The sequence below is a fragment of the Sorex fumeus genome, unplaced genomic scaffold (genome assembly GCF_029834395.1).
Source record: "Sorex fumeus unplaced genomic scaffold, SorFum_2.1 ptg000047l, whole genome shotgun sequence".
Lineage (NCBI taxonomy): Eukaryota > Metazoa > Chordata > Mammalia > Eulipotyphla > Soricidae > Sorex > Sorex fumeus.
Genome location: NW_026606104.1, coordinates 431696 through 502714, shown reverse-complemented (window position 1 = coordinate 502714; position 71019 = coordinate 431696). Strand labels below are relative to the sequence as shown.

The window sequence follows — 71019 nt, the reverse complement described above, 5'->3', positions numbered from 1 at the left end:
CGATAGGTTCTTTTTATTGGTTGGTTGGAGTTTTGCCCCTCCCCCACCCGGGGCGGGGCTCAGGAGACTTCGACGATCAGACCCCTGCCCTCCGTAGTGCCCAGTGGCCCCTTCGACGGTTGCTTTAAATGAGTTGGCATGCTGCTCGTGCATTCTTAAGGCGGCTACGAAATCTAGATGATGCAGTGTCTGCAGTCCCTCAGAATGCCCCTGCCCCTCCCACCCTGGTTTCTTTCATCAGAAAGGATTTTGGCTGCTTAAGTCACCGATCACCTAGGTGCTCGCCTATAGAGGCAGTAATGCAACAAGGAGAAAAAGGTGGAGATATGCGGAGTTAAAATGCTTAACGTTAAATGCTTTCTAGTTATTACGGTCAGGGCCCTCCCGTTGTTCATCGATTTGCTCGAGTGGGCCCAGTAACGTCTCCATTGGAGACTTTGTTGTTACTGTGTTTGGCATATCGAATACGTCACGGGTGGCTTGCCAGGCTCTGCCGTGCGGGCGAGATACTCTCGGTAGCTTGCCGGGCTCTCCGAGAGGGGCGGAAAGGCAAACGCCCTACCGCTGTGCTATCGCTCCGTGAATTTCACTTCCTCTCATCCTCTGCTTTATCCCTTTTGTTCCCGACTCAGAATGAAGAATCCCTCCATTGTCGGTGTCCTGTGCACAGACTCACAAGGGCTGAACCTGGGCTGTGAGTATCTGCCCTCAACCCCTGCTAGATCGCACCCTTAGTTTTGGGTGTTGGCTGGGAGCCTAGTGCGGTAGTGCTCGTTTTCCTTTTCCACTCCTTTAGGATTTTCTGGATACTTTTGTCAGAGATGAAGAGATGAGATTGTCACCAGATTGTAAGATTGGAAATGGAAAATTTTTGGTTGGCATTTTTGTTTTGTTTTAGGGACCACACCCAGCTGGGCTCAGGGCTTACTCTCGGCTCTCTCTCAGGGTCCTAGTTGCACGTTGGGGACCATATAGGGTGCCCGGGATTGAACTTGGGTCAGCTGCGTGCAGGGCAAGTGCCTTAGCCCCTGTACCCCGGCCCCTCAGTTGAAATTTTTGAAGATAGAAATGTACCTTGCAGCTTCAGCACTGCGTATCTATACTGTGATCATTTTTGATTATGGTGAAGAAAGACTTGAGATGGTGACTCCAGTTACCATTTATTGATTGGCAGTGGGAAGAACCGAGGAAACGAGGCTTGACTGGCTGTTGTCTAGCATTCTCTAGTTACCATTTGCTGTCACTGCTAGATTTATATAGTACATCACCTCATTTTCAGTATGACCCTGTTTATTCTAACTTTTGTCTAACTACATTTAACAGTAAGAGAATAGGTAGTAAAAATAGGAGATTCAGACTTAAACATATCTGGATTCGACCTGTTCTCTCCTTTGCTAGCTAAATAAACTTGGACCAGAAAGAAACTTTCTGGGGACTGGAGAGATAGTACAGAAGTTAAGGAACCTGCCTTGCATGTGGCTGAGGCTGTGACAGCCAGATGAATCCTTATATATGGCCCCTAGAAGCACCGCAAGGTGTAGCCAAAACAAAGAACCATTCTGAGCCCTGAGCCTGTTTCTTTAGAGTTACTATTTGGTAATTAAAATGAAAAAGAATTGCATCTGTTGAGCTCTTATGTATGCCAGGCACCATTGTAAGTCCTCTCAAATATACTGAGTCCTTCAATCAATATATTTAATCAGTAACCTTACCAACCCTGTGAGGTAAAGACATGGAAGCACATGGGTCAGGGAGATGGCACAATAGGCTGGAGCTCATGCTTAGAATGCAGGAGCCCCGGGTCCAGCCTCCAGCAACACATCGTCCCAAGATCAGAGCCAGGAGTAGCTACCAAGCACTGTTGGATGTGGCTCAAAAACCAGGGGTGGGGGTGGGGGGAAATCGAGGCACAGTTACTCAAGAGGTGTTGAGTAACTTGCCTAAAGATACACAGCTGTTAAGGGGTTGAGCTAGGATTTTGGGACTAGCTTTAAAGCTTCTTGCTCAACACTGTTACAGCTACAGATTACATAATATTTGTAAAATACTTAGCACAGAACCCAGACATAATAGTTAATAGATAGTAACAATTACAGGCAAGGAAACAAATCCAGAAAGGTGAATAAAGCATTCAGCGAATTCATCTCAGGACTAGTAAATTAAGAATTCTTAAACTTGTTTTCTTTACCGTAAAAATCTTTATAAAGATCTGGATGGGCAGGTAAAAAGTCATTTGTTAACTGTTATGTTTTACATGTAATCAGCTGGGAGAAGACAGGAAAAAAGTGTTTTGGTGGAGAGGCCTCTTAAGCAGTGCTCATTAGACCTGGGGGACTGGCCATTAGGACACAGATCTGAGGATCGCTGCTTGTTCAGGGGTCTCCAGAGCTGTACCCAGCAATGCTGTACCCAACCAGGAATCACAGGGTTGGCGTGTGCTTGGCATGCGTGCAAAGCTGTACTATCTCCCAGTCCCCAGACAAAAAAATAAAATACGTATGTATATTTTGTATGTATACTTTAATACCTGTATTTTTAAGTCACTTTCCAGGTCCATTAATGGGATAGCTAAAATTCAAGTTTAGAAGTCTAAAGGTAAATTAATTCCAAGAAATATTCAGAGCCCAAAAGGGAAGTTGCATTTTGCCTAGTTACTGTGTGACAGGGAATCAGTCATCTCTGACAGGGCAGCAGGTCACCTGGGTAACTTCAGGCAGGCCAAGAAGACTTGTGCTAGACATACTGAGACTTGAATGGTTTTAGAACTGTTGTCTGGCTTTCTCAGTGATGTGACCTGCTGAGCGTCCAGACAAAATCTTTCATGTCAGCACCCGGTCTACAAGACACTGAGTTAAACCTTTGTGTGAATACTTCAATAAAAGATACTTCTGTGGCTCTCTACTCATTTCTGCACAGCCAGCCAGCATGATGTCATTCCTGTCTTCCAGGCCGTGGGACCCTATCAGACGAACATGCTGGAGTGATCTCTGTTCTAGCTCAGCAGGCAGCTAAACTGACCTCGGACCCCACTGATATTCCCGTGGTGTGTCTGGAATCTGATAATGGGTAAGTTGATGTCAGCACATCCTTCTTTTCATTTTTTTTTTTTTTTGTTTTGTTTTGTTTACTGGGCAGTGCTCCGGCTTACTCGTATCTCTGTGGTCAGGGATCACTCCTGGCAGTGCTCAGGAGACCATATGGGATGCAAGGCAAATGCTGTACCACTGGACGACTGCTCTGGCCCCATTCCTTTCCTTTTTGATGCAGAAAAATTCCAGGGCCAGGAGAAGTGGGAGTCAGAGGCGAAGCTCAATGGGCAGAGCACATGCTTTGCATGCCCGAGCTCTCTGTTCAGTCCTGGCACTGCCAGGAGCAGCCTCCAAGTACCATTGACTTGTTCCAAAAACAAAGACAAAAAACAAACAAACAAAAAAAAAACCATTTTGGGGGGGGGGGGGAGATTTCATTTTTCTGAATAAAATAATCCTCTAGAGTTGAATAAAATAATCTTTAGAGTTAGGTATAAAATCATGACTCCCAAAGAAAGGCTACATGTAATTTGATTTTCACTGTCACTGTCCTCCCATTGTTCATCGGTTTGCTTGAGCGGGCCCAGTAACGTCTCCATTGGAGACTTTGCGCGACAAGAACTTTTTGCATACCTAAAATTAAGTCAGCTCTGGTTGTGAGGGTGCCTTTGGGGTAGGAATGGAGAGGAACCAACCTGGTTTTGGCCCCCAAAAAACAGTCCTCTGGAGAATGTTCCCTGCTGCTCAAGGACACAGTAATAAGCTTGGCTGCTTTTGGGGGGCGGGGGTGCTGGGAAAGGTACTACATCTTCAGTACTCGGGTCAGAGCCTGCTGGTGCTGAGGTACCGGTCGTCCTGCCGGCAGAGCACGCACTCAGCCCTATTAACCTTGACTGAAGCGTTTGTGGGCATGCGCTTTGAGCGGCAGTGAGCAGTGACACTGAGACTGAGGCCAGTCCTGAATTCCCAGTCTCTCCCAGGAGACTACCAAAAGCAGAAGAGTCTTGTGATAAAAGAGTTGTGGGGAAAGCAGGACATAAACCTCGTTACAGTACGATCAGAAAAGAGAGGAGGGCAAAACCGTTGATAGAGTGTGCATGCAGAGAAGTGCTTTTGGTCAGCTGTGAGTGACAAGATTATAGGCTTCATTTCCGTTTTGTATTTTATTATTTTCTGCATTTCCCAAATATTTTTGTTGTCTTTGTACGTTGTTTTAAAGATGGAAAAATGATGAATATTTTAGTTGTGTCCTGAACCAGTGTTTCCCAGCCTTTTTCTGACTGTGGCCTCTCCCGCACCAGTCCTCCTAGTTAACGTGGTTTCGACCTGTGCTGACTTAGAATACCCTGGGGGCCCGAAACCAAACAGCACCTTGACCCTTTCCCACCGGTGACTCCATCCTTATCTGCTTGCCCCTTCCCTTTCAGGAACATCATGATCCAGAAGCACGATGGTATCACTGTGGCCCTGCACAAAATGGCCTCTTGACACCTCCTGCCTGTCTCCAGCCACCTGGCTGAAGAAGGATGGGGACCTCCTTGTGGCAGAGCCGATCGTGTTCTGAGACCACAGAGCCAGTTCAACTTTGTACATAGAATTTTGTTATGTTCAATAAATCTTATTGGAGGAAAGCTTGTGTCCTTTCTGGATTCGTTTGTTCTTTTCATTTCTTTTTTCCGGTGCTGGGAATTTGAACCCAGCACATAAACGGCAAAAGTGCTCTGCCACCGACCTACACCCCTGGCCCTTTTCCAGATTCTTTCAAGTCTTACCAGAGATTCATTTTCTTTCAGCATCCCCATCTCCTACTCTTCTCGCTTTCAGAAACTTCCTGAAATAACACATACTATCTCAAAAGTACCTACAGGTATTTAAAATAACACCCACTCCATCATAATAGCAGCAACTTGTATCAGTATGTACTAGGCAGGTACTAAGAACTCATATTCTCACTAACAACCCAGCATGATAGTTCCTTGTGCACTTTACCTGTGTGTGTACACAGGAGTGACTCTTGTCTTTTAAGCATTGTTTCAGCCCACGACCAATGGTGACTCTCTTCTAGGAATAGAGCCAGCATGTACCATAATCATTAACTGTGACAGAACAAACAAGCACATAGCGTGTCTCTGGGGATACTGGCATCCGTATTTTTATGTGAACCTGTATTTTGTTTTTTGGGCCCACACTTAGGGGTGTTCAGGACTTACTCCTCAGGGTTTAAACTCAGGGCTGGCACTAAACTCAGGGATCACTCTTGAGAGGGCTCAAGGACCACATGTGGTGTCAGGGATCCAATCTGAGCCAGCAGCATACAAGGCAAGCACTTGCTGTACTCTCTGCAGCCCCCACAAACATATCACTGGATAGTAAAATGAAACATTCTGGGCTCAGGAAGATAGCTCAAAAGGCTGGAGCATAGGCCTTACCTGCTGGGGGCCCAGATTTCCTCACAGACACCATGTGTTCTCCTGAGCACCATCCAGTGAGTGCCACAACCAAATGCAAGACTCCTGACAAGCTCCACCATCGCTGTATACAAATGCCACAAAGTATCAGCCTTCCAAGTGTGTGCCCCTGGTCACTGCAACAAGGGGAAGGGATTGGGGAAATACTTTTGGAGGGAGGGGACACATCTAGCAGTGCTCAATGGTTAGGATGTACGTGTTACTTTGGTCTGTGAGGTGGGAGGTAAGATGTTGGCAGGTACAAAACTACCCTCAGGTACACGTCTAACTGCTTTTTAGGAATTCTAGCCTGGAGCTGGTCCCTGAGCACTGCCAGAACTTAACTGCTGGGAGTGCAGAGCCTGGAGTGATCCCTGAGCATTGCTGGGTGTGGCCCCCAAACACAGGAGAATCCCAGGCCATATTCAGTTTGTAGAATGGGGTTTGTGGGGCTGGATAAAGCTTAGTGGGTTAAGTGGATGCTTTCTTGCTGGAGGCCCAGGTCCACCCCAAGCCACTCATGGTCCCTGGAGTACCACTGAGAGCTACCCCTGAGCACTGCTCAGTGTGGCTCGAAAACAAGAGAGAACATAGATGGCAACAAGAGAGAGTCCAAGTTAGTTTTGGGGGGGGGTTGGGGGGTCTGGGGTTTGAGTTCACACCCAGCAGTGCTGGGGGACCATGGGTGCCAGAAGTCAAATCTGGGTCCAGCCTCCTACGCCATGTCTTCAGCCCCTTTGATTTCACTCCTACACAGTCCAGTGCTTTTCACTGTGTCCATTTGGGGCTCGTTTTTTCAAGGAGAAAAGCTTCCTGTTGCTCTGTTATGGATTAGGGGGGTCATACCAGTAACCCAGTGGTGCTCAGGGGTCACTCCTGGCTGATCAAACCAGAGTCAGCTGCAAGAGAGGAGTCCTCACTCCCATGCTCTTTCCAGCCCTCTTGCTTTTTGATCAACTTCCCACAGTCAGCCTAGAGTAATCAGAACCAACGCTGAGTAAGGTTTGGGTGGTTTTCTTGGGCCACACTGGACAGTACTTAGGGGCATCCCGTGCTGAGGTGCTCATGCATCATTCCTGGCAGTCCTTGGGAAGATCATTAATCTTACAGGGGACCTTTTCATCTTAAGAGGCATTGGCCCCATTTTACAAAGGAAGAAACAGGCTCGGCAAGATGATTAGCTCAAAAGGAGAAAGGGGCAGAAAGGGAGCAGGAGAAAATGCAGCATCAGGGAACTGAGTTGTGCAGCTGGACAGAAATGGTACCTATGAGGGCATCACAGTTGAACTGGTCTGACATCCTGGTGGTTCTCTCAGTAACACACACACCCTGGGTGCTTGCTATGTACTGGGGAGGTGCCAAACCTCATTCCCTGGTGCAGTTAGAGCAAACACTGGGATTCACCAAGGGCTCCCCAGCTCCTATTTTCCCACATGCCACACAGCTCTTGCCCCTGTGCCCACAAACCCTGCCTGGCACCTTGAGTGAAGTCAGTTAATGAACAAATACCTAAACCTACTGTCTCATTTACTTCCCCTTCTTCCCTTTGACTCTGGACAAACTGGCAGGCTACCGAATGTAGCCTGCCCACACGGCAGAGTCTGGCAGAGTCTGGCAAACTCCCCGTGGCGTACCCAATATGCCAAATACCAGTAACAATGATGGGTCTCATTCTCCTAAAGAGCCTTGAGTATAGCACTTTCTTAAAAATCTCAGGGCTAGGATGAAGGAGACGTTACTGGGGCCTGCTCGAGGCAATCGACGAATAACAGGATGGTTGTGATTCGTGTTTCTTCCCTTTGACACTGTTGTTGCAATGGCTACAGGGCTTGTACACTTGGTTGTGGTGCACTAGAGAGCACAAACTTTTGTATACAAGATGCTCAGGATCCCAGAGTTCAGTGCTGTGGGGACCGGGCTGGGCATATGGGAGGTACAGGGGATCAGAGTTTCGGCCTCATACATGAAAGACTGATACTGTATTACTGAGCCAATGTTCTTGGGAATCGTTCATTTTTTTTTTTTTTTTTTTGCTTTTTGGGTCACACCTGGCGATGCACAGGGGTTACTTCTGGTTCATGTACTCAGGAATTACTCCTGGCGGTGCTCGGGGGACCATATGGGATGCTGGGAATCGAACCTGGGTCGGCTGTGTCCAAGGCAAACGCTCTACCCGCTGTGCTATCGCTCCAGCCCCCCTCGTTCATTCTTAAGAACTGCCTTTGAAGTAGGAGACAGCACACCCAGGTTTGCTCACAAAACAAAAGATTTGAGTTTGGGAAAGGCCCTGGACTGGAGATGACTGATGCTCAGAGCTGGAGCCAGATTGTACCGAGGGTTACCAACACTGCCTTTGTGGGGAATAATTTTGGTTTAGTGGAGGGTTGTTTTGTTTGGGGGCCACACTAAGCAGAGTCAGAGGCTACTCCTGCTGGGATGCTGAAGCCTCACTCCTGGCATGCTCAGAGTCCCTGTGATGCCAGCGACTGAACCCAGACCTCCTGAATTCAAAGCATGCTCCTTAGCCTTTGAGCTCTCTCCATGGTCTCCGGGGTGACTGAGCCACAGGGCACTCTGACCTCTGGCTAAATATTATTTGGGTGACTAGAATGATGTTACTAGGCGAAAGGGACATTTTAATCAGTAGCCAGGACAAAACTGTCTGCAAGTGTATAGGTCTCACTGAATTCTTTGAAATTCTTTGAATAAGTAAAGATTCTTCCTTTGTGTGATCGTCTCTTGAGCTGGGACACGGTACATTCAACCTTCACTTATCCTAGAACCTTCAGTATGAGCATTTGGGAGGCAACCCCAGAATCTGTTATCTGGCTCCTACTAGGGACAGGTCATTCTCTCCAATCCATCCATTCTGCCTCTCTGTGAACTCCAGCTAATACAACACCCCAGGTCTGATTGACTGGGATGATGCACAGGATCCAGCGCGGAATTTTACTCGTGCAATTTACTATGGTGAATGGGTACAAAGCAGAATCATCAATGGGAAGAAGGCCAAAGCCAGAAGAGCAGAGTACATGCTTCCCCAAGTCCTTTCTCCGAGTCACAGAGATGTACTTTATCCCTGCGGGAGGGGTGGTGGAAGTTGAGACAAAAAGCGGTGGGTAATGATGCCCACCAGGGGCTCGTAAGAGATTCGATACCCAAGGGGATTTTTTACTGAGGGAGACAGTAGCTGTCTCCCTGGAGTTTGCTCAAAGTCCAGACTTGCAGAAGGAAAGCAAGAGTTCAGCATAAGCCACTTTGGGGGAGGGGGGGTGGTAATAATAATTTATGCACAGTGGTCTGCTCATTATTCAGAAAATGTGCACTAGAGCACTGTAGCACTGTCCTCCCGTTGTTCATTGATTTGCTCGAACGGGCCCAGTAATGTCTCCATTGTGAGACGTGTTGTTACTGTGTTTGGCATATCAGATACATCACGGGGAGCTTGCCAGGCTTTGCCGTGCGGGCAAGATACTCTTGGTAGCTTGCCAGGCTCTCTGAGAGGGGTGGAGGAATCGAACCCAGCTCGGCTGGGCTGGCTGCGCACAAGGCAAACACCCTACCGCTGTGCTAGTGCAACCTTCAGGAAATCTAAACTCCCAGATGTCAAGTAGAAGGCAGCCTTGTTAGTCTGAATGAGAACATGAAAAGGTCCAACTGAAAATAAAATCTCTGAACTTTACAAGGAAGTGCTGTATTATATTCTAAGTCCCCAAGGGTTTGTCTGTCAGTGGAGCGAGGGAGTAGTGGTGACTTAGGAAATCTTATTACATTCTCACTGGACAGATTTAAGAACAGGAGTTAGATCAGAAGTGGAGGGAATTATGTTTATGAAGTTCCTTGAGTAATAGATGTTAAAGTGTTTTTTTTTTCTGTTGTCATTTTCCATTTGTTTTTTTGTTTGGGGGGCCACACCTGTTGATGCTCAGGACTTATACATGGCTCTGTGCTCTGTGATTACTCCTGGCAGAGTTTGGGGGACCATATGAGACATATGAGATACTGGGGATCGAACACGGGTCAGACAAAGCATGTAAGGCAAATGCCCTACCCGTTCCACTATCTCTCCAGCCCCAAGAGAATCACTCACTCTTGATGTTAGAAGGTCCAACCTGATCCTTGGCACAGGAATCTTTATTTTCTTTTGTTCCTGTGCCATGGATTGAATCCAGGGTCTCATAGACATGTGTTCTGTGGCTCAGCCATAGTTTCGGTACCCTGTTTTTTTTGGGGGGTGGGGAGGGCGGTGAACACCTGAAAGTACTCAGGGTCAGTCCTTTCTTTTGGGTTTTCTCCTACTGAAGGTTCGTCAAGCTGTACCCCATCAATGAATCAGCTTTTCCACCCTCACACTCTAGGACCTCTTCCCAAACCCAAACCACTATGTTGTCCTGCTAGCACTTGAAACAAAGTAGCTGTGTTCAGTTTTTTTCAAAAGGAACATGCATAAATATGTACAGATCTTCCCAGATAAAATATGAAAAATACACTTCGGCCTCAAAAATACACTTCGGTTTAAAAACCTGGAATGCTGGTGCTGGAGAGATGAAAGGCACTTTCCTGTTGACTTAAAAAAATTTTTATTATGTTTTTGATGTGGAAGGTGGAGCAGAGGAAGGAAATGGAATAAGAAGGTTGAATTATCTCAGTAGTTTTCCAGGAAGTTCAATTGTAAGCAAGTCCAAAATTCAAGAAGAAAATCAAGTTTTGTTAAAATTACTCTAAGTATCCACCTTTCATGGGAGGTGTTGGGGAGCAGATAATTCAGTTAAAAGCCATTAAAATGAGCATGAGGCAGAGGGTTCAGACTCCACTGAACTAACCTGAATCTTCCATAGCAATAGGTGACAAAAGTGCTAAACTTACTGCAAATTGCTGGGCTTGGTTTCAGAAATATGAACATCTCATCCCCACTCTGAGTGAACTGCACATTTTCCCCAGTAAAAGAAGCATGGCCAACTCCAGGAAGATGGCTCTCAGAGCCATTAGGCCTCACTTTGCCTGCAAGTGGTTCCCTTCAGTACTGCAGGGAACCCTAAGCACCCCTGGCAGTGACCTCTGAGCACTGCACCAGGAGTGGCCCCACAATTTAAGGAATCACAGAGGCAGAGGTACCTGGATTCTGTGTCCCACCCCTGGGAAACTGAGACACACGCAATATTTTTTTCAGTTTATCTCAGCAAAATCAATCCGCACAGGCAGAATCAAACCAGAAATGGTTGGGGCCAGAGCAATAGGACAGTGGGTAGGGCGTCTGCCTTGCACAACCCTGGTTCAATTCCTGGCACTCCATATGGTCCCTCAAACACTGCCAGGAGTAACCCCTGAGCAAAGCTGGGTATGACCCAAAACACAAAACCAAATCCAACCCTAAAGTGGTTAAAAGTGCTCAGCTAAAGGAAGATGAGGGGCGTGTGTGCGTGTGTATGTCTATGTGTGTGTATCTGTATGTAATACAAGAGGGAACAGTAGAGGTCATTGGCTAAACAAGGATATTTGGATTCAAGATCGCTTAAAACCTACTTGGTTAGGACTGGTTGTCCTTAGGCTTCACTTTGGTAACTCCGAGACCTCTGCACTTAGATTTTGGTTTTGCTTATGTCTGTCACCACGGATGGTATTCAAGTCACCTCAACATAATGGTTTTTCCTATGTTTTATTTATGTATTTGTTTTGGGATCACACCCGGTAGTGCTCAGGGCTTAGCTTACTCCTGGTGGGCTCCAGGGCCCATATGGGATGCTGGGGATTGAAACTAGGTCAGCTGTGTACTAAGCAAGCCCTATCCACTTGCTCTGGCTCCTTTCCTACTGTTCTAGCTGACTTCCCTGGGTTTGCTACAATACCAGCGGTGCTCGCTAAGGTACAACACTGTATATATTTGCTGGGGCACAAACTCTTCCTTGTCCAGCCAATAAGTAATTCTATGATCTAAAACCAACTTAGTAAGAAAGCCCAGCAACTTTGGTTGCGTAGCTGTGTGGCTGTGCCTTCATGAGAGAGTTAAGGATAGTTGCATGAGTTCAGGAACATTATCTTCCTGTGCACTAACAGGAAAAGCAATTGGTGAAAAGGTCAAAGAAGTAAGAGCTTCATGATGGAGATCAAAATTCAAATCCATGAATTTAGAAGAGCTATCTCAAGATACTCTGTTTTGGGACCGGAAATGCCCACACAGATTTTAAGTTTATTTCTATCTCTGGCAGGTGTACCATTTCCAGAGTCTGGAGGTGCACTTTCCATTGCAAGGTGTAACCCCAGCATTCAGGTCCCTCAAATCTGACGGCCACTTGGGTACCTAAGAGAACTTGCTACATTCCCATTCAAGAAAATTCAAGGGTGGTCTTAGTTCTTGGGTAGAGGATATTGAAACTGTTTTGTTTGGCTTTTCTGTTTGAGAGCCACACCCAACTGTGCTCAGGGCTTACTCCTGGCTCTGTGCTCAGAAATTACTCTAGGCAATGCTCAGGGAACCATATGGGGTGCCGGGGATAGAATCAGGGCCAGCCACATACAAGGCAAGAGACTTACCCCAGTATTGTTCTTGCTGGGGTACTGGTTACAGGGCTTGTACACACAGAGTTGAGTTGGAGGTTGAACCCTCTGCTCGGCATGCCCTGGGGACCTTAAAGTGAGTTATCACTGCCCCCCCCCCCCCCCACGACTGATCTTCTAAAAGCCTCTCCAGGGTAAGACGCCTAACCCAGGACTCACCGTCAGTCTTTGGAGGATATTTCCTCTCTTCTCAAGGTCTCCCACGATATCCTGAGGATCCTGCCAGGAAACGACCATCGTTACTCACCAGATCAGTCTGCTGGGAGCCCTGCAAACAGTGTGCTGGGACTTTATTGGCTCCATAAAGTCAAACTTCCTTTACTACAACTGTCTGATAGGATCTTGTTTTAGGCAGATTCCCAAATCCTCTACATTCCAGTCAAAGTCTTGGGAATAAAAACAGCACTTCCCATTGTGTCCTATTCTAGGGACCAATTTTTATGGAGTGCATCCACGTAACAACATTGCATGAAAATAAATTTCCAAGTTCTGGATGAATCAGGTAGGGAGGAAAATAAAGGTTTCAGTTACAAAGGTATACATTACCAGAGTTGTATGTCAGAGACAGCTTAAGAGAAAAATCAAGGTTTCCTTAAACCTGGAAAACAAAACATTAAGGAATTAGAAATGTCTCGAGGAATAACAGTTAAAGAAGTTATAATCAGCATCAGTTCATTTAATCCTACGTTACTGACTCTTGTTCTGCTTGAATGCTGTCTTTTTATTAGTTCTAAAATTCTTGTCCCACTGAGGATTATCATCTTAAAGTTACCAGAAACCTGTCTTTCCCCTGAAGCTCTTTGAATATGAACTTCTGCAAAAGCATGAGGGTAAAAGAGTAACTGCAAATGTCAAAAAGAATTTAGGGCCAAGAGTATACGGTACACGACGAGTAAGTCCACCATCCACACGCTGTGGACCTGTTGTTTAACAAAGCGCTCTTTCTCCATATCACCTCATCTCTCTCAATCAACTGGCACCAAAAAGCAACTGCAAGCTGGCCTTTGTGACCGCAAACTAACCACCACGTGTGCCACGACAGGCAGAAAGCCACGTTTCCTGGACTTAGAAGGAGACAAAGGAGAAAGCCATCACTTTCTCTGGGAAGCATTCGCTGACTTCAGTGTCTGATAAAGTCTTACATGCAATCACCAGGTACTAGGAACGGGGAAAGCCTCAGGCAGCGCCAGAGGCATCGGAGAGCCAGGAGCTTGAGTGGCCCAAGTATGCAGTACCACACCACGGCTGGCCACTTACCACACCTGGGGGATCCAAGTCTCTCCTGACACCAAAAACTGGTAGGAGATAACATTTCAAAACTTTATTATTAAGATGCCTGGGGTAGGAACAATCAATGAAAAGCAGAGCCAACCTGGAATGCTTAGGAGAGCCCCATCAAGAGACAGATGCTCAGGAGCGATGGACAAGAGAAAAGGCGGCGGGACAGCGCAGACAGGTCAGTTTCTGGTTCACGTGGCTGTCCGTGACCCCTACAGCGTTCGCTGGTTTGGATGCTGGGCCACGTGGTGCCACCTCAGCTCAGGGCCGTCTGGTGGGGTTAATTTAAACAATTCTTACCAGCGGATTTTCCCCCTGGTTTAGTGTCAAAACCGCCTCTGGATAAACTGTGCCTGTGAGGCGTGGTGCGGGGGGAGGGTGGCCTGGGAGGGCCTCCAATGACGGCCTTTCCCCCGCCCCGCAGGAAGTAAAGTCCACTGGCCAAGGCGCCCAAATTGGCTCTGACCTTGGGCTCCGACAAGGCTCGCTTGTGTTCACAGCCCAACTAACTGCCCGGGAATGCAAGGTACAGTCTCGAGAACTTCCTAGTTTCTCTGTTTTTCTCTTGGCTTCATCTGTGGAGAGGGCTCTGGCTGAACAGCACATAGTAGGTAAGATGAAAAGGGGGTTGTGCGCTGGGATGGCTTTCTGGCATGGCTGGAGGGACTGGCATCTTCGGAGATTCCCCCTTGCCCCTCCCCCCGCCCCCTCTTCCCCCCTTCTCCCGCCGGCCAGCTGGCCTGTCCACACCCACTGGGTGGAGCCTCCCCGGCAGTGCAAGCCCGCCTTCCTGCGGGAGAGCCGGTGGCTGTCCCCTGCCTCTCAGGGTTAACTCTCTTCTCTTTACCTGGTCACAGAATTATATCATGGAATCACTGGCAAAAAGGCAGGGGCACAGGGGCCATCCGCTCTTGAACACTTATGAGCACATTACCTCCTAACAACACAACGTTCTCCAGCGACTACCAGCACATCCAAGACCTGCTGCTCTGTCTCAGTCTACCTTCACACCTCCTCAGTGCTCTTTCTGTAGCAGAGTGCCCCCTCAAGGCTGTCGCTGTACTGTTCTGTCCCTTAGGACATTATTTCTCCTGGAGCAAATGCTTGGGAAAGTAGCTCCCAGGGGCCTGAACCCCTTTGCACTTTATTTCTCTTAAGTCTAGAGCTCCCCCGAGGACCTCACCCAGCTTCCCCAGGCTTTTGGCTGGTGGGAGGACACCAGGGACAGTTCTTGGCGTGGTCACCCCCCATGGATCAGTAGCTCTGACTTTGCTGCTGTCTGCTCTGCAAGTCCTGCTGGAAAGGGCCAGTGTTCTGACGTGACATCTTCCAGGCGCCATTCAAGCTAGTGGCAGATTTTTGTGGTGGCTTTGATGTTCCTCAATTCATTCATACTCTTTCCCTAGCGTTCATCCAGTTCAAGGATCTGCCTTGATTGTGGTTACGGAAGACAGAGCCAGAGAGTATTTGAGGCCGTCAGGCTTCCAGGCAACTAAGGACAATCGGAGTGAGCTCTCAAAAACCCTGTGTCGTTGTCACATGAAACCAGGCAACACGCCCCCAGAAAAGCCCCAGCAAAGCCCCGTGTGAGGAGTCTCCCAAGCAATACTCCTTAAGGGGGTGCTAAGGAATCCCTCAGTGTTTCAGGACCTCAGGGTCACACCTGGAAGTGCTCCAGAGTCTTCCACAGCTGCACCCTGCAATGTCTGGGAACCATGTGTGGTGCTGAGGATTAGTCACTTGCGAGGGAAACACCTTAGCCACTATATCATCTGCCTGGCCCTCTTGCTTGAATTAAAAAGCAAAACAAGCAAAACGGGGGCCTCCCCAATGGTGCTCAGAGGGCAGTGCAGACCAAACAGTGCATTCCTCTATTGGCAATGAGGTGCTGCTCAGGCTAGCAGTGCTGTGGGTGGGAGGTGGTTGGGGGGGATCTTCTCAAATGCCAGGCATGAGCTCCTCCCCCTTCAGCTCCTGTGTGGGGAGGGGCATGGATCGAAGCCCCCCCCCCCCCACTCACCAAGTTTGAAGTTGAGTTCGGAGTGTCTAGAAACAACCGCCGAAATGAGAGTAAATCATCCTCTCTTAAAGCAGGTGTCTTTAAAACAATTACACTTCAAGTAATTGTAATTACTTTTGCTTGGGGGGGGGCATACCTGGTGATGATCAGGAGCTACTCTGGGCGCTTTGGTCCCTGGCAGTGATCTGGGGACCATGTGTTGCCAGAGATAGAATCTGGGTCTCCTGTATACTCTAGCCTGTTGAGGGGGTCTGGCCCCTGATCTAAACTTTCAAACTTTTAAAAAACATACATATATTTTAAATTTTTATTGAATCACTGTGAGATACACAGTTACAAAGTTGTTCATGATTGGGTCTACCACCAATGTCCCCAGTCTCCCCGTTCCCCTGCCTCTATGGCAGGTTGGTCTCTCCCCTCTCCCTCCCCCTCCCCTCTTATCACCCCCTTTGGCCATTATGGTCTGCAATACAGATACTGAAAGGGTATCATATATATATATATATCCCTTTACCTCCTCTCAACACTAAACATTCAACCTTTCTCTGTGATACGAAACTACTTGTACCAGGCCAGGACAGTAACTAAGAGGGCAGAGAACATGCTTTGCATGCCGAGGCCCAGATTGATCTTCAGCACCACATGGTCCACAACAAGCAGGTGTAGTCCCTGAGTGACTGAAAATTTTAAAAAACAGCAATGTTTAGGTCAGTATCCTGTAAACTGACACAGCGATGTCTCGGGTTTGACACAGGAGCCTGAGGCTAAGGCGTCATGCCGAGAAGGGAGGGGAAGGCCCGTACCTACGCACAAGCCCCAGATGGAGGCTGGGGATGGATGGTCGTGCTCCACTTCTTCCTGGTAAGAGAACGCTCTACTCTTCTACGGTCTGGCAGGAAGCCCCCCCCCCCCCCCCCCCCCGAACAACCCAGAACAGCCTGACTACAAGATCATCTATGAATTCCTCAGCACACGAATGTGGAGAGGGAAAGACCTGAACTGCCATTACCTGCTCAGCCCACTGCCTACAGTGCACAGTGAAAAAAATGCACCCCCAACCCCCCAGTGGAGCAAAGAATACCCATCCAGCAACTCCACTCCTCCCCACCCCTTAAACCACGGTGTGCCCCCTCACCACCTGCTGCCAGGCTCTGGGCACACTGAAGTTAAGAGTTTGGGGACAATCACACACTTAACCATCCCACCCAGACAGCTTATGCTAGAATCAGGCCTGGTGTCTGTTTCAAGAGAGAGAATGCAGTTTCTGAAACCAGAGCTGGATTTTTCCACTAAAGCTACCAGCAAGCGGAGCACATGCTCTGGGTTTGCTTTTGACGGTGTGCAGTGCTTCTGACTCTGTGCTCAGGGATCACTCCCAGCAGTGCCCAGGGAAACATATGCAGTGCCAGGGAATGAACTGGGATTGGCCATGTGCAGGCAAGAGCTCCCGCTGGGCCTTGTCTCTGGCCTCTCTGACTCTCAAGTAAGCCCCTTGCCCTCACCCTGCTTCTTGGTTAGGTATGTGAACAGTGGAGAGGTGAGCCACTGGCATGGCTATTCTAGAATGTTCGGGAATCCATTCCTGTTCTCCAAAAGACCATACTGGCTCCACTCTGAAGGGAGTGGGGGTTCTGAAGGGTCCCAGAGAAGTTCTGTTCCCTTTGCGATGGGCTCACAAAGACTCTGTCTGTGGGTCTCCCCATATTCTACTCTGAGGACAAAGAATACAGATCCGAGTGCCGATAAACAATCCTGTCACCTGCAAGCTGGGTATCTAGATCTGTAAATAGGATGAGAACACATTACAACACAGGATGGGGCAGAAGTTCTCAGCCAAAGGTTTATATAAAACCAAGCTACCAAAATGCTTAGGGCTGGAGTGATAGTACAGCGAGGAAGGCATTTACCTTGCACACAGCCAACCAGGGTTCGATCCTCAGCATCCCATATGCTCCCCACAGCACCACCAGAAGTGATTCCTGAATGCAGAGCCAGAGCATTGCTGGCCTGATCACTGCTTGGTGTGACCCCCGCCCGCAAAAGAGCCAAAGATAAACAAACTACCCAAATGGCCAATTTATTCAATTTGAAATTATCAAAGAATGTGTGTGTGTATGGGGGGGGTTCCTAAAATGTTACCAACAAGGAAACTAAGCGCGTCCTAACTGAGAGTCCGTCCTTCTCGTGGAGGCAGCCCAACTCAAGGCTTCGCGTGCCCAACGAGATGCTCAGTTCCTTACCTTTCTCTCCAGGAGTCACCCTCCCTTTCCCTACTTTGCCCTAGGAGGGTCAGGAAGTCATTTGACCAACTTGGTTTCTCTTAAGAAAAATAATCTACAGTTCGGGGAGATGACACAGGGATGAAGATTCTTGCTTTGCACCCCAATGACCCTGGTTCAACTCCCCAGGCTTTGTTCCCTGAGTACAGATTCAGGAATAGCCCCTGAATACCACAGGGGACGGCCCAAGTCCTCCCACTCCAAGGAAAGAAAAATGATTTAACAATTAGATTAATAATAAGGCATATCTCACTTTTTTTTTTAGGTTTGCCTATAAAATACACACACAAAAATCCAGATCCTTAAAATGTTAACAGCTAACACAGGCCAATGACCCACTGTAGTTAATGAATGACTTTGCCTTAGTTTCCTGTGACAAGTGCTCTTTCCCACAGTAGCTGAACTGTAAACGTGAGGGAAAAGTCCCAGTGCTGGTTTATTTTTTTTGGGGGGGGGGGTGGAGTGATGTTTGGGCCACACCCAGAGTGATGCTCAGGTGCTACTCAGAAATTACTCCTGACAGTGCTTGGGGGAACCACATGAGGTGAAGTGCCAGGGATCAAACCCAGGTCAGCCAAAGGCAGGGCATGTTTTCTTCCCCTGATCTACCTTTCTGGCACCTTCCTTTCTTTCCTCCTTCTCTTAGTGGTATGATCATATTAAAGACTCAATTAGTACTTGTTAATGGACGAAAAACTGGATGGATGAGTCTTATTGATGGAAACACTTAAGCATAAACAAGGAAGAAGGTGGTAACGACATGGCAGGGTCTGTATGACACAAGAACATTATCTCTATCATTACGTAAAGAGGAACTCGTCAAACAAGGATACAGGGCCATGGGGGGGCGGGGACAGTGGTGGTGAGGCATGGCAGGGATGGCTTTGGCTAGAAATAGCTGTAAAGGGTCATTCAGGTGGGTAACAGGTTGGTCGGACACAAGCCTAGGACCGCTGCAAGAATCGAGGAAGAAAACATAAAGCAGGAAATCAAGGGAGTAGTTATGGAGATGGAGAGAAAATATAACGAGTGACAGGTGGAGGACTATAAGACTTGGAGAACAAGAGAGCATGTCAGGGGATCCTGGGTTGCTGCTCTGGGCAGCTTGGAGAATACATATGCTGTTCACTGGAAGACAAAGGAGAGGAGACAATCAGGCTAGCTTCATGGTTGTTTTTGGACATTCTGAGGAACTTGTGACATAACCTGCAATACGTTCAGCACGGTCCGTGTGCCCCTGAAGCAGAGGCTCTGGGTAGAAACAGTGCCATCAGCACACATGACAATCTAATCAAGGGTGTGTATGTGTGTGTGTATCCGCATGAAAATCAGAGCCATCAGCACCCATGACAATCTGAGGGTATAATGTGTCTGTGAATTAGCGTCATCAAGACTGAGGGTGTGTGTACGCAGACATGTGTGTAATCACCAGGGCGAGGGCAGAGCAAACAGGACAGTAGCCTGCAAACACAATGCCTGGGGACAGCAAGGGTCGAAGGCACCCTCCTACCCCTGTCCCCAGAAGACAGAGGGCAGCAGAGAAGCAGGCAGGAAACGTTTAGTTGATGAGCACATAGGCCTGAGGTCAATATCCAGCCCTTGTTCCAAAACAAGGAAACCTAATACTTCCCTGGGTCCTTGGAGTAGGGGCCTGAGAGGAGATAGGCACTGCCCATTACAGACCTTTGGGAAGGTCAGTTAAGAACAGTCATGTTAAGAGAGGAACCAGGGACAGGAACTTGTTACTACAGACTTACTGACCGGGTCTAGTGCTCTGCATTCAAATAGGGCTGCTGGAACTGATCCAATCCCCATCCTTTAGACAATATTCTTACTATCTGATAAGGGAGCTCTTTCCCTACTGCTAAGGGGAAGTAAACTTAAGGACGACCAAGAACTGAGTGGGCTGGGATCAATCACAGGAGCATGTCTAAGGGCTCGGGGCTTCTAGATTTGGGGGGAGGCTGCTCAAGGCAGTGCCCAGGGCACCACACAGTGTCGGAAATTGTGCTCAGCCCTTTGCACCATCTCCCCAGTCCTGCGGTGGGGGTGGGGAGGCCTTGATTTTGGAGTGCACCCATTCACAAGTCTGATGGGGTCTCTGGGGCAGACCTGAAACCTGGGAGCAAAGTGTGGGACAAAACAGTGTGTAAGAAGAGATTTATTGGGGGCTGGAGCGACAGCACAGTGGATAGGGCATTTGTCTTGCAGGCGGCCGACCCGGGTTTGACTCCCAGCATCCCATATGGCCCCCTGAGCACCGCCAGGGATAATTCCTGAGTGCAGAGCCAGAAGTAACCCCTGTGCATCGCCAGGTGTGACCCAAAAAGCAAAGAAAAAAAATCTAGACTGGGGGGAAGAGTTTTTTAATATCCCCGTGTCAAAATAAAAACAAAGGAAGGTTACAACTCAAGAGGCAAGGAAGGTGTGAAAGTGTGTCCTTGACCTTCCTGCTAACACTCAGTGGAAAACAAACTCCGCCTGTCTGTCTGCAGTGCACCCTGGGGATCCAACTCAGGGCCTCACACATGCAAGGCTCTGTCCCAAGCTATATTCACAGCCCCAGACTCAGCTATTAAAGACAAATCCTATTTACCACTCCTATGTCCAGACATCAAGAACAGAGCAGAAGGAAAGACCCTGAATTGGGGGTGGGGTAGGGGTGGCAGCAGCTAGCCAGTCAGGTGACTGAGAACGCAGAGCTCAGCATCACAAAGATGCCAGTGCAGAAGTCACAACTGCACAGACCAGGCAGTCCCACTTACAGACTGTGGCATCACTCCAGTGCTCCCCAAGGAGCACTGCTTGTGTTCTGAACCCAGAGACAAGAGTCTGGCTTGAATCAGATCTCTGTATATTCTCTAGTACTGCTTTCTGGAAGGGAGCAACAGGACAAGACATCCTGTTTCACTACTGAATATACAGACCTGGGGCTTGTAGCACTATTGGCTCCAAACAAGGAAAAGTTTTGTATCATCTCTCCGATCAAAATGGGAAACTGATATGGAGGGGCTTGCTTTTCCCCAGCTCAGACTTTTATCGTCCGGGAGCATCACTCCAGACGATGAATAATGCTATCCAAAGAGCCAGAGCAGTCTTGATTACTACTAGGAGGTAAGGGCTGAAGGAAGTGGCTAAGAGGAGGCAGGTAAATACCAACCAAAGGAAAAGGAGAGGGGGGAGAGGGGGAAAGGGAGGGGGGGATGAGAGAGAGAGAGAGAGAGAGAGAGAGAGAGAGAGAGAGAGAGAGAATGGGTTGAGTGAGTACAGGGGCTAAGACTGTGCCTTGCAGAAGGCTGATCCCACTTTAATCCTCTGCACCACCTGGTCCCCCACAGCATCGCTGGCTGTAGCCCAGGGTGGTCCCGGGTGACCCCTGCTATGGCAGGGCCCAAGTAGCATCACATCCTCAGAGCCTCATTTTGATGAAAAAAATCATCACTGGAAAGAAAGGGCCCCCAGGAGCCCACCAGGACACTGACGACCCAGCCCTACGCCCCAATAAAAGGGAGAAAAAGAATAGGACGAGCAGTTGTGGGGTAAAAACAAGAATGTTTAGTTTGGGATGGGCTGACTTAAGATAGAAATAAGACAAAGGAGTCTGAGGCTCTAAGAAAAGCAAAATTTCATGAGAACTGAGCGTTAAGTATTGCCCGGTGAGGACTTCCTCAGTCTTCACATGAGCCAGACAACATTTTTTTAGGTCAGCTTTGCTCTGTCTGCTTTCGAGTTGAATACCCTTCTTTCTTCTCTTAGATGATTCAAATTGAAACATTTTCCAGGTATTAAAAAAGTGGTAATACTGCATTCACAGAAGAGGATGCATAACTGCTGCAAAGCTGTTTGCCCAAGGTCCTTAGTCTTGCCCAAGGCTACCAGGGAGGCAGGATACAGGCCAAGGGAGACTAACTCAAGCTCAGGACTCAGAACTCCTCCACCACGTGCTGTCCATGGCCATAACTTTGAGACTGAGCAATTGTTCATGGAGTAGGTGTTAAGTTAAAGAGGGCAGCATCCCAGGGAGAAAGCCTCTCCCTGATCGGCAAGAAAAAGACTGTGTATGTGGAAGGGAGCTGAGGTTTTGCAGTGCTTCTGAAGTAATGCACGGCCAGGCTGAAAGCAAAACTGTAGGCTTGTGAAACCACGGGAAGGAATGTGGGGAGCCAAGAAGTCCTTGGAGAGAGTGTACAGACATGGGGCCTAAGCTAAGGGTCTGTACACTCTGATGGGTTCCCCTAACTATTTGCCCTCCTGGCTGCAGCTGAAAGTATTCAACTAGTAAGAAAAAAAAAATAGAAAGGATGAAGAATAACTCTTCATTGCCTCCCAAGCTCAACAGACTGACAAGGTAACAAAAGCACTAAGCAGAAGGCCCAGAGTGCAGTGAGTAAGGCCCCTGCCTTGCACGCAGCCAACAGATTCCATCCTTGGCACTGCATATGGTCGCTGAGTCCCCCGCAGGAGTGATCAATTTGAATCATCTAAGAGAAGAAAGAAGGGTATTCAACTTGAAAGCAGACAGAGAAATGCTGACCTAAAAAAAGTGGCAATATTGTATCTTTTTGGCCCAATGTGTTTCTTTCAAGGTTAAGTAGAATTAGCTGACAGAGGCCAGTGTAACAGACTCAGGACAGCTGATCTGGGGCTAATTCTATCTAGGTTTAAACCTCAGCTCTGGCACTATTTTGAACAACATTTACTCTCTACCCTTCAACTTCCTGATCTCTAATACAATATTGGCATACCCGTCCTATAGCCTTGTAATGAAGTTCTAAGAGGTTACCCACTCCATAAAATATGAAATCTTTAACAAGGAACCACCTAGTCAGTAAATCCTAGTGAGCTGGGGCATCCTCACCCCCTGTGGCTGTAATTTTCTCTGTAATGACCCACCACCTGACTTGCACTCTTATCTGCTAATGACTCACCACCTGACTTGCACTCTTATCTGCTTTGACTTAGGTAAATGTGATTGTGATGGGGATGACCAAGACATTTGCAATTTTCTTTGTGATTTTTCAAGAAGAGTTTGAAAGCACCTCAAAGCAAACTGGTTGGATTGGATCCATCATGTCCTCACTTCGTTTCTCTGCAGGTACAAGGCAGCAATAAGCTTGGCATCCAAGGACCTGGGCCCAACAATACTCACCTGATGGTCAAGCAAGGCAGGAGCATTGCTACAACGTAGCTTCAAGTATTAATATGTAAAGCTGACACAAGGATGGAGTGTTTAGCTTTCAAGTGACTTGATAAAGTTGAAAATACTTTCAGAGAAAGAAAGCACAAGAGCCCACCTCTTCCTTAATTCCACAACTCAGTTTTTAATCCCTTCGTTCCAGTCCCTTCGTTCCAGTGCCTTAACTTCTGTTCAGGGACCTAGTTTCTCAACTGGGATGCCAGTTCATTAAGATCTAATCACCAATGTATATTTAAGCCAAAATACACATTTTTTTTTTTTTTTGGCCATGGGATTGGGGTCATACCTGGCAGTGCTCAGGAATTGCTCCTAGAAGTGCCTTGGGGAACCATATTCAGTTCTGAGGACCAGACCAGGGTTAGCCTCTTGTAAGGCAAGTCCTGTAAAACCTTAACCATTGTACAGTCTCTCCAGCTGTCCTCTAGTTTTATCTGGAAATGTAACATGATAGAGGGAACAGATTAATGATAGTACCTTGTTCTTGTGATTGTCACTGGATACAACCTTGTTTGCAGTGGTTTTACAACGTACAATTAAGAAATTTCTCCTTCAATCAACTTAATGAAAAAATAAATAAAAAAAGTATGTGGAGGAAAGTTGACACTGGTGGTATTGTATACCAGCAACTATCAGTAACTAAACCATGGCTCTTGCAATAGTGGGTAAGGTGCTTGCCCTGCACATGACTGACCTGGATTAGATCATATCGTCCCATATGATCTCCCTAGCACCACCAAGAACGATCTCTAAGCAATGCCAGGTGTGCCACTTCCCAGCCCCTCCCAGCAATGCCAGATGTGCCACTTGTCCCCCGCTGTCCCCCAAACAAAGTAACAAGGCCAGGATGATAGCTCAAAGGACGCAGGGTTCATTCTTGGGTACCACATGACCCACTGAGCACAACTGGGAGAGACCGCTGAGCAATGCACTGGAAGTAGCCGCGTATTCCCGGGTGTGGACCCAAACGCAAGCGGAAGTCCCCAACAAAACCCTTTCAAAAAGGAAAAAAAATGTAGAATTGGGATTAAGAAATCCAACAAAATGATTTTTTCTTTGTTGCTATGAGAACTGGGTGGTCGGGGTGGGAGTGTGGGGGGTATCTAAACACATCTGATTGCAGTGCATTTGGATTCTTGGACACTCAGGGATTGAATCTTGTCCTCATGCATCTGCTATATAATTTTGAGGAATATATAATACTCCAAAGTAGAATCCTCGTTTCTTTAGCCCCTCATTTAAGTGGTATACTCTAGAGAGGGGTCAGACATTGGTCTTGCACACAGCTTACCTGGATTTGAGCCCCGGCACCCCGGAGTCCCCTGAGCCCTCTAGAATAATCTCTGAGTGCAGAGCCAGTAGTAAGTCCCCTGAACGCCACTGGTCATGGCTCCCCAAACTCACACATAAATTGTAAACGGAGGGGTGTCAGAGCACATTTACAGTCTCTGCCTTTCTTTCTCTTCCTAAGGCCCTCTGGCTGCCATTATCTGTGACATCACTGGAGAGAGAACTGCCTCCCTTCTTGGGGCGCTCCTCTTCACTGGCGGATATCTAATCAGTAGCTGGGCTACAAGCATTTCCTTTCTCTGTGTGACTATGGGATTTTTACCTGGTAAGTCTAGTGTAAAAATAAGACTGTTTAATAAAGTTGGGCCTCAGAATCTTTCCTTTTACTGTTCATGAATCCAAAAGGCCTCGTTACACGATCAAGAAGGAAAATCTTGTCTGGTACCAAGTCACTTAACGTGAAAGCAGCTGAAGCTGTGAACGTTTGTCTTTTAGGTCTGGGTTCCGCTTTCTTGTATCAAGCAGCTGCTGTGGAAATTACGAAATACTTCAAAAAACGCCTGGCTCTTTCCACAGCTATTGCTCGTTCTGGGATGGGATTCACATTTCTCCTAGCACCTTTTACAAAATTCCTGGTAGATCTGTATGATTGGACAGGTGAGTCATTCGAAATTCCTGAATTCGAAATTCTAGCTCTGCAAGTCTTGATGTTCAACTCTTTTAACTCTGAAGGGAAACAAATTCTTATAGCCAACGTGTGCCTTTTTCTTGGAGCTTCAAGACTAGAGGTCTTGAAGCACTTGCAGGGTTCCCCTTCCACCCTTAGCAAAGCAGTCCCTAGTCCAATTTCCCCTTTAAGAAAAAAACCTATTAAAAAATGCCGGGACTGGAACAACAGTACCGCGGAGAGGGCATTTGCTTTGCACACAGCCAAGCTGGGTTTGATCCCCAGCATCCCATATGGTCCCCTGAGCCACCCCTAGGAGTAATTCCTGAGTAGAGAGCCAGGAGTAACCGCTGAGTATCACCAGGTATGACCCAAAAAGCAAAAAAGAAAGAAAAAAAAAAAGCTTCCTCCATCAGATTCACTCGACAGATTGGGGGGGTGGTGGGATCCTCAGGTAAAAAATTAAAAGGGCCATGTTTCTTAAAGGTTCATTTTTTGTTAAAGTCAACTACACCAGTTTGAAAATGAGAAATCACACATTTCTTGTACTTGAAACAAAACTAGATCCAAATAACTTAAAAATGCATAGTTATAACTATCACCTATAAGTTTAGTTTCATCTTGAGCAGGATCTGCTGACAAATCCCTACGACAAGTTAGTAGATCCAATAGTCAACTCTATCTAGAACCTCACATGAGTCACAGCTTTGGTCAGGACATGCTGAAACCAAACTAACTTGGCTTCAAAGGCAAGACAAGCATCTGTCTCATTTCAAGGAAATAAAAAATGTCAAGGAAGAAAGGCAATCTGCTCTCCTAACGCAGTTTCCAAATGAATATATCATCTAATTCTCCCTTTTTATTCACTACTGAAATCTATATCCTCCCGTCAGGATATTTAAAATCCCTATTTAAAAAACAGTGTAATTTTCTTGATGTTGCCAGAAATCACGCACCTCAGTTGCGGTGCTCGTACACCTAATTGTGGCGCTTGGGATCACACTTGGCATGTGGGGTGGTGGCAGGGATCAAACTCATGGCCTCATGCCCACAAAGCAGATGCTTTCTACCAGTGAGCATCCCCGGTCCCCAATTTTCTAACACTGGAAATATCTCTCCCTCCCAAACTGGTTTTATTCTTGTTGCAAAAAATAGCTCTCTCCTTCCACGCCATCTGTTGGTGCAGTTTCCTTGGTTTTCTATCTCAAAAGGACGCTCTGTTTTCATAGATACGAATGTACACAGTTAGCAATGAAATGAACAGACTTAAATAAGGGCTTTCAGCTAAATTTGCAGAAAAGCTTTCAGGACTTTTCACTACCTTTTCATGGTCAGGTTTATTCATTTTAACTTGTCAATGTCTCCTCTTCAGGTGCCCTTATATTATTTGGAGCCATCACACTGAATCTGGTGCCTTCCAGTATGCTACTAAGGCCTATCTATATCAAAAGCAAGAGCATTCCTGATGTTAAAGAGAGAGGTGGCAGCATGATTGCAAGTTCTCCAGATGCTGCGTCTGAGCCAGAAATATCACAAGTCAATGAGACACATGCATCGACCACTGGGGACACAGCAGTGTACGAGGCCAGAGAGCCCAGGACAAGTTTAATGGTCTCACAAAACCAAAGAAGAGAGTTTAACAGTGCGCCTAACAGAAATGCAGGACTGCACCTAACAACTAATGAAAGTGACAAGGTCACTTCAGGGTGCTGTAAACAAAACCTCTTTGACATGTCTGTTTTAAAGAATCCTTTCTTCTACATATATACCTGGTCTTTTCTCCTCAGTCAGCTTGCGTACTTCATCCCTACCTTTCACCTGGTTGCCAGAGCCAAAACACTGGGAATTGACATCATGGATGCCTCCTACCTTGTATCTGCAGCTGGTAAGAAAACCTTCCATTCCACACTCAAATAAGAACTTGATTTTACAAAGACTTACTAGGCTTAACAAGCTAAAAAAATGTTGTGGGTGACCCAGGAAACCCGGTTTCTGGAAGTTAGAGGAAGCAGTGGATAGTTCCCTGCCCTCACCTAACACTGTGACTTGTACTCATCTTCCTCCGATACTGGACCCCAAACCAAGTTTTACTCAATTTCCATGTATCAGTGCTGGACCCAGTAAACTTTATTAGTTGTGTAAATCCTGCATTCTGCATGGTGTGCAAGGGCAATAGTGACTCTGAGGAGGGGGGAATGGGGGGAGGGGGAGGGAAATCTTAAGATAGCATACATAGTTCATTAGCTAAAGAGACTGGCTGTAAGGCTAAACTTTTTTTTTTCTTTTTGGGTCACACCCAACGATGCTCAGGGGTCACTCCTGGCTCTGCACTCAGGAATTACTCCTGGCGATGCTTGGGGGACCATATGGGATGCCGGGGATCGAACCCGGTTCGGCCACATGCAAGGCAAATAAATGCCCTACCTGCTGTGCTATCGCTCCAGCCCCAAGGCTAAACTTATTGGATTCACTTTCTTGGTCTGTATTCTTCTTTTTTAAAAAAAGTAAAACAGATTTTATTTGGAGGGTTTTAAGGTGTGGAGGGAGAGAGGGTGAGAGAGAGTAATGCGCTCAAGAGAGAATGCAGGCTTCTCCAAGGGCGCAGAGAGCCCCTACACACATCCCATCATTAGACGCGAAAGCATGAAAGTACACATCTCAAGAGGGGAGATGCGGGCGACACGTGCTCGGCCACCACATGTGCTCGGCCATGTGGGCAGAAGCAGCACAGAGCTCAGGCAGCATACGCGCGCCGGTCTGTATTCTTAGGGTTAACCTCTGGCAAATTACCTCCCTTCTATGTGCCTATATTTCTTCTTCTAGACGTAGTACCTACCATTGCCAGGATTCAATAAGTAATGCTACTGAGTTAAAATAGCGCCTGGCCCACTGTAATCATTAACTAATGCTCTATTAATATTTGTAAAAAAAAATTTGTAAATAAGTGTTTTACCTCTTGAACTAAGAGTAAAACATGAAGTATAGCTTAGGTATAGTAAATAATCAGGTAACATTTAAAATTAAATGTAATTTAATCATTTTAGTTGTGTGTATGAAGTCACTGAAACAATGTATTCTACTCAACTGAAAAAATAAGGAGTCGAAAAACAAAAAGGATGAAAAAAATGGTTTTCTCTGATTCTCTAGAAATTCTCAATGGCTCAATATTCACTTTTCCATACTATTTTGAAGTCTTGTTTACCAAGTCTTATACTGCCTGCCACTTCTAATTGCAAAGATAACTCTGCTTCAAATAAGGCACATGTACACACGACACATTTCATTTGGATCTCTGGTAGTATCAATTTAGATCAATTAGAGATGTAAAATGAACATAAGCCCCTAACCCTGCCTACTTTTACCTTCGCTAACTTCCCAGTTCAAGCACACGTCCTAGCCCAGCTCCACTACCGTCTCCCATGCAGCTAGGTTTACAATGCATTTTAAAATAAAGGTGCAAATATTCTGAGAGGAAAAAATTGGTCTTTTATAAAATTATAAAAATATATGTAAATATACCTGTATATAGCACTGTCCTCCCATTGTTCATTGATTTGCTTGAGTGGGCCCAGTAACATCTCCATTATGAGACTTGTTACTGTGTTTGGCAAATCGAATACACCACGGGGAGCTTGCCAGGCTCTGCCGTGCGGGCGAGATACTCTCGGTAGCTTGCAGGGCTCTCTGAGAGGGGCACAGAAATTGAACTCGGATCAGCCAGGCAAATGCCCTACCTGCTGTGCTATCTCTCCAGCCCATAACCTATATATACACACACAAATGAGGTTATCTTGCCCCTCCTTTTTTTTGTGGGGTAATTTGTTTCAATCACAAAAATTTAAAAGTATAAAGCGACAGGTCATGCTACCCTTGGAGAAAATCTTTTAGTAGTGCTGTTATATTAGCATATATGATAATAGATAACATCATGCAATAAAGTGAAAACTGTGTTTCTGAAATTTGAAGCTATACTGTAGCTCTAACATTCCATCTTCCATTTCCAGACTTGCTAATTTTTTTTCAAGTTAAGCATAATAATCTTTGGGGGGAGTTAATCACCAATATATGTTCTTTATTTATTCTTTTTTGGGTCACACCCAGTGATGCTCAGGGGTTACTCCTGGCTCTGCACTCAGGAATAACTCCTGGTGATGCTGGAGGACCATATGGGATGCTGGGGATCGAACTGGGTCGGCTGCGTGCAAGGCAAACACCCCACCTGCTATACTATCGCTCCGGCCCCAAAATATGTTGTAAGAGGAGGGGTCCCAATATAATTTTTTTCAGCCTAACTTTATTAATCTCATAGCTTCCAACATGTCCTCCCTAGTATACAACTCGGTCTTTAGAAATCTCACCTCACCTGTTGCAGGACTTCTGGGAAGACCTCGAGCCCACTGTTAGGGATTCCTAGTTTGGTGGTAAGAGTTTTCCAAATACAATCAGAACACACAACTGACAGGTCTCCTACCCAACTTTGTTACATTTTATGATATGTTACAGGAATAGTTAATTAAACTGACAGAGCCTACTGATGGATGCTTCCTTATATAACCTATCCCTATAATGAAGCCCCTGATTTAAGAAAAGATGTCCTTACACTTTCAGACTGTTTCAGAGAAAAACAAAAATTTGAACTTCGTAAGATCTTTCCGATGCTCTTTCAGGTATCATTGAGACAGTCAGTCAGATTATCTCTGGATGGATTGCTGATCAAAACTGGATCAAGAAGTACCACTACCATAAGACTTACCTTATCCTCTGTGGTATCACTAACCTGCTGGCACCCTTAGCCACCACATTTCCACTCCTTATGACCTACACCATCTTCTTTGCCATTTTTTCTGGTGGCTACATGGCACTGATACTTCCTGTACTGGTAAGTAGACACACTTAAAAAACCATTTAGACAAGCAAGAACTATAAGCTGGAGAAAGTACATGGTTAAGGCGCTTGTCTTGCATCCTGCTGACCCTAGTTCAAATTCCTGGCATCTCATATGGTTTCTAGAGCAGAGGCAGGATCAGTCACTGAGAACCGCTGGGTATGGCACACTGCCAAAATAAATGTGAAAGATTTTAAAGCAAGAATAATTCCCCCCCAAAGAGAACACTTAATTTATATTAACTTTATGCAAGAGCTCCCAGTTCAATTTCTGGCACTACATGGTGCCCTGAATACCAATGAGAGCAGCCCCCAGGAAGGCGCCCAAACCAAAAACCAATTCTCAAGGCCTAGAAAGCCTGTTGCTACATTTCTGCCCAGACAGACATTTAGACCTTGGAGTGTGGTGGAGATAATAAGGTCTATTCACATAGAACAGAAAAAAAAAGGGGGGGGGGAGATTATAAAAGGGTCAGGAGAATTCTATTTTTACCTCTCAGACCCCAGGAAGGACTCAAGGTCAACTTCTTTTACATTTCTAAAATTTCTGTGTGATACTAGGGACTGAATCCCTGGACCTTCCACACGCACAGGTGCCCTACAACTAAATCAAATCCCCAGTCCCACTTCTAGTTTCAGAAATGGCTTTGGTTCCTTCGAGGGCATATCTGTTTTGGATGTGATGGGAATGGGTTTGGGTCATATTCAAGTGGTGATGGGGGCCCCATATAGTCCTGAGGATTAAACCATTGTTCTCCTGCTTGCAAATCATGTTCTCCCGTCCTTTGAACTCATTCCCTGGTCCCCAGGACACAATCTTAAAGGATACCTGAGAAAAGGGGGCTTCCTGACTAGAAAGAAACTGCTTCTTTCTCCAGAGAAACTATTATTCCTAACACACACATTGTGGAGGACTGGGGAGATTAACTCAAAGGGCTCGAGTGCATGCTTTGGCTGGGGAAGCCAGGGTGCTAGCCCAGGACCCCATGCCTCCCAGCACAGCACTGGAAGGAGCCCCTAACATCTACCAGGTGTGGCCCAAAGGAGAAAAAAAAATAAAAGGAACATTGCTTTCTTCCCCCATCTCTCCACTTTTACCCAAAGCTAACTTAAAAAAAAAATTCTTAGAACTAAGTGAAACAATATACCTATACAAATATTCCTGGAACTACTCAGAATCCTGTGGATTCTTCTCAGAACCAGATCCCCAGAGCTCCAGAATGGAATTCGAGGGGATGATAATAGTATTAGCATAAGCGCTCCAAGATACAAGATTCAAACTAAAATTCATTCCTTAAATTCACAGGTTTTAGGCCACAAGCAGAGATACTCAGGGGATACTCCTGGTGCCTGGCAGTCAATCCTGGCTATACTCGGCATAAAACCTACGACTTCTATAATAAACAAGGCCTGCACAGCAGCCCTGACTCATTGAATTCTTACAAACCAATGGGTGGTTCTCAACCATAGGTAGATTCAAGAGAAATTCCACTGCCTAATAGAAATGAGCAAAGCCCAGGGAAGGAAAACAAACAAAAAGAATGAAAGCTGAAGCTGAAAATAGTAGAGGGGGCTTCGCTGCATGCTTTGCATGTGTAAAAGCGAACTTGAATCCCCAGCCACCACCATTAGCAATTCCCAACACCAAGCTGGGAGCAGGCCCTGAAGACCACTAGCTGTGCCCTCTCCACCCCAAATAGTTCAACAACTAACCAGTATTTCTTACTAATACTGAAAACATTGTTTGATGAAATTACTATCCCTGAATTGCTTCAGCTGTTTGTAATAGTGGGGGCAAACGACCATCTAAATCTCCTTAGACGTTAACTGCTCACAGTTTGAGGTGACACAGTCATGTCTTCTGTAGGTCACAGGTCTATTAAATTTTATCTTCCATATGGCTGACACACTGAATTCTAATCCCTACAGGTTGATCTGTCTGGGATTTCTAAAGTACACAGCTTTCTGGGACTTGCAGCCTTCTTTGCTGGGATGGGTGTCCTTTCTGGACCACCTTTGGCAGGTAAGTTTAGCAACATTCTGAGCCAAGTTCAATAGCAATTGAAAACCTGTGATCCATGCTTAATGGTAAGATGAAAACATCAGGTTAAAAGAAACTGGTGATACCTCTGCTCCTCTATACCAGCAATCATACTAATTCATCACTGATGGATTAATTAATGATCCACCATCACTAATGCTGAGGACTAATGTAGTATTGTTGGGCTGGAGAGACAGTACAGCAGGCAGGGCACTTGCCTTGGATGTAGCCAACTTGAAGCCAGCACCCCACATGGTCCCCAAGCACTGCCAGAAGTGATCCCTGAGCACTGCTGGGCATGAACCAAAACCAAGCCAAAAAAAGTAATGCGCACTAAGCAGACTTCTCTTAAGGGATTTAGAAGAATAATTTATGTCTGCCTGTCTAGAAGACAATCTAGAGGGGCTGGAGAGATGGCTCAATAAGCTGAACACATGCAAAGTTTGCATGAGGGGAAGCCCAGTTCATCTGTGGCGCTGATCTGAGAGCAACCATCGAAGCAGTGTTGGGAGTAACCCCCTGCACTTTCAGGTGTGACCCAACAACCAGAATAAAAAATTTTTATCAAATTCTCTATCTAAAATGCACCAAGGAAGCAAAGGAAAAAAGAAAAGAAAGAAAGAGGAAAAGGGGAAAAAAGAAAAGGAAGGAAGAAAAAGAACCACTACCACCTATTATTTGGCCAACAGTGTCCTGGGTATCTCAGCATCCTTCATTTCCTAAGAGGGATGAAGATTCTTCATATTCTATCTGTTCTGGAGAAGGCAGAGGGAATGTGGCTTAAAGACCTACGTAGATGTTATTGGGATCACTGGTGAACATTAATTAGCAAGGAGAGTAATAACTGAAAGAGACTTTACACTGAATAATTGTTTCATTTTCTATTCTTCGCCCAATTAGGTAATTTGGGGGCATCCTGAATATTTAATCCAAGATTATGAAAAGTTTAACTGGTCATACAAACATATTTCCAGTGAACAAATTTAAAGTATAGTACTTTTATCACTGAAGTTCTGAATATATTTCGATGTACCAATCACTGCAGTGTTTCTAAACATTCACAAAAAAAGAAGCTGAGCCTAAGATTCACTGGGTTCCTTCAATGCTGAACTGAGACAAAGGGATCTGATCTTGCGCCAGTATACTTTCCTACATTCTAGTTCTGTACCGGTGTTAAGAGTTTTACCTCTATCAACTTAAGACTTAGAAACAACAAACATCAAAGCTTACAATGACAAAAATTATTACTGGCAGGGAAAACATTCATCACTATTAATGGTTCCGTTTTGGTACCCATTCTAAAAAAAATATTCAATTATAAGATCAATACCTTATGAACATATTTTCTTATGTAACCCAACTCATCCTCGAGTTCAGACTTGCAACACAGGGTAGAATTTTAAAGTCAAGCCCAGACCAGTGACCAGTCTGGGAACAGTGAATGGAATCCAAACATCAAAGATGCCTACCAGAGCAACTCTATGGTTAAAGCACAGGTTAATGTGATAGAGAAAACAAAGCTCAAATAGTTTCCTTAGGTATTTTCTCATTCTCAATTCATATTCACTGGCAGTTTCACTGGGAACTTTTCAAGTCAAGTAATTAGGCCAAAAGCATAAGGCAATAACAAGTACAAAGGAACAGAATATCTTGTTCAAATGATCAAGTAACAAAACAGCAAGTTTAAAGATTATATGTTCCATGTTTTTGCATACAACTTAAAATGTTTAGAAAGGTTCAAAAAACACCATGACAAAGCAAGTTCTGTGAGGACTTTTACTTGCAAGGAAAAAAGCTGTATGTGCAGATCTTGAAATCTATTTGTCGAATTGTACAGTTTGAAAATTATTTTAATACAAAAGAGTAAGTTACAGCAAAGTTGATTAGAAAACAGGGCATCAGTTTATTGTAAAACTTTTACTTCATACAACATAAATAGTGTAAAATACTCCTCTCTCAGTAAGGAAAAAACAATTTACAGCTTTCTATCACTCAAAGTTCTCTTATCCTAGCACTACATGTGAGGCTAGAGAGCGCTCATGACAGACCCTAGCCTTCTCAGGAAGTTTATAATTCCAACCCAACCAATAAAGAAAATGGTAAGGTTGTTGCTAGAAAAGGATGCTGCTTTATAGAAATGAGTTCAGATTATAATTCCATTTCATTTCTCTGTATCATGAGCTCTCGCTGACTACAGCATTGTGCTAAATGTCCTGATCACCTTAGGAAACACCTCTGCTCTTGTGAATCACTCCTCTGTGACATAACGAAGGACATTTCACAAAGGTCATTAGAGTCCTTCTTTACTTTGACTCCTGCAGCAACAACCAAATAAGAAACAGGTACGTCGCTCAGTTCTCAACAGGAAGGAGAAGCTACCTTATTCTTTTAGCTTCGACTAAACCAAAAGACTTACTCGTTATAAAATATTAAATTCTCAACCAAATTTACATCTTCAGCACTCTGTGATTCTCAGTTCTTACTTACCTATGTCTGGTTTTATCAAACTTCAAGAGTTAAAATTTCTAAATAAGATTACAAGCATTTTAAATTAGTAATGTAGCAAATAGTAAAACTTTTCACAATAACCCTCAGTCAGAACACTACCTTAAAACTAATAATGATTATTTAATTTTTCCTTCCTACTTTGAAATGAGAAACAGTCCCACATAATATATTTTAATGATTCAAAAAAAAAAAAATCTAAGATGAAAAAACCAAAGGATCTAAAATCACAAACCCTTTAGGAAATCAACTAAAGTTTTTTATTTAAGATGTCTTTTAAAATAATAGCGCATATGGATAAGAAAATTTTTATATCCTTTTCAAATGTGCATAATGGAAACAGCAACAACAGAATTCTTTATTAGATCTTTGCTGAAACAGTGTAACAAGGATGGAAACGGGTCAAGTTAAAAATTACCATCAGTTCCCCCATATCTTCACAACTCACTGCCTTTGTCCACCCACCTCATTCCTTTCTAAGTCCCTTCTTTTCCTTTTTAAATACTAACAAATTCAATATATTGAAAATACAAACTGCTTCAGACTCGATCAGTTTTAAAGTTGGTCTGTTTCCTGATCTTATGGTGGTCAGTAGACCACCAGTTGATCAGACTATAGACCTTGTATCATAGCTCACCCAAACCCAAATACTGTTTTCTTTTGCTGGAAGTTGGCATCTAGAACAATATACTGGATCCAAGAAAGAATCTGAAGAAAAAGGTGTTGAAATCTGAAAAGATTATATTTCTACCATATTCCCTTGAACAAAAGCAATCCCACAGAAAGCAAAATACCTTGGACAACAAGAGACAGTATGTACTATCCTACAACATAGAAGCCAGACTTAAGCTGTGTACGTGAAAGCCCTAAACAGAAGTCAAGGTATCTAATAAATGAGCTCAAAATGTTAAAGGCTGAGTTTCACTTAAAAAAAAAAAAGTAGAATGATTGGTCTATTTGCTGTCCTAAAGCCCCAACTGACTTCTCCCTGTATTGTGCTAGATACTTACTTAAATCAATCACAACTGCTGGCAAAACTTCTCTTTAATACCACAAATATTATTACTCAGCATTCATTCAATGAACAGTAAGCAACTTCTCAGCAGAGCATTGTTACCTGTTATTTGATCCGAGACCATAAGTTACTCTCGGTACGCTTCCGCAGTTTACATGTGGGCATGACAGAGTACTTACCCTGCCACATCTTCAGCTAGGGCTTTAATAATAGGGACAGCAGAGAACACTGTTTCCCAAACTGGTGATACCATCCCTGGAGGTCTCTGCAACACCACCAAGGGGCAGGGGATGGGGGAGGGCAGCAGCCTAGGGGGCAACTAGGGTTGTCCACTTTCTGTTTGTCCACTTTAAAAAAGCAAAGATTTCCGAGTAATCCCTCCCCCCCCGCACTGAAAAGGGACAGTAAGCCAAATACATCTGGGAACCTCTAGTCTAGAACCTCTAATACTGAGAATCAGAATTTCTAGTCTTCTGTCTCACTGATTGTAAACAAAGTCAAGCAACCCATGTCTCCATATTTCTTACAGTAGAGAGTTCAATAAAGCAGGTATTTCACAGAAGTGTTCCCCTCACTGTCCCTACCCCTCCAAAAAAACACAGAGAAAAGCCACTCTTAATCCTGATTAACTCTAAACTGATTGTACTCCAAAATAAATCTTGTTACTGTTTACTAAACCATTGGGGGCTCCTTCCGGCTTAGTATTTGGGGATCATATAGGCTGTAGTCAGGGACAATGTAATGGTGGGAACTAAGCCTAGGTTTCTGCAAGTAAAACATGTGTTCAGTCCATTGAATTATTCCCTAGGTCTTAACTGTTGTTTTTTTCTAAGGGAAAACACACACACACACACACACACACACACGACTGAAATGAAAACCCATTTATCTAAGATTAACTCTATTCCATTATCACTGACAAGTTCATCTTCTCACATTAGATCACTCTTTTCTATCTCTCTTTCCATCCTTATTTTAGATATATTTAATATTCCACCAGGACATTATGCTACCTTTTGGGCACATCAATTACCAATTTCTCTATAAACTGATAATTTATTTGGAAAAACAAAAGCAAAATCCATTCATAATGCCCTCCAAAAGGGCATCCAATCCATGCTGTCCTTCTGGAGGCTGGGAGTAAGTCGAGGACAAGTGAGAAGGTCAATCAAAGTTTTCTGTCCTCTAAATCCTAAAAAATATATTATCATTTAAGAGGCAAAAAAATATATTATCATTTAAGAGAAAAAATAAAGGCAGATCATTTATTTATTCAGTAATCATTTTTCATACTCCGAAGATTGATGAATACCTGCAAAAACACTTTTTTGCAGAAATTTCAATTTAAAAACAATGAGGGGCCAGAGAGATACTACAGTAAGAGGTTTATATTGCATGCAGCCAAACCAGGTTCAATCCCTGGCACTACATTTGGTCCCCAATCCCATGAGGACTGTTCCCTGAACACAGAGCCAGGTATAAGCCTTGAGCACAGCTAAGCACACAAAACCAAACAATAACAAAAGAATTCTAAATAGCTCCCTATTTAAAAGGGAGTAGAGACAGTTCCTTCCTTTGCAAAAATAGACTCCTTTGCAAGGCCAAGAAATCAAGTTTCAAAATACTAATACAGAACATCATCCTTTTATATAAAAATACAGAGCCAATACTAAAAGCACTCCCAATATAATCTTACTAATAATTTCTATCATGAGATCTTTAGAGAGTTGTCTTAAAATGCCCTAAGGGGGTTAAATTGCTAAACTCTGATTCCCAAGACTTCCCATTGTGGCACACACAGAAAATATTTGTACAGCACAGTGAAAAAAAATTACTGCTAATAGTCAGCCAATAGTGGCTTCAATGAGAGGTCAGAGGTCACTGTCTGTACTCTGCTGCAGCCCAGCAGCTAGAAGTGCTGGTTCAATACTGGGCACTTACAGAGCTCACAATCACTAATTTGAATATGCACCCTGGAATTAAAAGTTGTCTTGGTGTACTTCAAGTTGTCTTTGTAATTTTTTTCTGAAGGGGTGGGGGTCTCTAGCAGTGCTCAAGAGGCCTGAGGCCCCCTCCTGGTTATTCTCAGCCAACCAGGCTGTGGTTCAATTTGAGGGCCTGAGAGATGCAGTGCTTTTTCAGGGAAGATCTCCCATGAAGCACACAGGTGGCCTGGGGTCCTTCTCAGACATTCTCAACAACTGGATTGGCAATTCAAAACAAGGGTTCAAGTATGCAGTGCTGGGGATTACCTGGACCACCCACAATGTGCTGGACTGAGAGTGGACTCTAGGCAGAACTGTATCTCATGACGCTCAGAGCACCATATGGTGCCAGGAATTGAACCCACATCTGAAACATGCACAAGTTCCTGAACCTCTGTACAATCCCTCTGGTCGTTGTATTTCAAGTTTTAACAACGTGAACAACAAGTAAACTTACAGCAGTAAACATAATAAAAATTTTTATTTGTTCAATAATCAAGACTGAGATAATAGAGGTATGAATACTGTCTAGACGGGTTAAACTAATTACTAAAAGTATAAATTAGTGATTGTGAGCTCTGTAAGTGCCCAGTATTGAACCAGCACTTCTAGCTGCTGGGCTGCAGCAGAGTACAGACAGTGACCTCTGACCTCTCATTGAAGCCACTATTGGCTGACTATTAGCAGTAATTTTTTTTCACTGTGCTGTACAAATATTTTCTGTGTGTGCCACAATGGGAAGTCTTGGGAATCAGAGTTTAGCAATTTAACCCCCTTAGGGCATTTTAAGACAACTCTCTAAAGATCTCATGATAGAAATTATTAGTAAGATTATACTACAACCTACAAGATGATGGTATAGTTTTAAAAATGTTAACACTGGGCCAGAAGTGTGAGCTTACAGAATTGAATGCATGATTGAGTGCAGGTGGGAAGTCTGGTTTGATAACTGGCACTGGATGTTGCCAACAATCTCCAGCCAATGACCCACAAGAACAGATCCAGGAGTAGCTCTTGAGCACTGCCAGGTGTAGCCCCCCAAACACAACAAAAATAAAGGGAGAGAGATAGTATAGGAGATAAGGTGTTTACTTAACATTTAGCTGGCATGGGTTCGATCCCTGGCACTACATATGAGGTTCCCGAAGCCGTCAGGGGTCAGTTCTGAGCACTAAGGCAGGAATGGTATTCTGAGCACCACTGGGTATGGCCCAAATAATGCCCCCCCAAATGAAAGTAAATAAAAATAAATTTAAGATACTTATAATAATCAATATCCAACTTGAACGATAATACTATTTCCATTTTTGTTCACTGTAAGGAAGTTCTAAAACTGTTAAAGAAGCGAAGTATTTCCCTATAATAAAAGTAAGATATTCCTGTCCCAAACAAGAGTTACAGTCACAGGTGTAAAGACATAATTTAGACAATTTTATTGTACATAAGAATCATCTGGATTGGGGCCGGTGCAATAGTATAGGGTAAGGCATTTTGCCTTACATATGGTTTACCAGGGTTCAATCTCTTGACACCCATATGGTCCCCTGAGCCTCACCAGGCGTGATCCCTAAATGAAGAACCAGAAATAAGCTCTAAGCACTTCTGGACATAGACCCAAAACCAAAAGATAAAAAGAGCAAGAATCATCTGTATGCCAGGAGAATGAACTGCTGATGCTTGAGGGAAGTCGATGCATCTGTGCAACTAACAATCTTAGGTAAACTGAATGCAGCTAAGGGACTGGAGTGATAGCTCAAGTGATAGAGCACATATTTAGTTTGTCTATAGCCCTGAGCTCAATCCCTGACAATGCACAAACCCCTGAATGCTACCTGGCGTGGTTCTGGTGTCCTATGCATGGCCCTACACTGAGAAGCACTAAACTGTTCTAGGGTTGAAAGTGCATTTGTGGTGTCACAGTAACAGTACAGTGGGGAAGGCGATTGTCCTGCTCACAGCCAACCCCAGTTCAATCTTTGATACCATTATATGGTACTGCAAGCTCTGCCAGGAGTGATCCCTGAGCCCAGAGCCAAGAATAAGGCCTGACTCCCACCAAGAAAAAGTGCATTTATGGGTATACTCTACCCCAGAGGCTGGCCATATTACAACGCTGTGTCCATTATCTTTCCTTTATAACAATACCCCATTGGAAGTTGCCTATAACCTTCTCTGGGCATGCCACTTCTAACTTCTAACCTCTAACCTTTAACTTCTAACTTCCAATCTTCTAACTTCTAACCTTTCTTTACTTTATCCTAGCTTAGGGTACGTATTTTCTCTTCTTTTACTTTATGGAATTTTCTCTCTCCTAATATTTCTTACATGCCCCAAGCATTTCTGGATGTAGCCCCAAAACAAGAGAATGAAAAACCTAAACAACAAAAGAAAATAAAATGCATTTGAAGAAGGAAAGAGAATAGTGTATTTGATCATAGCCCCTTCACATTTTTGCAAAAAAAAAAAAAAAAAAAAGAACTCTGACCTCTGTCTAACACCAGGCACAAAAGTCAGATCAATATCAGACCTGAATCAATAAGGTACATGGAGGAGAATGTAGGCAGAACCCCCCCATGATACCGAAGGTAAAAGCATCTTTAAGGATGAAACACCAATGACCAAGCAAGTGGAAACAAACAAGTGAGACTGCATTAAACAAAGAAGCTTCTGCACCTCAAAGGAAACAGTGACCAAAATACAGAGAACCCACGGAATGGAAAAGAATATTTGCTGAATACCCATCTGATAAGGGGTTAATATCCAGGATATACAAGACTCTAGTAGAATTGTACAAGAAAAAAAAAACCTTCAACCCTATCAAAAAATGGGGAGAAGAAATGAACAGAAGCTTCCTCAAAAAAGAAATGCAAATGGCCAAAAGGCACATTAGCTCTACATTGCTAATCATCAGGGAAATGCAAATCAAAACAATAATGAGATATCATCTCACACCACAGAAACTAGCACACATCAAAAAGAATAAGAACAACCAGTGCTGGCGCAGATGTGGGGAGAAAGGGACTCTCTTTCATTGTTGGTGGGAATGCCAACTGGTCCAGCATTTCTGGAAAATATGAGTATTCCTTAAAAAACTAGAAATTGAGGGGCTGGAGTAGTATTTCAGTGGGTAGGGCATTTGCCTTGCACGCAGCCAACCCGGGTTCAATTCCTGGCATCTCATATGGTCCCCCAAGCAATTCCAGGAGTAATTCCTGAGTGCAGAGCCAGAAGTAACCCGAGTATTATTGGATGCTGGGTCTGACCCAAAAGGCAAAAAAAAAAGAAATTGAGCTTCCATATGCATATGACCCAGCAATACCACTTCTGGGGAATACCCGAGGTTGCAAAAGAGCAGAAGCACAAGAAGAGTCTGAACTTCCATGAGGCTACACATATGATGAGCAGTCAACAAGCAAAAAAGCAACTTAAAGTTGCTGACTTTTAAGAGGTTACATTGTTTTCTATTCACTCATTACATTAAGACCAAGAAACATAAAGCAAACAAAAACCTTGAAGTCTGTATAAGAGCCATAAAGAGAACAAGGAAATTAGAAGACAAATGCACAAATAATCAGATCAATTAGAAATCATTTTCTCATATATATATATATATATATAAAACCTAACACTAGCTCCCTAAGGACATGTATTTTCATCTATTTTATTATGGGTGTACCCACCAGACTACAGAGCTAGTATGGCACACAGCACCTACATTTTCTGAGTAAATGATTAGAGTGACAGTCTGAACTTCTAAAGTATTTCTAGGATATTAAATTTTAAGGAGCAAGGTTCAATCTCCACGTAGATCCCCAAGCATCACGTCATTGCCCAAGCACCAATGGGCATATCTCTACTGGCTCCCAACCACTGTTGGGGTGTGGCCCTGGCGGTCCTCAGCACCATCAGACCCAAGTAACCAAGTGCACAATTATCAGGCTCTCAGAGTCAACCACTGAAAATGACTAGAGTGGCTCCAAAGTGCTGCCGGGAAACATTCTCCACATCCACTCCCCCTCCCCCCAAAAAAGAAAAAAGAAAAACCCTAAAAAACACTAAGATGTCTTTTTCACAGGGTTGACTTCCACAACAATTGATTAAAACATCAGTAACTTGAGGTCAAAGTGACAGCACACGGGGTAGGGTGCTTGCTTTCCAAGGAGCCAATGCAGGTTTGATCCCAGGCGCCACATCTAGTCGCCAAAGCCCTGCCAGGAGTGACCCTAAGCAGAGTCGAGTAAGTCTTGAGAACCACTGTGTGTGGCCAAAAAGGGAAAAAAAAGAAAAAAGTAGGGCGGGAGCGATAGTATATCAAATAGCGTTAGCCCTAATAGAGTTTGATCCCCAGTACCCCTTATTGCACACCATCAGAAGTGACTCCTGAGCACAAAGGGTAAGCCCTGAGCATTACTGGGTGTGCAAAAAAAAAAAAATGGGGGTGGCTGGAGTGACAGTACAGCAGGTAGGATGTTTGCCTTGCACGCAGCAGACCTGGGTTTGATCCCCAGCACCCCATATGGTCTCCCAGCACCTTGCCCTGTACCTAGCTGGCCTGGGATCAATCCCTGGCAATCCATCTGGTTCCTGAGTCCAACAGGAGTGATGATCCCTGAGCTTAGAGCCAGGAGTAAGTCCTGAGTACCAGGTGTGGCCCTAAAACAAAATAAAATGTTGGGGGGAGGGGCGGGAAGGGGAGTCAGTAGCTTCCACAAATACTCTGCCTCCCCGCTCAGTGGGGAAAAAAAGCTTTTCTTAAGTTCTAGTATCATCAGAGCTTAAGTTCTACGGTCAGAATCTTTAATGATTTTGAGAACTCTTCTTTCTTGTTTTTAAAAACACATCCTGGCTTCAAGGGGACTGCAGGTCATCATTTAACCTATTCGATGAAGCAGCCTATTCCTGCAAATGCTCTTAGCCGCCCCTGATCTGTCACCTCTTAGTCCTTTTCACATATGTGATTCAAACAATGAGACCTCTCCACTAAAACTGTGAGGTCTGGAACCATGTTTGCCTTGGTTCTTCTTTTTTTTTTTTTTTTTTTTGGTGCCACACCCCAAGATTGCTGGAGCTATAGCACAGCGGGTAGGGTGTCTGCCTTGCACGCAGCCAACATGGCCGACCCGAGTTCGATTCCTCCGCCCCTCTCGGAGAGCCCGCCAAGCTACCGAGAGTATTCGATGTGCCAGACACAGTAACAACAAAGTCTCCAATGGAGACGTTACTGGGCCCGCTCGAGCAAATCGACGATCAACGGGAGGGCCTTTACTTTACTTTACTTTTACCCCAAGATGGTGAGGTTACTTCTGGTTCTGCACTCAGGAATTACTCCTGGTAGTGTTGGGGTACCATATGGAATGCCAATGATCAAACCCAGGTCAGCCATGTGCAAGGCACATGCCCTACCCACTGTACTCTTTCCCCTATCGTGGCTCATTACTGTATCCTCAACACCTAGCACATTACTGAAAACATCAAGTACTCTGGTCAATGAAGAAAAGCAGAGAATCAGCACTTTCAGGAGAAGAGGAGAGAAAGGGAAGAGGGGAGAAAGGGAGAGGAAGGAAGGAGGAGGTATAGAGATGATTGTGTTTGTGTGTGCTTTCGATAGAAGGGCATCTTATCTGGTTTCAAAAACAAAGAGATGAATAGATGGTTTAATCGTAGGAGTTTGTCATGTTTTTCTTACCAGAAATATATTGTAGAACTTGAATCTTTTCCATATCAATTAGCCTACATTACAGGATGTTTTGTTATTAAGTTGCAAAAGTTAGTTCTTGGAACTAACTTGCTGTACATAGCAATTCATAATTATTTTCCTCATAACACTGGCCCTTGGAGGCTGGGGAGATAGCTCCAGAAGCACAAACTTTGCATGTAGTTGGCCCTGGGTTCAAATCCTGTCACATGTGACTACCAAGCACCACAGTGAGAATAACTCCCAAGCACTATCAGAACAGTCCCCGGACTAAAATATGATAGTGGGTTTCTAACACACTTAATTATGAAAAGTCGTATGTTCCAAAATTTCTCCAAGTTCCACTGTAGCACTCACTGTAGCACTGTTGTCCCACTGTTTATCAATTTGCTTGAGCGGGCACCAGTAAGTAACGTCTCCACTGTGAGACTTGTTACTGTTTTTGGCATATTGAATGGGAAGCACCATGGGGAGCTTGCCAGGCTCTGCTGTGCAGGTGGGATACTCTTGGTAGCTTGCTGGGCTCTCTGAGAGGGACAGAGGAATCGAACCTGGGTCGGCTGAGTGCAAGGCAAACGCCCTACCCACTGTGCTATTGCTCCAGTCCATTGTAAGAAGTTACAAATTCTGTTATAAGAGTTCTGGGTCCACAGTGAATTTTTCTCCACAGATTTAACTCTGTCCTCTGGTTGAACTGGTTAAATTTTAACAACCAAAAATAAAAAAGAGAAGGCGGCTTATCTAACTTTCCAATGAGTTACAAAACTGATTTCTATCAGTCCTGAAGAGCAGTTCAGGACTGATAATTACTAATGGAAAGATCTGCTTCACTAACAGAAATCATTCCTTCCTTCTAGGTTGGTTATATGATTATACCCAGACATATACTGGTTCCTTCTACTTTTCTGGCACCTGCTATGTACTTTCTTCAGTTTCCTTTTTCTTTGTACCATTGGTTGAGAGATGGAAAAACAGAGTCTGATCAGAAAGAAAGAAGACTGCAAACAAATGAGCTTTAAAAATGGAAATTCAAGTTACTGGAGGCAAAAGCTTAAAAGAAAATGTCCCCACTTGCAAGATAACAATGTGAACTGATGGATGGCTTTTCAGGTTCATCTTTTTTTTTTTGCTTCAGCATTCTGAGGAAAGTCTACATTACAGTAAGAAAAACAGTAAGAAAAAGTAATAGCAATTAAGCTACTTTTTAGTATTTAATCGACTAGGATTAAAATTTTGTGTTTATAAATCAGTTGAAACAGCTACTTTACATATGAAACAAAAATTAGATGGAGTTAATAAATTAGGTTCAGGGATATAACTCAAAGGGCTCAAGCACATGTTTGCATGTGCCAGTTTGATCCCCGGCACCACGTGGCCCCCTGAGCACAGGAGTGACTCCTGCTGTAGCCCCCAGAGCACCAGCAGGAATCCCCTCAAACCAAAATAAATGAGTAACAAAATCAAACTTGCAACTGTGTCATGGTTCTTCAGCAATTAAAATATTTGATGGAAAACTTCTTTAAAAAAATGTATTAAAAATATAGCATGTGGAAAGAGAAAGAGAACAAAAGGGAATGCCCTGCCACAGAGGCAGGGTGGGAAGGGGGGATGGGGGGTGGGAGGGATACTGGGATCCGTGGTGGTGGGAAATGGGCACTGGCGGAGGGATGGGTATTTGATCATTGTATAATTTAAACCCAAGCACAAAATTTGTAAGTCTATAACTGTACCTTATGGTGTCTCACCAATAAAAAAAAAATTTAAAAAAAATATAGCATGTGGATAACTAGAACTTTGGAATGTGAATGACTATTAAAACTTTAATAATTATTGACATGGTAAATATATCCCTCTCCAAAACTTATCTTTGCTTATTGATTTGGGGTAATCCTTATTTTCATTATTTTATTAAAAATTCCACCAATATAAAACTTTAGTCACTTACATGGTAATTATATTTCTCTCCAAAGTTGATCTCTGCTTATTAAACAGAGGTAATCTTTACTTCCTTTTCAGTATTTTGTTTCTTAAAAATCCTAGGATTGGGGCAGAGAGGTTCAATCCCAGCATTCCATACAGTCCACCAAGCCTGCCAGGAGTACTTTCTGAGAGCAGAGCCAGGAGTAACCCCTGAGCACTGCCAAGTTTGGCCCCCAAAACAAAAACCCTAAAATAAACATGTTATTCATTTAAAAATAAATAAGAAATGGGGCTGGAGAGATAGCAGAGCTTGTAGGACTTGCTTTGCATGTGGTTAAACCAGGTTCAATCCCTAGCACCTCATTCAGTCCCGATTCCACCAGGAGTAATCCCTGAACACAGAGCAGCAGTAAGGCCTGAGCACAGCGGGGTGTGGCCGACCCCCCCCCCCCATTTTTTTTTTTAAGAATTGTCTTACGAAGATCTTTATTTCAAAATCTGAACAGTATTTTAGTCCAACTCACTTTTCCACTACATCTAGTTATCTAAAATATTCAAAGCATGTCATGAAAACTCTACATTTTATATGAAGCCAAACAAGTGCATTTTGGGTTTGTTTCAGTTTGTTGTTTGGGGAGCCACACCCAACTGTGTCCACAAGACTCCTAGAGCATCTTGAGTGTTTCTCCAAATGGTACTCAGGTGACCACATGGTCGTGGTACCAGGAACCGAACCCAGCATTCCACAAGCAAAGCAAGTGCCCTAGTCCTTTGAAGTTATGGCTCTAGCCTGACTAGGTGGTTTTTAATGAGAGGAATACAAGAAGTTGAAAATATGGGATAATTATGTTAACTATAATGCTTAGACTAAAACAACTACATGCGAAGAGAAAGCCCTTCATTATTCAAGTGATTTTAAACAGGAAAAAACCTTCTTTAGAAAAATCCTTCAGAATGTTCCATAAAATGATTACTCTTATATTCTTCCATTTCTCTCTGTCTAAAAATTTTACTCTCTTTTATAAACTCAAAGTCTGGTTTTGGCTCCAAAATACCATTTGTTCCCTGGGTTTCTGTGCAAGTTTTGCTACCAGCTACAATCTCAAAAGGTCTGTCTTTCTCTGCCAAAAACATTCTCGCTCAGGGTTCAAAATCCACTCACTCAAAGGCCACCTCTTCTGGAAAACAGTCCCCAGCATTGCCATTCCCTCACTGTAATCTCAAATAACCTTAATAGAGTCCTCCACACATTTATATGTCAATATTTTCATCTGCAAAATCAGTAAAATGCATACTTATCTTTGATACCCCAAAGTACAGCAAAACAAAATTACGTTGGGTTCAAATACTGGGTTATCTTAAAAACAGTACTTAGCCACATTTAAAATATATGAGTTTTACACTTAAACGTGAATATCTAACATTTTCTATCTCACATTTTAGACATACAGACATCACCCCCTTCACATGCAAACAGCAAAATAGTTCATGCCCAATCCTACCTCTACTGCTTGTGACCAGGAGGCTCTATAAAAGTTACTCAACCTGAGTCCCAATTTCCTCCTCTATAAAATGACGATAACACCAACAATCTATCACAAAAATATATTGTGAAAATGGAATGAAAACATACATTATATGCCTCTTATATAGAGAGGCATTTTGCTAATGACCTTTCTTCTGCTTTCTATGACTTCATATAAAATTCACAGTTCTTATAACATACTTAGCTTGAATATTTTAGATAAGCAGATATAGTGAAAAAGTGAGATTTTCCACTGGAATACTATTCAGATTTTAAAATAAAGATAAAGATATAATAATTAACAGAAGATAAAGTAATAATTTACTAGGAACCTCTCTTCTATCTTCCCTTCCCTTCTGAGCAATAACTGTTCTCTCAACCAAGACTTTACCTAGGGCAACTAGAGCCATTTCCCTAATGAAAGCGAAGTCGGCCTAACTGAAGTTGTTCGACTGACTTGATCTACACAGGCAGTTTTTTATCCTCCTCTATGGTAACAGATCCTCTAAGCCTGAAGCAGGTGTAAGTTAATAATGTTATAATCCCTATAACAGGAAGCTAAAGACTTCTATACAACTAATGTATCAGTTGTGTCAACAATTAACTCATGGGGGCTGGAGCAATAGCACAGCGGGTAGGGTGTTTGCCTTGCATGCGGCCAACCTGAGTTCGATTCCCAGCATCCCATATGGTCCCCTGAGCACTGCCAGGAGTAATTCCTGAGTGCAGAGCCAGGAATAACCCCTGTGCATTGCTGGGTGTAACCCAAAAAGCAAAAAAACAAAACAAAACAAAAAACCCAATTAACTCATGATGTTCCTATTCACTTAATATTTTATTTATTTAATTTTTGCTTTTTGGGTCACACCCAGCAATGCTCAGGAGATACTCCTGGATCTTCACTCGAGAATTACTCCTGGCGGTGCTGGGGGAACATATGGGATGCCGGGGATAGAACCTTAGTCAGCTGCATGGAAGGCAGACACCCTACCCACTGTGCTATCGCTCTGGCCCCATCATTTAGTATTTTTTCCTCTGAGATCTCTATGGTGGGGATGAGTACATGTAGCTGACCCATTAGATCTCCAGTATCCCATGTAATCCTCCAAGCCCACCAACAGTGATCCCTGGGTACAGAGCCAGGAATAACCCCTGAACTGGGTGTGGCCAAACAGAAAGAAAGATCTCTATGGAACAAAAAAATAGCAAATTAATAGACTAAGGGTACACAATGCACCTGTGTTTGAAGTCTCAGCACTGAGTAATTTATGTCTTGCTTATTTGTTTTTGGGCCATACCTGGCAGTGCTCAGGAGCCAGGGATCTAATCTGGGTCAATCACAGGCAAGGCAAGCACCTTACCTGCTGTATTATGTATTATTTCTCTGACCCCACAGATCCTTTATGTTTCTATTTTTGGACAACATCTGGCAGTGCTCAGGGCTTACCCCGGGCTGTGCTCAGGAATCACCCCTGAAAGGACTGGGAAGCAAAACAGGGTGAGCAGCATGCAAGGCAAGTGTCTTAATCTCTGTACTATCTCTCAGTCCCAAGAGTAACTTTATTCAACACTAATAATATACAACTAGTCACTGAGGTAGGCATATCTCACTAAAGTTAAAAAAAAAAATTTTTTTTTCAGCAAAAAAATTTAGTAAGAAGAGTTACAATTCAAACACAGACTGAGACAAAACCTCCTTTCCTCCAGCTAGATTAGCATTCCTCAACTAGGGGACCATACGGCCCTTCGTGGGTACCTAGGATATTCCAGGAGGGTCACAGTGAAAATAGTGTCAGTAGGGGGAAACCTTGGGAGAAGACTTGTGGGGGAAGGAGCAACAGGAAAGGAGAGGAAGGAGTCACCAAAATTTTAAAAAAGTCAACTGGGGGCCACAGTTGGAAAACAGTTGACAAAAACTGCCCCTGACCACAATGGTTCCTTGAGACTACCATAGAATTGTAAAGCAAACATAACTAAAAGGAATTAAAATGAATTTGTCCAATACAGACTGGAACAAAATTTTAGGATTGATAGTATAGTGGGTAGGGCATTTGCCTTGCAAGCGGCCAACCCAGGTTCGATTCCTCTCCCCCTCTCGGAGAGCCCGGCAAGCTAACGAGAGTATCCTGCCCACAGAGCAACAGAGCCTGGCAAGCTACCTGTGACATATTAGATATGCCAAACACAGTAACAAGTCTCACAATGGAGACGTTACTGGGCCCGCTCGAGCAAATCGATGAACAACGGGAGGACAGTGCATTGCGGTGCTACCCAGAAAGAAATGTCCCGGACTTACTCCTGGCTCTGTACTCGGGATTCACTGCTGGCAGTTCTCAGGGGACAATAAGTGATGCTGTGGATTGAATCTGGATCAGTCGCACACAAGGCGAGTGCCTTACCCGCTGTACTCTTGCCCCGCCCCCTGGAGTATATATTTAATAATCTCTATAAAATACATGCCATTCATAATGGCTTTCTTTAAAATTGTTAAGATAACATTTTTTGTTTCTAGTACTCTGAGGAAATGTCATTACCATCAATACACAAAGTGTTTCTGGGAGATGCAGAGATAGTACAGTGGGTAAAGCGCTTGCCTTAAACACAGTTGACTTAGTTTCTCTTCCCAGCACTACATATGGTCCCCAAAATTCTGCCAGGAGTGATCCCTGAGCACAGAATCAGGAGTAAGCCCTAATCCCTTCTGGGTTTGGACCCAAATAAAAACAGAAGGAGTTTTCTATCTATGTATGCTGAAGTTCTTTATCACCTACAAAGCCATTATTTTCATGTCAACCATGTGAGGAAGTTGGATAGGTGTCATTATTCTTGTTACAAACATAAGGAACTAAAAACAAAGTTAAATTTGCCTAAACCTACAGATAGTCCTTAGCAGAGCCAAGTCTGAAACCTAGAAGTGTGAATTATATCATGAGCCCTGGCTTTTCTTCTTTAATGAGTCACCAGTTTAAAATTTATTAAGAGCAATAATCACACTTAAGTAAACTGAAATATTTAAAATGATTTAAACATTTTGCTAAAATCTAGCACTTTAGTAAATAAACTTGCCTAACTGCTTTTAAAAACTGTTTTGGTTTGCTTTTGGGCCGCACCCAGAGATGTTCAGAGGTCACTCCTGACTGAATTTTCAGGACTATTCCTGGTGGTGCCTGGGGAACCTATTCCTAATAAACAAGATGTTGGGAACTGAACCTGGGTCTGCTGTGTGTAAGGCAAATGAAATACCTGCTGTTACTATCGCTCCAGCCCCTTAAAAAACTTGAGTGTTGGGGCTGGAGCCATAACACAGCGGGTAGGGCATTCGCCTTGCACACAGCTGACCTGGGTTTGACCCTGGCATCTCCCATATGGTCCCCCAAGCACCGTCAGGAGTAATTCCTGAGTGCAGAGCCCGGAATAACCCCTGAGCATTGCTGGGTGTGACCTAAAAAAAGAAAAAAAAAAAAACCCAAATAACTTCTGAGTGTTTCTTTTAAGCCAACCAACCTAGATGAGACTGCTTTTATATCCATTTATTTGTGTCATCTGGCTCTTCATTTGCCACAACTATTTATGTAAAAATACCTCCATATACCCTCACGGCCTAACATATTATGCACAAAAGAAAAAGAAAGTTGTCAAAATCAACTTTTTGTTTGTTTCTGGGCCACAACTGGTACAGAAACAAGAAAACAAAAATACCAGTTTTGGAGTGATAGTACAGTGGGTAGAACACTTGCTTGGCACCCAGCCAACAAGGGTCTGATCGTCAGTGTTCCATATGGTCGCTGAGAACCACCAAGAGAAACTCCTGAGTGCAGCAACAGGAGTAAACCCTAAGCACCGCAGGTGTGGCCCAGCAACCCCTTTCCCAAATATTATCCCAAATAATAATAAATAGGGGTCAGAGAGATAGTACAGGGTGAGTATCTGATTTCAGGCCCAAATAGTCCAGCTGTGCAGCACAATTCTCTCAAGTTAGAGCAGTAAGATGACTCACCAACTGACAGGTGGCTTAGGTTTTACCAACAACGGATGTCTGTCTGGATGAAAACAAATGTTTCTGCCCAATAGACGACCTCATCCTGCTTGGTCAAGAGGAGAGAGGCTAAAAATCTGGTCAATAGTACAGAATTTTATCTTTTATAACAGAATCAGACTTTGTGCAAAGGAGAGACTTAGAATTCATGCAACCCTAAAAAATGTCCTCTGTACGTATTTTATATTCCAACGGTCACTTAGCAGAAAAGTAAACTAGAGTAAGATCTCAGGATAAAAATCAATTTTATGGTCCCTAAGTTAGAAATAAATGGTGAGAAATAGCATACTGAGTTCGTCACTTTAAGAAATGTGAAGTCAGAGTCATGAGAAAAATAAATCCATATTTAAACCCTCCTATTATTTTTAATGACTTGATATCAGTTTCCACACAAGAGAAAATTAGTAGTTCATATCTGAGTCCTGGTTCACTGATACATATACATATATATATCCTTATGTGAAAACTGACATCAGGCCACAGTTAATAAGATATGGGTTTATAAATATGGAATTAAAAGAAACTTACCCTTTCCCTTTGTGCAGCTCTGACTTCCAACCCAGTTTCTATAGAAACAGGAGGACAAGTGCCAGTGCCAGAAGTCTGCCAATTAGAACTCATCTTTTAGCTGCTGAATAATAAAGTCATATCCCAAAGTCGGCTATAGGTTTTTGATTGTCAGTAGCTCCTACAAAGAAACCCAGGAGGAAAAAAAGTTGTTTAACCAATCACTGTATTTAGAAATGTTCCCTCCTTATTAAAAAAAGAAAAAGAAAGGAAGAAAAAAAGGAAGAAAGAAAAAAAGAAAGGAAAAAAAAGAGAGAGGGAGGAGGGGGATTCTACGGGGGTAGATGCAATACGTGTCACAGGTTTTTGGGTTTTATTTTTTAAAGTCAGGGCTTCTCTCACGGCGATTCAATAAATAAAATTATAAAAAATGAAAAAAAATAGTCAGGGCTTCAGAAATCTCTAAAATTAAGGTACGGTAAGCAGAAGGTGTTTTAGAACATTCAAAACTCTTTTTAAAACTGTATATTAAGAAAATTCACATCATGTACCATAGAATTAAGGAATTTTCAGTTACCAACCACCTAAAAGTTCAGATGAATTCATTTTTTTCATGAAATGAATTTTCAACAATATCTATAATATCACAGAATTGGTAGCCTTCCCAATAAAATTTATCAAGATAAATAAATGATATAGTTAAATCTTCAAACAGAAGCTGATTTCTCAAGAGAAATCTATAAATCATGTATCAGTCCTAGTAGCAAAGTTTTACAGAAACTGCTGTTTCTAATAAAAATTCCCTCTACTACACTGGTGATGCTCCAGAGTCATTCCTGGTGGTGCTTGGGGATCAAACCAGGGTCAGCTGAGCACAGGCCACATGCAAGGCCTTCTGTACTATCACTCAAGCCCAAAGTGCTTTAAAGTAAATGTCACTGACTAATCACAAATATAAAAATCTTACACTGGAGCAGTAAGATTCTAACCATCCATTTTATTACACAGAATATTTCTGTATCTTAAACAATGCTTCTCAACAAATCACACAGGGATCTTGTTCCAATCCATGAGTCTTGCAATTCTAACAAGGTAGGTGATGCTAAGGTGCTGGTCTGGGAACTGCACTTGAAATAGAAAACAAAGTGACACACATGCTGCAGTGAATCTAAATTGTATTCTTGAAAGTCTGGTTTTGATTTTTAAACAATTCTTAAGACATTACATCTCGGGGCCGGAGGGATAGCACAGCGGGTAGGGCGTTTGCCTTGCACGCGGCCGACCTGGGTTCAATCCCTGGCATCCCATATGGTCCCCCAAGCACCGCCAGGAGTAATTCCTGAGTGCAGAGTCAGGAGTAACTCCTGAGCATTGCTGGGTGTGACTCAAAAAGAAAAAAAAAAAAAAGACATTACTTCTCTATGTGTATATTTTGTAAGACTTGTCTTTAAGTTCTCAGCACTGTATTAGAAGCATCTAAGTCACTTAAAACAAAAACAGTTATCTAGGTCTTCGCAGGGTCTCAGCCTACATCAATTTAAATGAATTTCCAAAAGTTCTACCTTTTTATACTAAAAAGCTCCTTAGGTGATTCTAATGTACTGTCAAGGTGTGAGATCTCTACTATAGAATGCAGAGAAATTCTAAAGTGGCCAACATGGCCGACCCGAGTTCGATTCCTCCACCCCTCTCGGGGAGCCTGGCAAGCTCCCCGTGAGCCAGACACAGTAACAAAGGAGACGTTACTGGGCCTGCTCGAGCAAATCGATGAACAACGGGAGGACAGTGACTGTGACTTATACATAAAGAATATATTGGGCCATAGTAACAGCACAGCAGGTAGGGCATTTGCCTTGCACGCAGTTCACCTGAGTTCAATCCCCGGCATCCCATACGGTCCCCCAACCACCGCCAGGAATAATTCCTGAGTGCAGAGCCAGGAGTAACCCCGGAGCATGGCTGGGTGTAACCCAAAAAGAAAAAAAGAAAAAAAAAACCCATAGTAATAATGCACATAAATTCTATATGTGCTTATCTTGGGAGCAAAGTAAAACTACTGAGAGTCAAAAACTATTGTCAATTCCTATATGTCAATTTATAATTATAAAAATTTGTAAGTCAATTTATAATTTAAAGTTAAAACTTTGTGAAATATAAAATTTCCCAATGTACCTAAAAATATTTATGTACATAGCATTTTGAAGTGTTTATTTTGCCTATAATGACAATTCTGTTCTGGATATATAACATATTTACACAAAAGTTTTAAGTGTAAAAAGAAAAATCTGTGAATGAGAGAAGATAGTTCAAAGGGCCAGAAGTGGGCCAGAGCAAAGATTCACAGGGTTGGAGCAGATTTTATATGCGGGAGGTCTAAAATTGATGCCCTGAACCACAGGGTTCCTCGAGCACTACCAGGAATCTTCCCTTAACACCCACTCAGCAAGAGCCCACAAGTACTGGCAGATATGACCCCCAAATAAAATGACATACAAGGGCACAGTGCTTGCTCAGCATACAGGAGGTCCCTGGTATCACATGGTCCCCTAAACACTTGGGAGTGAACCCTGACCACCCAGCCAACAGAAGCTCCCAAACACCACCAAATGTGGCCACCAAACAGCACCACCCCAAACCCCTGTCCCCCAAATATTGGTCATCCGAAGGTCAAATAATATTGCAATATATAAAATTGTACATACTTATATCTAATTTGCACAGGATAACCATTTTACAAAGGTGCTCTAAACTTTTTTGCTTTGGCTTGAAATCGTTTCTGGTAATTTTTTGCCACCATAAAAATTTAAGTTAATGGCACAGAAATGGCCAATAAGCCATGTATCAGTAACTAAGACTATAGTTGCCAGTAACTAAGAGGAAACTGTCATGACAGTATTCTGAAAGCAAAGAGAACAGACATGTTGAGAAAACAAGGATATGAAGGAAGGAAGACTGCTCTGAAATCCCAGTGGGCAACAATGACAAGCCCAAAACCCAAAATTTTTATGATAGTATTAAAGTAAAAGAACACTGCCAATCTCTGAATAGGAACTGATACTCAGTCTTAGCATCTGAAGCGTTAATTCATCATTGAAGGAAGTATTTCTGACTTGTAAATAGCCGAAAGATTTCCCATTTTAAATTCCTTATACTGCATTGCTCGGCCAGGCCAGCCATGCGCAAGGCAAAACGCCCTACCACTGTTCTATCGCTCCAGCCCAGATGTTAATACTTCTTCACATATCTGGGTACCTATTACATATTAGGTATTATTCTAGATCTTGGGAGTAACTAAAATTTGTATTAATTTCTTGATCAAAATCATGACCAAATCACATCACTGCTTAAAAATTTCTAATGGTTTTCCACTGTATTCAGCATTGCACCGTACAAACCATTTGCCCTTGGCAACAAGGCCCTAACTTATAGCTTGTATTTCACTCTTCCATTAGAATGTAACCTTAAGAAGAGAAATGTGGGGCTGGAGAGACAGTACAGCAGGGACCTGGGCTCAATCCACAGCATCCCATATGATCCCCATCCTCCTAACCCATCAGTCGTGATTCCTGATTGCAGAGTCAGGAGTAGTCCATGAACACCACTGGGTATGGTCCCCCAAAATAAAAAGATTAACATAATTTCAACATTTTAATACTTGACTTGAGAGATCCCTAAATATCTGAAGAATTTGCTCACTAACAGAAGACACTAATATTTACACTAACTGAAGAAAAACCCAGCCCAGAAAATATATTATTTATAAGTCAAAGATACATTCTGCTTTCATTACTTTGTTTCAATCCTATTACCTAGGAAGAAGTAGGTAGTAGAAATAAGTGATGGAAATGGAAAACAACTCACATATATACATACACACAATCCTACCATTTATATATATATATATGTTTTTGCTTTTTGGGTCATATCCAGCAATGCACAGGCTTTGCACTCAGAAATTACTCTTTGAAGTGCTCAATCGAACCCGCGTCAGCCTCATGCAAGAAAAACACCCTACCCACTATACTATTGCTCCACCCCCCTACCATTTTGAACTTTAAGACAGACTCTAGCTGTGTTACATTTATATTAATATCTAAAAACTCAAAAGATTACTCAATATGTTCCTTGCAAGTCACAAAATTTTTGGTACTCCTTGCTGGTTCATCAACTAAATAGTCGATTTTTTCAGAGGATTATTAGGTAGAGTTAATCTAAATTCCACTAGAATCATACAGATTAGGAAACTGTTACTTAATAAAATGAATTTAAGCAATAAATCCCAAGGCCCTTCGCATTTCCGTCTGCTTATCTTTATTAACAGCTTTGAACTGGTCATTTGTAAGCTCCTCCTCCGCTTCAGAGTCTGAACACTACTGACTCTTCAAATCAACTTGCCTAATGCAATAGTCCCTTCTGATTCCTTGACTATGATTTTCCTGGGCCAGCAAGTGTTACTCAGTATGTGGATACTGACCACATGTGCACATGTCAACATTAGCCTGGGGGTGGAGGGGTGGAGAGCGGAGTGTGTGTATGTGTGTGTGTGTGTGTGTGTGTGTGTGTGTAGGTACTGTAAAACCTCAAAATATTTTAAGATACGATGGCCCTAACAAAAACCAAAGTATCTGGGTTAAGAGTCAAGGGTCTAGGGGGCTGGAGCGATAGCACAGCGGGTAGGGCGTTTGCCTTGCACGCAGCCAACATGGCCGACCCAGGTTCGATTCCCAGCATCCCATATGGTCCCCCGAGCACCGCCGGAAGCAATTCCTGAGTGCATGAGCCAGGAGTAACCCCTGAGCATCGCCGGGTGTGACCCAAAAAGCAAAAAAAAAAAAGTCAAGGGTCTATATACTTCCCAAGAATCATAAATACTACCATTGAAGTAGTGAAGGTACAGGAAAAAGTACTTGACTTGCATATGGGCAACCTGGGTTCAAACCCTAGCATCCCATATGGTCCCAGGCCCTCCAGGAGTGATCCCTGAGTGCAGTGCAGAATCAGGAGTAAGCCCTGAGCACTGCCGGGTATGGACCCCTCATCCACCCCCCCTAAAAATATCACCCACAAAACCCCATAAACTTTAATACACTAGAGTTTGAAATCCTCTATCCTGACATTTTTTTCTCAAAACTGCAGCTTTAACCCCGTCCACTTCTAGAAAATGGTGATATATGACAGTACAGTGACCAGAAGACAACATAAACTCTTGATTAGAACCCTGGATTTATCACTAGTTAAGATGATGGTCTACAGTATGTGTGCAGGATTTGACAGAAATCTTGACTGTAAGTGGGTATTCAATAAATCATTATTCTATAACTCTAATTATTGTAGCATTATATTATGCTTCGAGTGATTATTCTTCCTCACACTCTAGTCTTACTCTTCTCAAACATCTTGTTAAGATTCCCTATTTTTTTTTTTTTTTTGCTTTTTGGGTCACACCTAGCAATGCTCAGGGGTTCATATAGGATGCTGGGAATCGAACCTGGGTCCTCCACGTGCAAGGCAAACGCCCTGCCCGCTGTGCTATTGCTCCAGCCCCAGGATTCCCTTTCTTTTGATCCAACCATCTTAGTAGTTTCCCAAACTTCATCTTTTCCACTTATCAACAATATTCTGCATTTCAATTTGTGCATATTTGTATGCCATGTCAAACCTTCCAGCACTCAAGTTCTTCTCCATCAAATTCTTTTAGAGCATCTGTTTACCATTTCAATTTAAAGGGATTCATTTATATAAACATTTACAAACCCATATACCCTGTAAAAAATTCAATGGCAATTATTCAAATATTGACTCGTAACAACTCTATGATAGTTGTCCTAAAACTAGTACTATCTTAACTGTTTCTCTCTACTTTCTGATTTAGTTTTAAGTTGCTGACAGGGAAAAACCCAAACTGACAATTTACTCTGCATGTTCAGTATCTTAATTCACAATATGCAGATGGTATTCAAATGATTATAAAGAAATGTTACCTGTAGAGATTACTATTACAGTCATATTAATTTTACCTCAGTCAAAATTTTTGACTAAGAATCTTATCCAAGTTTAAATGAGTTTTATTATTCATTAAATTCCCGTGATAAAATTGTCATCTTTTCATTTCTGAATAGTTTAACATACACATAAAAACTAAATGTTTGCAACATTTTTTCTTATTCTTAAGGTCTGAGTTCTTAGAAAGATAATAAAAAAGAAATATATTCTTCCTCAAAATGTTTTAAAAACATCTGCTTACAAATACTTATGTGTTTTTAGTGTGAACTAGCCAGAGATAAAAAATAGTGGAAACTTCATTCCCAACAAGTATTAAAGGTTTAAAGACGTGAGAGAATAGTCTAACAACAGAGAAATTAGTCTAGCAACACATTAGATGACATAAAGAAAAAGCTGATGTTTAAAAATGACATCTAAGAACCTAAGAAAACACACTGAATTTCACTTTTCCACTTTTACTGTAATAAAGTATAGGTAATAAGTTGTCAAGCTAAACAATCCAAGGACTTCAATCAACTTATACAAAAAATAGATTGGGTTGGAGATATAGTAAAGGGTGTAAGGTGCTTAATCTGGATGCAGCTGACCCTGACTCGATCCCCCTCATTCCATACTGTCACCTGAGCACTGCCACGTGTGGTTTCAAAAGAAAAAATATGAAAAAATGAAAAAGTAGATAGTACGAAATTTGCTACCTAGTTACACAGTTCTTCTGGAATGAAAATGTATCGAAGAGGGGCTGGAGTGATAGCACAGCGGGTAGGGCTCTGCCCTGCAAGTGACCAACATGGGTTCGAGTCCCAGCATCCCATATGGTCCCCTGAGCACTGCCAAGAGTAATTCCTGAGTGCAGAGCCAGGAGTAACCCCTGTGCATTGCCAGGTGTGACTCAAAAAGAAACAAAAATGTATAGAAGAAAAATCGTACTAAAAATTTTTTTATCCCATGTGCTTAAAGGTACCCCAAACTGTATCATACATTTAAAAAGTGTCTAAAAGATACCAATGCTTCACATCTGATTAATGAACTACTGGACGGGTTCTAGAGGTAGAACTAAAGAGAACTAAATGGAAATGGGAGATGAAAGTCAGACTTTGCTCAACATTTTCCACTCTCTTCCCTCAAACCTTTTCTCTTAGTTAATCTCTGAAAGAGTAGAAAAATTAATCAATTTGGCTAACTTATCATAACTATCTTATAGCAACTTTAAAATTTTTGCTATGAATTAAAAGTATTTTTAACTTAGAGGTTTAGAAATCAGTTTTATTTTTTCTGTTGTGGGGGGTGGGGCCATAACTGGTGGTGCTGGGGCCTGTAGGGTCACACCCAAGTGTGTTTCTGAGGATGTGTGATGTCATGGACCAAATTCGGCATACCTAAGCCATCCCCAAGTAATTAGTGCTCATAAAGAACATAGCAGACAGTTCTGGCTTATTAAATCACAACGAAGATTGAAGGTCACCCTTTATGGACGTCAAAATTTTAAAGGGCTTCAAGGCAGTAGGACCCAATTCCTTAAACAAAATTTTAATACTTTGTTCCCCATAATTAAAGAACTCTACCAATGTTAAAATAAATTTTCTAAAAAAGAACTTCACGTATAATTAAAAATACTGGTCTGGAACTTCGCAAACACACTTTGGTGAGAGCAGAAAGCCACTAATAGCAGAACGCTCAAAAACGTTTTCATTGAGAAAAACATGCCCCAAACATTAAAAGCCCTCTATTAAGCACAACGCATTTTTTACTTCTAAAAACCCTCTTACCTGGTTACAAGAGTTTATACAGATGTTTGCCACTGGAACACCACCTTGCAGCGTATAACCATGGCATCCTTTGTTGATAATCACCTGTTGCCTAAGTAATCATCATCCCGCATGGAGACAGACAGCACTAGGGCTCTTCCATCCGAGGTTAAAATTCAAAACAAGCCCAACAAGCCTGCATTTCAAGGTGGTCTTCGTCTGCAACTAGTTAAGTTTAAAACTGGCAAACAACAATGGTGTCTGAAGCCAAATGGTGCAGCATTGCTGGCTTCCTCTTGAACTCCAGCGTTGTCACTGTGCACCGAAGTTTCCTGCTGCCAACAGGGAGAGTTGTTCTCCTGTACTGGGAACAGCTTCCAAAGCTCAGGAGCCCCTGTACAGGATAATGCTGGAACTAAAGGCAAACACCTTTTCCTCCTTAAGGACGCCTCCATTTTTTTCCTCACAATCTGTACTACCAACCGAAGTGACTGGGCCTGAGTGTGCGTTCGTACCTACGAAACCGTCACGGTGCATGCGCATCCAAGGCATGTGGAACCACAGGTGAAATAAGGCACAGAAACCATGTAACGGTTCTAATTACAAACGCTAGCTCTCAGGAGCTCTTCATCCATTCAGAACTAAACCCATCACTGCATAACTCTGGCAAGAAGCCCCTGGAGACGGAGGAGCTCCTCAAATGTGTCAGGAAAGGCTTTATTAACATCACCATTAACATTCTAAAAGCAAACGGAGCATTTCTCCTTCTTTTGGCAATTTGGTGCAAATGTTAAGTGCAAGATAAAGCAATTTCAAACTTCTCTTCAAATTAAAAATGAAACTAAGGCCAAACGTGATGGGTGAACAAAATAAATCAAAACTTAAATTTCAGCAACTCCGGCTCTTCAAACCAGCAAAGCCCCAGACTCGTGCATTGTGGTGAGGCTTACGGTGCTTGCCCCGGCTTCTTGTGCGCCAGCCAACAGCACCATTTCCTCATCAAGTTGAGGACTCAGAAGCAAACGATCCCCTTCACTGCAAACAAAGGGGGGTCACAGTAACGCTAGTGATCCTTCAGAATTGACACACCGCGATAGTCAGAATGATGGTCTCCCTGCTTCTTGCTCAAGACTTACAGGATCTGTCTGAGCAGCAGCAAGTACCCCCTCAGCTGCAAACAAAGGGGTCAAAGGTTTGCCGTCAATTCACTTCCAGGCAGAAAAACATTTTCCTCAAAAGAAACAATTTATTTAGAATAAAACAAAAGCAGCTCAACTGTGAGCGCATGTTTGAGTGACAGCTACTTTTAAGCTGTGTGAGCCATAAAAAGGGTTTTTCTTTACTTTTCCAGAAATCTTGTGTACACAGCACAAAAGCAAAGAGGTCATTTTTTTTCCACTTAAAACACCGGCATTGGCATCACAATAGCAGATACACAACTTTAAGCTGCCATTTTAGTAAAATGCACAAATACTAAACAGATTAGCTTTCTTCCATCAAGAGGCCCATGTAAACTCCACATGAGCCATAACTTGTCTTCAAAAAGGTCCATTAGATCTTTGAATTCCATGTCTTCATCTGCTGTTCACCAGTTTTGCTTGCAGGGGGGGAAAAAAAGGTTATTCAGTACAAATGTTTACAATATTAAAAATATATATATATTTATATTTCCCCTATGCCATTATAGATGAACATAACATTAACAAGACCTTCCTGGATAGTCCACCTTGACTTCAAAAAGCACCAATAATATCCACTGGCACAAACCTTGAAATGAATTTACTGTGTGAATAGACAAAAAACAAGTGGAATAGGGTGGGTTTTTTTTTTAAAGACTGCAATTAAGTGAGGACTACAGATCTCAATGTACCCTTTGTACTCATGTAACTGAGTAAAACAGTCAAGAATTTAAGAAAAAGAACGTTTATAATCAATATCTGGATATAACTTGAAAAAAATGAACAGAATAAAAGGGTGGAGTTTTGTTAGTTTTACCCCGTCTACTTTCATTATATAATTTTTATGGAGCAACAGAGAATTACTTGTAACTGTAGAAAAGGGTCAAAATACAATGCCGTTCAAATCCCACCTCATGTGAGTTACCAAAGACAGCAGTTGCCATTTTAAGAAAACATTCAAACTATTAAGCAATAAAAGAACACTTTAGGGCTTCTCCTTTTTTAACTGTTTAAATCATAAGTATGTCCCCATTAAGTTTAACAGTTCACTGTGGTTACCTAGTCATTTTTATCCCTTTAAGGGCATCACTATAACCAGAATGTAACATGGTCAATTCTATTTCTTTTCTTGTTCTCATTTCTTTCTCCTTTCTCAAAGCCAAACACTGTGGCAGAGACCAAAAGAAAAAAAAATTCTATTCCTTTTCCAGTCCCTCACACACAAGGTCATTATTAAGGCCCTCTTTTCAAGAGGATTTCCCAATTCTGTTACCAGAGTTTTTGGTGAATGGTTCCTATATGGACACAACTACAGTTTAAATTGTACCTGCAAGAGCAATTTTAAAGTATTAAAGAAAAAAAACAAAAGGAAAAAAAAATGAATGAATTAAAAAAAAAAAACCATTGCCAGTGAAAACCTGCTCATAAATGTTTTTAAATTAAACAGTGTTTGACTCTGAAAGCAATAAAAACATACACCTTATTTTTTTACTACTAGACTAATGTGACCTTAATCAAGTCAAGAATATAGTCAAGACATGACAAAAACTTTTAACACCAGCCAGAGGATGGACATTTAAAGACGTAATCCTTAAAGGTATCCCAGTTATACCAATTATAAACAAGAACTTTAAAAAATTAAGCCAGGACCTGAATAATTGCTTAATTTTCCACAAAACAAAGTTGTGATCTAAATCTTAATGTTTTCCACCAATAATACTAATTTAGTCATTAAATCCTACATTAAAGATTTTCTTTCCATTCGAGTTCAAAAAAAAATCAAAGTAGCAATTTTTTAAAAGTAAAAGAAAATGAATTGAATTGGTTGTTGCAAAGAACATCCAATGTTGAGATTATGAAACTCTGGCTAATGAGAATTAAAACCAGATAGTTTTCAAATTTGTTTTCATTCTACTTTTAAGCAGTTTACAAATACTAAGAATCTGCACAACAGAATGGGCAACACAAATAAGAGAATCATCTGAAATGATGGCACTCTACAGGTAAGCATCAAACTAAACATAATTTGCTTTTATAACATATACATTTAGAAATGGTACCAAACCACTTTTCCTAAAACAGACGCACAATACTGCCAAGACCTAAAAAAAGTTGCAACGCTGGATAGCCTTAAACATGGAGCAAAAACCACTATACTCTTTGACAGCTGTCAATCAACTTTCAAAAAGGCAGAATTGAAAACAAAGGGAACCCCCCCCACATTTTGTATTATAGCAAAATTAGGTGCTCATTCTCTAATAGAGCAAAATCATTTGTCCAAGCCATCTTATCAAATGATATTCGTAAGTTAATGTTTAGTGATTATTTAAACTGGAAAAATGCATTTAGCCATAAATTGTACTTTGACCCCAGTAGACACACACTGCAAAGTTCCATTAGTTTCTGAACAGGTGTCTGTATATTAGCATGTCAACGACAGCTTTTTATAAAGCATTAATTGTAAAATAACTGATTGTAGTTATTTCCATATAGGCACACCAAGAAACCTCTATGATCACAGCCCCTTGCTCTCAAAATGGCTAATTTTTCCAGTTTAACAACAAAAACAAAAAACATCCCCACAATAACCTCCAAACATTAAAAAAAAAAGTATCAATGAATAGTGAAACCCAAAAAGGATGACACAGCACTGATGAGGTTTTCATGCTGACATGCATTTAGACACCTGTCATAACGGAAAATAATAAATTACATGACATTTCCCTGGGTTATTATTGGTGCTATTTCAAAACTAACAGTTTTGATAATAGAAAGAAAACAGTTAAGTTCTGCCAGGCATTCAATAAGTCACTTTCACAGAATAGAAACATGACCATGATCCAAAAGGTCCTAAAGTTTCTAATCATAATGACATATTCTAAAGTTTCTAATCATAATTTATCATTAAAAACCTTAGCTTACGTCCTCAGCATTTAAATCAAGGCAGGGGAAACATACCTGAGAAACTAGGGGTGGAAGCAAGGCATAACACAAGATTTTTTTTTAAATAAAAGGACCACAAAAAAAAAAAAACCAACCATTAGTATTAAGCAGCAAAAGTCCTTGTTAAGAGCCAGACATCTGTATCATCTTCAGCTCTGAAAAAAAAACTCTGAGTAGGTTAATTTTTTAAAAATTAAATTCCATGTGTCTGGGAAAATAAAACAAGTTTTAAAAAGGGCTTCCCTACTCTGACATTTTACTTCTCCATGGCTAGAAATACTAAACTAAAATTTCAAAGATATTCAAAATATTTTCCAACAATTTAATTTTTCACTACTGTTTAAATATGAAAATACAAGCAAAATTTAAAAGGAGTATGTCAAAGGCATTTCACAAAAACTAGAAAATCCTGCAACCCAAAAAGGGATCATTAATGCCAGCTGAAATAAAAAAAAATAAATAAAAACCGTGACTTACAAGCCCGCAGACAACTCTTCTTTCTATTATTGAAGTCAGAAATTTAAATGGATACAAAAATGCAAAACTACAATTGTACCTGCTACACTTCTCTGAAAAAGTTAAAAAATAAAAACAAAAAACAAAAACCCCAAAAATAAACCACAAAAAAAAAAAACCCACCACACTGGTAACTGATCCAAAATTATCTGATGTTAAAAGCACCTACTCACTTCTTGCATACTAGTGTAAGCTTAAGACATATGGTTTGTAACACTCTTCAATTTTTACTGAAGTTACAGCTACAAACCAAAAGTGCAAATACGGGATACAGAACTCAGAACTAATGATAAAAATGTATTATGTTAAAGCAAACTCTCTGGGAACAAATCATGTATTTTAAGAGAAACATTCAAATACCTGATTAAAATGCATCGCTATACCATTTACCAGCTTATACTTTTGAGATTCTGATCAAATTTCTGCCACGCCAATAACATTTCTGGTACAGAATTTACCATATACCAGTCAAGCCATTTTAGGTGTACATTACCATTTTTTCTAGTCAGTGGGCTTTTTCCTCCAAATTCTGACTTTTCCAAAATTTGACTTTGTAACTTTGAGGAATTTTTGTTAAAGCTCAAGGTTAAAAAAGAAAAACCTGAAATGCAGGAAAATATTACTCATAAGAATGGGAACTCCTAATTAAAGCAAATCCATTTACCTGCTACCCTCAGGGCATCCCTTTCACTTAAGAGGTACTGTCCTGACTTCTATTTCAAAGAGGTTTATAAAAATATATATATAAAAATCAAAAAAAAAAGCTACAACTAAACAACTAATTAAACAAAAATTGTTATCTGATGCTGTATCCCATTACACATCACAAAACAGGAACCATGTCAAATAGTAAATACAAGTTACACATGGACTTTAGGACGCACCACGGACAATGATCATGACCAGGTAATCTTCTTCAGATTTGGCCAGTGCCTTGGCAGGGGAATCCAGGAACTGCTGGGAGAACTCACAGGGTGGGAAGGCATGAAGAACCCCGGTGTTTTCTTTGTCTTTGTTGCCCCCCACAGGAAGGCTGATCACCCCAGCTGCCTGCTTTTGCTTTAAATAGGACACAAGGTTCCTAAGTGGCCTCTGAGTAGAGGTGGCAGTGTCTGATGTGGCTGATGAAGAGGATCGGCTGTCAGAACTTCCAGGCACAGCAAGAAGAATGGCATAACCATTGGGCCCTGCCACTTTGATACGACGCGTTACTTCATCCAACTTGGGCTGGTCCAAACGAAGCCGCTGAGTGATCTTGAGCTGGGCCACTTTGCCTCCAGTTGTGCCCTCCACAAGAAGACTACTAGCCACTTGGAGATCACCCTGCAAGAGATGCATATTGGACGGGAAGTTGCTGTTCTTCAACAGAAGCATACCTTGCCAGGCCAAACAGAGTTTTGGCGAGGTGGAAGCGGTGGAGGCTGACCCGCTGTCCTGTTTCTGGGCAGGAGACTTGAGCTTCGATGAAGCTGTGCTGGTGCTGGGTGCGCTCCCATCGGACCGGTCTTCCTTTTTCAGTGGGCTTTTCCCCTCAGTGGGAGCAGCTGTCCGGTGCTTCCTATCTCGTTCGGCCGACGCAGAGTTTTTACGGTCCCTCTTGTCACCCTGGCTCTTCTCCAAACTACCCCTTCTGTCTCTGATAGGAGAGGGCCTTTCCAAGAGGAGGCGGGAAGAGCGATCGTTGTCACTGTTGTAGCGGTCCCGGCTGCTGCTGAGTTCTGGACTGCGGTCAGGTGAAGGTGCACAGTGGCGTTTCCGGGGCCGGTCACTCTCAGGGGACCGATCCAGATGCCTTCCCCCACTCTCCTCCGCCAGCCTCCTCTTCCTGGGCTGGTCTCTGCTGCTGGGCAAATCCCGGTCACCTCGGTCCCGGTCCAAGGACCAGCCATCCCGCCTGCGATCCAGGCTATCCAGAGGCTCATATGCAGGCACAGCAGCAGCTGTAGTCCGCGTGCTGCGTTCGCGGACTGGGGGTGGAGGCGGGGCCCAATCAGAGTCAGGATAAAGGTCCCTATCACGATCTCTGTACAGTAAGGGCGGTGTTCGATCTCGCGCACCCCTCAAAGGGTCGGGTGCCCGATGTCCAAAAGCATCTGTCACCAAGTCATAATGCGTTAAGGGCAAAGGCTGCAGATACTGCTGCTGGTAACGATGTTCTGTGTCAGCAAAGTCAACTCTAAGGCGACGATCGGGGCCCCCCAGGGGGAAGCCCCGCATATGGGTCCAGGCAGCATGAGCTGCGTCCAGGCTCTCGTACTGGATATACGCCCAACTATCACCTTTGCGGTAGTCGATGGTGCGGATGGTGCCGAAGCGGTCAAACTCACGAGCCAGAGCCGCCAGGGGCACCCAAGGTCCCAGGCCCCCCACCCAAAGGCGGGTGGTGGGCGTCGCTTTGCCGTAACCGATCTTGATAGGATTGCGAATGATGATCTTGCCCGACATGGCCAACTTGGCCCGGTGGGACATGTCTAGGTTCTCAAATTTGAGGAAGCCATAGGTGCTCGTCTGGCCCCGGGAAGGTCGCTTGATGTCCACCTCCGTGATGACGCCAAAGCGGTCGAAAGCGCGTCGCAAGTCGCTCTCGGTCACAGTGATGTCGAGGTTTCCCAGGAAAAGCGTCCGGTTGGCGCGCTGGTCATCTTCGGGCGAGATCTCGTCCACCTCGCGGAAAGGGGCCGCGCCGCCGGCGCCGCCCACCCGGGGCTCCAGGCTGTAGGCGGGGCGCACCCGGTCGTAGAACTGGTAGTCGCGCTCCCGCTCCAGCTCGCGGGGCAGCGGGGGCGGCGGGGGCGGGGGCAGGCGGCCGAGCGCCAGCTGCTGCAGCCGGTAGTCGCGGTAGCCCAGGGCCGCGCCCCCCGGGGACAGGGACCGCTGGCCGCCGCCGCCCGGGGCGTGCCGGTGGCCGCCCACCGCCATGCCCGCCAGGCCGGACGACAGCCCGTAGGCGTCCTTGTCCAGCGGCGAGCGGCTGCGGCGCCGGCTCACGTACACCGCCTCGATCTTCAGCGGCCGGTCGTAGAGCACCAGGCGGCCTCTGGCGTGCTTGGCCGCCCGCGCGTCCTCGGCCCGCCGGAAGTTCACGAAGGCGACGCGCTCGTCGCCGCCCGAGCCCGAGAGGTGGCTGATCTTGACGCTGACGTCGCCGAAGCGCTTGAACTCGTGGAAGAGCCCGTCCTCCACCGCCTCGTCGCTCAGCTGGGACCCCAGCTCGCTGATCTTGAGGGTCTTGTACTCCCCGCCGTCGGGCGCGGAGGCGGCGGCCCCGGAGGAGCGCGACTCCCCGCCTCCACCCCGGGAGCTGCTGCGCGACTCGCCCCCGCCCGAGGAATTTTTGGCGCTCGGGGAGCTGTAGCTGTGCAAGCGGCTGCTGGAGCCGCCCCCGCCGGCGTCATATTCGCGGCTGCCGCCTCGGCTGCTGGACTTGTCCAGGTGGAGGCTGCGCCGCGACCCGCCGCCGCTGTCGGTCTTCCCGCTGCTGCTCCCGTTGCTGCCGCCAGAGCCCCCCAACTTCTTGCTCCGCTCCCCACGCGAGGTCGATTCCTCACCACCACGGGAGCGCTTGGGCTTCACCGGCGAGCGCTCTTTCCCCTTCATTGTCGTGGGTCGCCGGAGGTCGTCCCCGCGGAGCCGAGTAACCCGCCGCCCCGCGCTCGCTTCACACAGCGGAACCGCACGCCGCCATTTTGGACTCCGCCGCGGCAAAGGGTCCCGCCCCGCACTCCTCATTGGTCTGTCGGCTCCGCTCGTCTACAGGCTCATTGGGAAGACGATTTGTCCGTCTTCACATCGCCCCGCGCTCCGGGAAGGCGCCCGCCCGGCCACCGCTATTGGGCGCCAAACGCCGAGTCGGAGCACCTCATTGGTCGCACCTGTTGTCCATCTTAACGGTTCCTCGCGCCAGGCCGTAGCTCCACCCCTCGCACTCTGAGGTCATCTGACCCAGAGTCGGCCGGCGTTGATTGGACGTAAAGTCTGCCCTGTAACGGTACTTCTTGCGCGCTGAAACCCGTGGGCCCGCCTCCTCGGGCCTCTCATTGGCTCGTGCCTCTGTCCTTTTGCATCCTACTTGGGAAGTCGGACCATCTGCTCAGGCGTGTTTTTTTTTTTTCCCCGAGAGGCCGGCTCTCGGCGATCTCGCGAGACGAGAAGCACAGCTCTGGCGACCTCCTCCTCCGAACACCTCGGGCCGCTGGAAGAAGTTCAAATCTGATTGGACGCTAACAAGGAAGTCGATAGGCTGAAGCGATTGTCCGTCACGCTCTTAAAGGTGCAGGCCCGGATACGATGGAGGCTGGGTGAAGGTGAAAGAGCGGGACACGCGCCGGCCGTGCGACCTCGCTCCGTCGCCGCGAGGGGCAGACGGAGAGTCAGGCCCGCGCTTCCGGCGTTCTCCCCTTGAACATCAGTTAAAGTTCCGTAGCCGGCTGAGCCAGGCTTCGGTCGGTCGTCGGGGCTGGACACTCGGGGCTCCCGGCTTCTTCCTACCTGTGCAGGGCGAGGGCGGGGCCGGCCGTCCGGCGGCGGGGGCCCACGAGCGCCTCAGGAAGCCGCCCCGGGGCGCCTAGCAGGACCCCGTCTTCCTCGCTCCGGCCGCGGCCCGGATCGCCTGCGGCCGCCCCACCCCGCGCGCGAGGAAGCGCCGCCCGCCGAGCCGGGTGCCGCGGGGCGGGAGCGGGTCACAGTTCACGGGGCTGCGGGTCACACGGGCTCCCGGGGGCGGGCGCCCGGGGAGGGGCCCCCAGCTCCAGCTCCGGGCCGCTCTGCGCGTGGTCGCGCGTCCGGGGCGCCTCGGGGCGGGCGCGATCGCGGGCGGCGTCCCGCGTCTTCTGCCGCCTTCCCCGCGGAATGGCTCTTCTTGAGCGGCTCCCCGCGCGCACGGCGGCCCAACTCCGCTTTCTGTTCCGTGACTCAGTGACCCCGGGACTGGCACCCGGGAGCCCCGCCTTAGCTCCTGGCCGTTTGTTCAGCCACTTCGCGGAGTCTGCGGGGGCGCAGGTGATTCCTGTGATCGATCACACGGCGGCGGGGCTTCCGTTGGGCAGAAGAGACTCGACTTTTAAGGGCTTTTTGGATTATCCGGTGCTTTATTCGAACCGTTTCGCCCTATAGCGCTCCGAACTTTGATTTGTTTTGGTTCGGGGAGGGCCATACCTGGAACATCACCGGGCTTACTCCTGGCTCTGAGCGCGGGGATCTCACCTGGTGCCCTCGGGGGACCGTAGGTGGGGCACCAGAGATTGAATCCCCTGTCAGCCACGTGCAAGTACCCTATATCCTCTGTACTATCGCATTACCCTCTAGTTTTTTTTAAAGTAAAATCCCAAGTCCTTTGAACTTTACCGTAGTTTTATGGAACATTTTTTTAAAATAGATGAGAATATTTTTTTTAAATATATTTTTTTAAAATAGATGAGAATATTTTTTTAAAATAGATGAGAATATGCTCAAGAACTTCCAACTGCTGTAAGCCTGGTCACCACAATAAAAAAACTTTTTTCAAAAAAGCATGTCCCCGAGGTGGGAGCCTTAGTACAGAGGGTAGGGCGATTGCCTTGCACATTGCAGGCATACCTGGGTTCGATCCCCAGCATTCCATATGGTTCCTTCCCTTCCCCCCGCCGCCCCCCCCCAAAAGGCCCGTTGGGACTCAAAAAAGCAAATAAATAAATAAATGAAACACATTCCTGTCCTGGGTTATAGTATAGGGACAGCCTTCCGGAAACACTGATAATACCGTAGCAGATCACACTGCCTAACTGAAAAATAAGACAGAACTTCATGCACACCCAATTGCAACAATTCTCAAACCATGAATTTCACCTTGTCAATGTCATTTCACCTATACTGTCTTTTCTTAGTGCTATTATTTTGTTCCAGACCTCTCTGGAACATGTCCTTGCCCCAATCATGGAGTCAACTCTGTCTCCAAGGAGTTCTGACTCCTTTTAGTGGGGAATGATGTTTAAAGATAAAGATCTGGTTGCTAGGGGACTGGGGGGGAGGCTAGGGGAACTGCATATTATTTGTAAAAGCACAAAAGCCCGGGAAGACCTTTGATGCTTTTAATGTTTGAAGGTTATGTTAATATAATATAAGATTGAATTTAAGTCAATAAATACCTGTTTATTCAATGTAATAGAAAATCCAAATAAATCATACTCCAGTAACTATTTTGGTCTAAATTGACTTAGTAGATGACTCAGATAAAAGGAGAAAATTTTGTTTGTTTTTATAAAAGTCAGGATAGTTTGCCCAGCCTTATGATAGACATTGAAGAAGCAGAGTCAAGGGAGAGAATTCAGGGAGCTGGTATATGTGACAGTGCCTGAGGCATTGCTGGACTTAGTAGCTTATCATTTGAAATACCAGGAAGCATGACAGAAGTGACTGCCCATGGCTGGCTGCAGCATGGCTACTTGCCTAAAGAGACTGACCAGCAAACCATAAAGGAAGGTAAATCTAATAGTAGAAAAGGTCTGGAAACCATTATCTGGACTAGCCAACTAAGGTGTGTGTGTGTGTGTGTGTGTGTGTGTGTGTGGTGTGTGTCTAGAATAGCCAACAAAGGGTGTGTGTGTGTGTGTGTGTGTGTGTGTGTATGTGTAATAGCCAACACAGAGGGGGTATATGTGTTTGTGTAGTAGCCAACATAGATGATGTGTGAGAGCCAGCATAGAAAGATAGAGTGTGTATGTATGTGTGTAATAGCCAACACAGAGGATGCATGTGTGTGTGTGTGTGTATAAGAGCCACCATAGAGAGACTGTATTTGTGTGTATGTTTAGTAGCCAACACAGAGGGTGTGTGTGTGTGTGTTTGTGTAATAGCCAACATAGAGGGGGTGTGTGTGTAATAGCCAGTAAAGCGGGGGAGGGTGATAGACATTTTGTGTGTGTGTGCATGTGTGTGTATAATAGCCAATAGGGAGGGGAGTGTGTGTTCAAAACAATTGAATAATGATATAATAGATTGTGGCAGACTGGTTAAGTGCTTTTTATTTTATTGTCTTTTCTTTATGAAGCTGCTCAGGTAGTATCAGTGTGGGGTTTTGGGTTGGTTTTTTTGCCTTTTTTTTTTAATATGTGGACTTTACAGAGGCCTGAAAGGATAAAAGGATAGTTTTCAGATGCTCAAGATTAGGAGGGGAGATGGTGCTCAGAGGGTTGAACATGTGCACTGCATGCTGGAGGTCTGCCTTCAGTCCCCAGCATTACAGAGCGGGTACAGGGTCAGGAGTAGTTTGTGCATCCCTACTCCCCAAAATAAAAAGACAACCCTCTTTCCAGTGTTGGTGATGAGATATAGTCCAAACTTTCCCCTGATTCTCTTGTGATCTGAGTCCAGATTTGTGAGGAGAAAGGTTGTTTTGTGCTCATGAGAATAGATTTAAGTGCCAAATAGATTCCCTAAAATAGATTCCCTGAGCATCATAGCACCTGGATCTGAGTGGCCTGTCAAACATAACCTGTTGTGTTACAGCTGCCATAACCCATTCCTGGGTATCAATACAGGTCCCTTCTAGCTAAACAACATACAGCCCAGCAGGAAAGCGGCCACCCATCTTCTCAATCAGTTTTAGATTTTGTTTTTCATTTGGTTTGGGGGCCACATTCAGCATTACTGAGGGGCCACTCCCACCTCTGTGCTCAGGGTTTGCCCTTGGTTGTGCCCAGGGAACCATGTAGTTCTGGGACTCATACATTTGGCCTCATACAAGGTCACTGTCACTGTCACTGTCCTCCCGTTGTTCATCGATTTC

At 44.0% G+C, this 71019-nt stretch overlaps 3 protein-coding genes across 6 annotated transcripts in view; 2 read left to right on the top strand and 1 right to left on the bottom strand.

Annotated features, from left to right (window-relative positions):
* LAMTOR5 (late endosomal/lysosomal adaptor, MAPK and MTOR activator 5) overlaps positions 1–4665 on the top strand; it is a 5264-nt gene extending 599 nt beyond the window's left edge. Inside the window, exons 2-4 of the mRNA XM_056123429.1 lie at positions 633–694; positions 2949–3066; positions 4457–4665. Of these exons, the coding sequence (XP_055979404.1) occupies positions 633–694; positions 2949–3066; positions 4457–4517 (241 nt within the window). The 3' untranslated portion in view covers positions 4518–4665. The remainder of the gene's footprint in view (positions 1–632; positions 695–2948; positions 3067–4456) is intronic.
* Positions 4666–13687: 9022 nt separating this feature from the next.
* Positions 13688–44317, top strand: SLC16A4 (solute carrier family 16 member 4). The gene is made up of 9 exons (XM_056122834.1): positions 13688–13920; positions 16084–16190; positions 22571–22703; positions 24274–24417; positions 24588–24749; positions 26132–26644; positions 29427–29638; positions 31573–31666; positions 43742–44317. Exons 2-9 carry the CDS (start codon positions 16104–16106, stop codon positions 43864–43866), a joined length of 1470 nt encoding a protein of 489 aa, XP_055978809.1. The 5' UTR covers positions 13688–13920; positions 16084–16103; the 3' UTR covers positions 43867–44317.
* Positions 44318–59842: 15525 nt separating this feature from the next.
* On the bottom strand, positions 59843–67048 carry RBM15 (RNA binding motif protein 15). Of its 4 annotated transcripts, XM_056122831.1 has the most exons (4): positions 64142–67048; positions 63751–63858; positions 62837–62896; positions 59843–60217 (listed from the first exon to the last, which is right to left on the bottom strand). In XM_056122831.1, the coding sequence occupies exons 1-3, from the start codon at positions 66984–66986 to the stop codon at positions 62865–62867; spliced, it is 2985 nt and encodes a 994-aa protein (XP_055978806.1). In that variant the 5' UTR covers positions 66987–67048; the 3' UTR covers positions 59843–60217; positions 62837–62864. The 4 variants fall into 4 exon arrangements, with proteins under 4 accessions (XP_055978806.1, XP_055978807.1, XP_055978808.1 ...); XM_056122832.1 differs by lacking the exon at positions 63751–63858; XM_056122833.1 differs by lacking the exons at positions 62837–62896; positions 63751–63858.
* Positions 67049–71019: the final 3971 nt, after the last annotated feature.

What these genes read in the sequence shown, in the direction of transcription:
- SLC16A4 (XM_056122834.1), top strand. Translation starts at nt 16,104, where the DNA reads ATGCCGAGAAGGGAGGGGAAGGCCCGTACCTACGCACAAGCCCCAGAT. An exon ending in CTACCTTGTATCTGCAGCTG is followed by an intron (nt 26,645 to 29,426) that starts GTAAGAAAACCT and finishes ATGCTCTTTCAG; the next exon opens with GTATCATTGAGACAGTCAGT. An exon ending in CACTGATACTTCCTGTACTG is followed by an intron (nt 29,639 to 31,572) that starts GTAAGTAGACAC and finishes TAATCCCTACAG; the next exon opens with GTTGATCTGTCTGGGATTTC.
- RBM15 (XM_056122830.1), bottom strand. Translation starts at nt 66,986, where the DNA reads ATGAGGAGTGCGGGGCGGGACCCTTTGCCGCGGCGGAGTCCAAAATGG. An exon ending in GGTCATGATCATTGTCCGTG is followed by an intron (nt 63,859 to 64,141) that starts GTGCGTCCTAAA and finishes CCTGCATTTCAG; the next exon opens with GTTTTTCTTTTTTAACCTTG.